We start from the raw sequence: 71,113 nt of genomic DNA, 5'->3' as shown, positions 1-71,113 counted from the left end.
AAAATTTGCTGGGAGTGCACTCTGTTCCTTCTTCCAGGTTACTGATGGAGAAGTTGAATAGGATTGGACCCAATATTACTCCCTGGGGGACACAGCTGGCTCCAGGCCCCCAATAGACTCTGTACAAATGTCTGGGCACAAGTAGGAAAACCTGAGAGAACCTGGGGTCTTTTCCTAGCAACTACTAAAGAAAGGCAGAGTTTCCTCATAGCTCCTGCCCATGCAGATGTGCTAAAAATCCCAGGCATGTATCATGGCCTTGCAGGCCTACTTCAGTGTCACTGAATCTAGTGTCCGAAATGAATTACAGTCACAGTTTACATTGTCAACATCTCCACGTGTCTCAGCTTCCTAGTGAGTGTGGCTCTAACACTAGTGAGCATCTAGTGCTATTTCAGATGGCCAAGGAAGATGCCCACCGGGCCCTGACCAGGCATTCTAGAAAGATGTGAGTATCACATTTGCTCTATCAGAGCAATAGGCACTAGCCCATGCCTGGGACAACCCTGTCTCTTCAGATGTCACCTGGTGTCACCAGGCAATTGCCTCCCACCCGAACTGCCACGGGAAGGCGGCCTCTAGACTTTCTGTCAATTCATGCATGTTTAGTTTTGTATGTTGGAGCTTTGCATGGAACCATGGAAACCTGTGGTGACCCTTGGTTGCCATTTCTGTCATATTAGAGAGATTTGAGATCACACTCTAACCATAGGCACGAGAGCTGAGATCTCCTAAACAACACTGGACCCCGAGTCTCAGCCCACCTGCCCTTGTCCCGCCATGACTCTGTACCCCAGAGGTCCCTTGGTGTCAGTGCTGGAAAAGACACTGCAGAGGGAAACTCTCCTCCCTGCACTGGGCACATCCAAGGGAGCTCAAAGAAGCGGCTCAGAGAGTCCCCCCTCTCTGCTAGTGAAGGGGGAAGCCTGGCTTCCTGCTTTATCATGGTCTATGTTTAAGTGCTAAATGAGAGATTCCTGTGCAGTCGTGACAAAAACTAGGTATCTTTATTTTAGTATTTATTAGTTTAAGATGGATGTAAAAGAGAGACTTACAAAAGGAAATGCATAAAATACAGCCTTGATGCCAGATATCCTGGTGAGTGAAGGAAACAGTTGTTACCACTGACCTTGGACCCACTGAATGAGTTTCCTCACTGCCTCCTTGAGCTCCTTGTTCCTCATGCTGTAGATGAGGGGATTCAGGGCTGGAGGCACCACAGAGTACAGAATGGACACAACCATATTTAGAAGCGGGGAGGAGATGGAGGGGGGCTTCAGGTAGGCAAACAATGCAGTAATGGCAAACAGGGAGACCACGGCCAGGTGTGGGAGGCACATGGAAAAGGCTTTGTGCCGGCCCTGCTCTGAGGGGATCCTCAGCACAGCTCTGAAGATCTGCACGTAGGACACCACAATGAAAGTGAAACAACCAAAGACTAAACAGGCACTAAGCACAATAATCCCAGTTTCCCTGAGGTAGGATTCTGAGCAGGAGAGCTTGAGGATGTGGGGGATCTCACAGAAGAACTGCTTCACCACGTTGCCTTGGCAGAGGGGTAGGGAAAATGTGTTCTCAGTGTGCAAGAGAGCATGGAGGAAACCACTGGCCCAGGCAGCTGCTGCCATTTTGACACAAGCTCTGCTGCCCATGAGGGTCCAGTAGTGCAGGGGTCTGCAGATGGCAACGTAGCGGTCATAGGCCATGACAGTGAGGAGATAATACTCTGCTGATACGAAAAAAAGGAAGAAAAAGACCTGCCCAGCACATCCCAAGTATGAAATGACCCTCATGTTCCACAGAGAATTGTGCATGGATTTGGGGACAGTGGTGGAGATGCAGCCAAAGTCAAGGAGGGAGAGGTTGAGGAGGAAGAAGTACATGGGGGTGTGGAGGTGGTGGTCGCAGGCTACGGCTATGATGATGAGGCCGTTGGCCAGGAGGGCAGCCAGGTAGATGGTCAGGAAGAGCGAGAAGTGCAAGAGCTGCAGCTCCCATGTGTCTGAGAATGGCAGGAGGAGGAACTCATTGAGGGAGCTGCTGTTGGACATCTGTTCTATTGGGCTCAGGAAAACTGTGTAGGGAAAAAAGGCAATAATAGCTTAGGAGAATTTTCTCTGAAATGACCTTTCCATTTTTCATAGAAATGCTTCTCGACCCCGTCCCAACTCCCAGTAATTTCTTCTTCTCACTGTCACCTTCAGTCAGCTCCTCAGTCTCTGCTCCACCTGGGTGTTCTGGGAGGAGCTGGAGCGTGAGTTACTCTACGGCAATGTGTATAAAGAACTGGTTCTTGATATCTCTCCTTTTCGGAGTGGATGTCACAGGACATCCACCTTTAATATAAAGGGTCTTTTAATGTTCCCAAACACACTTCCAAGGTGTTCGGGGTGCAGCAGGAGGTTTTAGCATTTTGTTTTAGAATTACTTATTTTGGAAATGTTTATATTCTGTCACCATATCTGGTCAGGTTATTTGCATGTTTTTATTGAAATGTAAATACAGATGTCTCTCTTTCTGAAAATGTGAACATTAAGCAGACTGGAGATGGAAATGGGCTCTCTGCTCCTTAGGGAACAGTGTGGAGTGCTGTTGAGTCCATCTGCCTTGTTCCCAGCGGACAACCCTGGACTCTGTTGAGATCATAGAACACTGGTTTCAAAGCACTCATTTAACTTTGCTCTCCCTCTAAGTTCAAGGTGGATACGTGATGGAGAGAACAGCACACTGCTCCTGACATGGCAAAGGCTCTGTGTACTGAGTCCACTTATGCAGGGCAGCTCACAACCCCAGCAGGACAACAGAGACAGTCACGTGTCCTGACAGTCACAGGGTCTCCTAAAGGGAGAGTCAACCCCCTTGCAACCCCTCCAATGACGCTGCCCAGCACCCTGGGCACATTGCCCCTCTTCAGACACCTCCATGGCAGGACCTCAGGGTGAGTATCTGAATTTGTAGCTGAAGCCTCAGCTGACTGCCAGGACAAGAGCAGAAAGGAGAGGCAGGGAAATGAGGAGAAACACTGTGACTGCTGCCAAGGGAGGACAGAGAGACAGAGCAGCACCGTCCCCAGGCTGCACCTCCCAGACAGTGTGGACTCCCAGGGCAGTGGTTCTCACACCCTGTGCCTTGCAATGGGAAATGGGCACATGGCAGGAGAGAGGCAGCTCTGCTGTTCAGGAAATCTGACTGCAGTGGAGGTCAGAAATGCCCTGGAGCCCTTCCCATTGAGAGCAGAGTGAGACTAAGCACAATGAGAATGAGGAGAGCTGCAAAGGGGATATTGCTGCTGCCCACAGGTGAAAAGGCAGTTGAAGGAATATTCTGGGGTCCTCGCAGACCTATTGATCCCTCAGAGCAGCACTGCAGAACTCTCCTTCAGGCATCTAAAGCTAAAATGTCCCATTCATTTGCTGCCTTGTCAAGGATACAAAACAAAATCCTAGCCTCTGGGAATTCCCTTCCCTTTCATAGAAGCTTCCCAAGAGTGTCCTCTTGAAAAGCCCCTTCCAGATATGTTGTGTGGGTGAGGCTGAGCTGTGAGCAGCCCTGACCCCACACAGCAGCCTCTCAGCAGGAGAATGAACCTGCCCAGGGCGGATCTCTCCTCCCACCCAGAGCTTCTCCCTGCAGCACCCTGGCAGGCTGAGTGCTGATCCTCACAGGATCACTGCCCTGGGCACACAGCACCCTGGGGCGCATGGACACTGCTCTGAAGAACAGTGCTCTGAAGAACCTGTGTGCCCACATTGCCTTCACTGTCTTGCACCAGCTCCAGAAGAAGCAGCCATGATGCCCTGACCTTGAAATGCTGGAACAAGGAATTTCTGTTCTGAAGCATCTCCTCATATGCAAGGTAGAAGCAGGGAGAACAATCCTCAAAAAAAAAAAAAATAGTCATCAGCTGGAGGGGTGCTGTAGATCCCTTCAGAAACCTCAGTAGCATTACCCTGCAGCCGGCGACTTACCATGTCACAGATTGCTCCCACCATGAGCTCTCCTCTGTCCTCCCACTCCACGCTGCCTTTCACCTCTCTGTCCTCTCTCCTCTGCTGTCCGCAGCAGCAGGCAGTGCCCGCAGCCCTGCTGCTCTTGGCACAGGAGCTGCTCCTGCACTCGGCTGTCTCTGGGCAGTGCTGACAGGCTGCCACGAGCTGTGGCCCAGCTGAATTTATGAATTACTCTGTCCCTTGGGATTCCTCCCTCTGGGATATGTTCCATCAAGTAGAGTAACCTGTTTTCCTTCTCTAAAGAGTACAGGGATACAGATTCCCATGTTGCAATTTATTTCATCAGATAATGATTATCTACCAAAGTTAGAAATGTCCAACGAGAAGTCCTGATTCACATCTCTTAACTAGGCAGGACACCCAGACAGGGATAAGAAGGGAGCTTGTTGATACATGGTGCATATATGATTCAGATGACTTATTCAGATGGCTTATTGGGGCTCCACATGTCTGTTCAGAAGTGCCAGGTTTGGAGAAGGATTCAGCTAACTCATGAACTCCACAAATACATGGCAGGTGGGATTCCCCCTTACCAGGCTAAGCATGCACATGGTCTGCTTGCAAGCTCCTGGCCTAAAGGTCCTAATGGAATCACTGGAGATAGAGCTTCAGTGGGAGGCCAGGTCAGGAATTTCCTTGGTCATCTCTTAGGACCCTGGATGCCTTCTATCCTACTAGAGCAGCACTCACAAGAAAGCTGAGGGACGGGCAGATCCCTACAACTCAAAAAGCTGATATATTCCAGTGGAGACCATTTATAGAATCACAGAATGGTTGAGGTTGGAAGGAGCTTTGCAGATGATCTAGTTCAAACCCCTTGATCAAGCGTCACCTACAGCACGATCCACAGGATCCTGTCCAGGCAGGTCTGGAATATCTGCAGAGAAGGTGACTCCATAACCTTTCTAGGCAACCCATGCCAGTGCTCTATCACCTTCACAACCAAGATGCTTTTTCTAAATTCAGGCAGAACTTCCTGTGCTTCAATTTGTGCCTGTTGCCTCTTGTGACATCACTAGTTCCCCTCTACTCAGCCCTGGTGAGGCCGCATCTGGAGTACTGTGTCCAGTTCTGGGCTCCACAGTACAAGAGGGATGTGGAGCTGCTGGAGAGAGTCCAGCACAGGGCTACGAGGATGATCAGGGGCCTGGAACATCTGCCCTATGAGGAGAGGCTGAGGGAGCTGGGCCTGTTCAGGCTGGAGAAGAGAAGGCTGAGAGGGGATCTAATCAGTGTATATAAATACCTCAAGGGAGGGAGTGCAGAGGACGGGGATGGTCTCTTTTCAGTGGTGGCCACTGATAGGACTAGAGGAAATGGCCGGAAACTGAAACATCAAAAATTCCATAGGAACTTAAGGAAAAATTTCTTAACAGTGAGGGTGACAGAGCACTGGAACAGGCTGCCCAGAGAGGTTGTGGAGTCTCCTTCTCTGGAGATCTTCAAAACCCGCTTGGATGCAGTCCTGCGCCACGTGCTTTAGGTGACCCTGCGTATGCAGGGGGGTTGGACTAGATGATCTCTAGAGGTCCCTTCCAACCCTAAGCATTCTATGATTCTATGATTCTATGATAGTCACCACTAAAAAGAGTCTGGACCATCCTCTTGTGCTCTTGGCATCCTCCCTTCAGGCATTTGCATACCCTGAGAAGATCCCCTCTCAGCCTTCTCTTCCCCAGGCTAAAATAGGTCCCGTTCTCCTCACAGGAGGGATGTTCCAGCTCCCTGATCAACTTAGTAGACCTATGCTGGACTCTCTCCAGTAGCTTCATGTCCCTCTTGTACTGGGGAGCCCATCACTGGACACAGGACTCAAGGGGTGGCCTCCCAAGGACTTAGTAGAGAGGCAGGATGACCTGCCTTGTCCTCCTGGTAACAGTCTTCCTACTACACCCCAGAAGACCACTGGCCTTCTTGGCAGCAAGGGGACATTGCTGGCTCATAAGCAAGCTTCAAGGGGGCTTGAGGGAGAGAAAGCACCTTTCTCTGGTTGCAAGGGATGTTTGGAGATCATCTAGTCAGATGCTGGTCAAGTCAATGTTTGCAAGCACCTGGGAGGCCAGCAGCAGGCACATGGCACTGCTCCTGCTTGGGAGGGGGGTCACATTGTCTGTGCTCCTGACTGGGCAGCACCAGGCATTAGCAGGTCCATCCATGTCTGTGAGGGTGACCGTGAGCTCTGCTCTTTGCTGAGTCCCGGGCAGGCCAGCAAGAGGCGCCTGGCTGGGCAGTTCCTTGGGAGGTCCCTGCTGGCAGAGCAGCTGCGAGGCCAGCGCTGGCCCATGGCTGGGGACGGGCTCTGAGGCCGCTCCTGTCCCAGCAGCAGCGCGGCCGGCAGCGGGGTCTGGTGCAGACACGCGGGGAGGTCCCTTGTGTGCGTGGAGCTGCCGGGGCAGCAGCAGGCGCTGCCTGTGAGGCCAGGGGTGTCTCAGCAGCGGGCAGGGACACGGAGGCCATTGCGGGGACGCTGCCGGGAGGCCCCTGCTCTCTGCAGGGCTGGCTCTGTGCTGACGCGTGGGCGTCGGCTGGTGACGTCACTGCTGCCGCAGCCCCTGATAGGCCAGGCCGCGCAGCTGGTTGTGACGTCAGCAGCCCCTTCCTGGCCGGGGCGGCTCTGCCGAGGAACCTGGTGTCCCTGCAGCCCGCGGCGGCAGCAGCCCACGCTGGGCTGTGCGCGAGCGAGGTCTCCTAAACAACACTGGACCCCTGGTCTCAGCCCACCTGCCCTTGTACCGCCGTGACTCTGTACCCCAGAGGTCCCTTGGTGTCAGTGCTGGAAAAGACGCTGCAGAGGGAAACTCTCCTCCCTGCACTGGGCACATCCAAGGGAGCTCAAAGAAGCGGCTCAGAGAATCCCCCCTCTCTGCTAGTGAAGGGGGAAGCCTGGCTTCCTGCTTTATCATGGTGTAGGTTTAAGTGCTAAATGAGAGATTCCTGTGCAGACGTGACAAACACTAGGCATCTTTATTTTAGTATTTATTAGTTTAAGATGGATGTAAAAGAGAGAATTAAAAAAGGAAATGGATAAAATACAGCCTTGATGCCAGATATCCTGGTGAGTGAATGAAACAGTTGTTATCATTGACCTTGTACCCACTGGATGAGTTTCCTCAATGCCTCCTTGAGCTCCTTGTTCCTCATGCTGTAGATGAGGAGGTTCAGGGCTGGAGGCACCACAGAGTACAGAATGGACACAACCATATCTAGAAGTGGGGAGGAGATGGAGGGAGGCTTCAGGTAGGCAAACAATATAGTACTGACAAACAAGGAGACCACAGCCAGGTGTGGGAGGCACATGGAAAAGGCTTTGTGCCGGCCCTGCTCTGAGGGGATCCTCAGCACAGCTCTGAAGATCTGCACGTAGGACACCACAATGAAAGTGAAACACCCGAAGAATAAACAGACACTAAGCACAATAATTCCAGCTTCCCTGAGGTAGGAATCTGAGCAGGAGAGCTTGAGGATCTGGGGGATCTCACAGAAGAACTGCTCCACCACATTGCCTTGGCAGAGGGGTAGGGAAAATGTGTTCCCAGTGTGCAGGAGAGCATAGAGAAAGCCACTGGCCCAGGCAGCTGCTGCCATTTTGACACAAGCTCTGCTGCCCATGATGGTCCCGTAGTGCAGGGGTCTGCAGATGGCAACGTAGCGGTCATAGGCCATGATGGTGAGGAGATAATACGCTGCTGATATGAAAAAAAGGAAGAAAAAGGCCTGCTCAGCACATTCCAAGTATGAAATGACCCTGATGTTCCACAGAGAATTGTGCATGGATTTGGGGACAGTCGTGGAGATGGATCCAAGGTCGAGGAGGGAGAGATTGAGGAGGAAGAAGTACATGGGGGTGTGGAGGTGGTGGTCGCAGGCTACGGCTGTGATGATGAGGCCGTTGACCAGGAGGGCAGCCAGGTAGATGGCCAGGAAGAGCGAGAAGTGCAAGAGCTGCAGCTCCCGCCTGTCTGCAAATGGCAAGAGGAGGAACTCACTGAGTGAGCTGCTGTTGGACATTTGTTCCTTTGCAGCATAGGGGCAATATCTGAGGAAGAAAAGACATGGACAAGTTAGAGAAAACTTCTCTGAGCAAAACTTTCTCATATCCTTGCCCAAACACACACTCATTGCCTCCCCTCCATTTTAGCAGGACCATCCTTGAGCTCTATGGCTTCAGCTCTTGGCCTTGATGCTGGGGAAGCAGAGCTGGCCTCTCCATCTGCCTTGGTCCCAATTGCCCTGTGCTCTCACCTTGGAGGTGTAGGACACTTGCACTCATGTTACCCCTCAATTAAATGACCCCATGGAGAGCAGAGGATTCCTTTACATCATGTCCACCAGCACTCTTTGGAGGGGATGTCAGGCAGGTTTCCGCCCTCCCCTTGGAGTTAGCAACAACCTTGAGCTCCTGCCAGCTGTCCACATCCACCTCCCTGCAGCGATTCTGTGACCTCAGATTCCAGGAGGTTTCTCCCTGGGGCACCCAGACAGCACCTGCAGTAACGGGGGAACTGAGCTCTTCTGGAGGGCAGCTTGCATCCCAGACAGGCATCCAGGGAGATGGCAGGACGTCCTGAGGATGGGGTGTCCTGATGAGAGAGGTGGCTCATTCCAAGCTCCTCCAACCGCACTGCCCTGAGCCCCACAGCTTAGAGGGCACTTGGGCACCTCACAGTCCAGGACCCCTCTGCATGGCAGGACCCACAGGGCCAGTGTCTGACCTGCATCAGAAACCCCCTGCCCACAGAGTCCAAGGGAAGGAGAAGGGCAGCGTGGGCAGGTGGGATCGTGGAGTAACACCATGATAGCTGTGCCGAGGGAGGCAGGGCCTGGCAGGGACAGAGGGGCACTCAGATGTGTCTCCTCTCCTGGACATCTGGCTGCTCTGGGACAACTGCTGCCCTGGCCCCCATGGCCTGGAGCGCAGAGGGCTGTGCTGGTGGGAAGGGGTGCTGCAGGAGGCAGTTTCCTCTCACCGTGATTCCATAGCCTGGAGCCGTCCCTGCAGGAGCTGCTTCTCTGTCTCCACATCTCTGCCCTGTCCATGTTCACAGACCCCATCGCACCTGCTGGGTGCTCAGCTGTGCCCTGTAGACACCTGCCAGGGGCAGGACCCTGCCCAGGGCACCTCCGTGTTTGCAGGTGCAAAAGAGCAGGTGAGACAAACCTTGCTGAGGCCGGGGAGGGGATGTTGGCTGTGTCTGCAGGCAGAGGGGTGGGCGAAGGCAGCTGTGATCCCTCTGAATGTGTGGCTGGGAGTCCCTGCTCTAAAGCACGACCAGCTCCAAACAGGAGAAGCTGGGAAAGCCACCCTGACAAATCCAATCAGCTGCTGAAGGCGCCAGGTTCAGAAGATCCCTCCAGGAACTGCAGCAGGGTAGCCCTGCAGCCAGAGACTTACCGTGTCAAGGGCTGGGGAGGTTTCTGCCTGCAGTGAGCTCAGCCGTCCTCCCATTCCCAACTGTCTTTCACTTAGGAGCGACTCATCCCAGCCTGGTGCCTGCGGGCAGTGCCCTGAGTCTTGGTGCTCCTTTATGAGGAGCTGCTCCTGGGCAGAGCTGTCTCTCTGCAGCGCCTGCCAGGTTGCCATGGGCTCCCGCAGTCCCAGGAGCCAGGCCCAGCTCAGGAGCAGGGACCCAGCTGCAGATGGGACATTTTCTGTCCCCTGTGCAGCCTCCAGGCATTTCTGGGGCTCCAGGGCTGACAGTTCCTGCAAGGCAGCAAAGTCATCCCTGGCAAAGGTCCACTGATGTAAAGAGAGAGAGTCCATGGAATGAATCCAGCATGCAGCTGGCCTCATCAGAGGATGGTTGTCTAGGAGAGTGGACATGTCCTGCTGTTGAAGCCTCTGCTTCCATCCCATAGGAACTCAGAACACTTGCACAGGGGCAAGAAGGGAGTTAACACCCTCATGCTTCAGGAGGTGGTTTAGAGCAGTTCAGCAGTACAGCTAATGCCCATTGAGAAGCTCCAGGAGCGCAGGAGGATTCAGTTTGCTCTTGTGCACTCCACAAACTCAGAGGAGGATTCCCTTTGTCCAGCTGCTGGGGTGCACAAAACGGCTGCCTGTATGGGAGCTGGTTTTCTGAGCTCCCACTGCAGTCACTGGGAGAAGTGAATCAGCTGTGCACACACACTCGCCCCTTTGGACTTTTTCCAAGGGGGAGGCAGTCCACGTTGGACAGAGCTGCTCCAAGACAGGTGCAAATGTCCACTTGTTCTGACAGAGCAATGAGGAGATCCATGTCCATTGCAAAGAGCTTGCATGATTCTGTGCAGACACTTGATTTCATGCAAGGAAAACAGGTCTACTCGGCCGTGTCCGATGCCTGAGGTGCCCAGCAAAACCACCACATTTGTAGCATATTTAAGAGGGAACCAACAGGAAAATCGGGCCCTTCAAATTAGTTGGCAACCACCTAGGACACCTGGGTTTCATACATGCTCCCCCAAAGTGGAGTGCCACCACTGCCTTCAGGAAAAGTCCCCCTTGGAGACAGATAACAGCTCCCCTCCTCTGGTTAGCCATGCTACTACTAATGCAGCCCCACAGGCATCTGCCATTATTCACATGACCCTGCACCACTGCCTCATATGGCATCCCTCGAAGCACCAAGGCCCTTCTCAGCCCTGTCCTCAGTTCCTCAAGTTTCTATCTGTCCTGACAGACAAGGTTATATTCTTCCCCACACTGTGGTTCTGCCAGGAGCTTTACTTGGTAGTGGCAGGCACTATGAATAGCCAAAACAACTCCCAAAATCCCCAGTTTAGAGAATTTCAGACTGGACATAAGGATGAAGAAATGACACCTGAAGGCTGGTGCTGTGGTGCAACAGGACACCCAGGAGGAGTCAAGGATCATCCCATGGATTTGGGAAGGAACAGCCAGCGGGGATGCAGAGACAACAGTGAAGGGAAGGAGATGCCGTGTGAGAGCAAAGTGGGGAAGCAGGGTGGGTGTCTACAGGCTGCATGGACATGGCTGCAGGCATGAGACAGCACAGGACAGGCTCTGCTGGAGACAGACAAAGGCACTGTCAAGGCTCACAGACACCAGAGCAGGTCAGCATCTTCTGGGCTATGGCTGTTGTCTCTGCCACCAAGGCCTATCAGAAGACACTGGGCCTCAGTGTCCCTCGTGCTGACACCCCGAAAGGTGTCATATCATTGTCCTGCACTGAGCACTGCACACCCCCACCCACACGCTGTCCCCAAGAGGACCTGGAAAACATGTGGGACAAAGGATCTCCTTTCCCAGAAGCTCAGTGGCCAAGCTTGGACATTTTGCCTGATAAAACACCTCAAGGGTTAATGTGGCATCAGAGCCCCCTCACATTTCCTCTGCCTACCTGTTATCAGTGATGACAATTTTCTGCTCTAATCAGCCCCTGGAGACACTTCACTGCTAACAAGTATCAATGGGACCCATTAAAACTCAACAAAATGTTGGGGGTTGATCTTGCCTTTGAATTCCCTTCTCAGTAACTGAGGTTCATGGATTCAGCATGAAATATACCATGGGGCTCATTAAAATACAAAAAGCTCTCACAAACCATGTCTCCCCCTGCAATTTTTGTCTAGGCTTGCATGACTAATTGGAGAGGTTTAGGGACTGTAGCTGAAAGGTGAAGACATCAATAATATACAAGTATTTCTGATTTTACAGGTTTTTATTGTTACTATTAACATCCAGCTTTCAGAGTAATCAACAGCAATATTCTGGAATTGGAATCAATCCAGAATGATTCCCAATGAAGTCTGGACATCTAGGAGAACCAGTGTCCCAGACCTCAAGCACTGTATGGACACTCTTCCTCACCTCTCCCCAACCCTACTGTTTCTTTCATCAGTCACCTGGGACTTCTATCACTCTTGTTAGAAGCTTCTCTGTTCTGCTGAAATTAGCAACTGAAAGTTAGAGCTCATCTGCTGCAACACCCACCAGCTTTCCTTAGAGAACTAGCTGCAAACAAACACAGGGTTTTTCTTAATTCTGAAGAAACAGAAAGAAAGCATGGAATAATTTCATAAATAATAATTGTGCTCTTTGAGTGTAGGCTAAGTCCAACATGTCGACAATGAGGTTCCCTTTCTACAAGGAACAGCCTTCCTGAAAGACAGAGCAAGCTTTAAACCCCTGAAGTGCAAACCAGCAGCTGGGTCCCAGAGTGAACAAAGAGTAACATGGGGAGCCACAATACTGCGGTCCTACATTGGCCAACTCGTGGCCTGTAAAGATGGTGTTAGAAATTGTCAGTTTAAACAGGACATGTGGGAATGGGAGAGCCATACAGCTCCTGGGGGCCCTGGGTCATGATGTGGGCCATGCTGCTTTTGGAGATCCCAGACCTGCCTGCGTTTCTCTACAAAAGTAGGGAAAAGCCCCTGATGCAAGACCCTAGTGAAGAGACCCCTGGGTCCAGAATGGGCCTTCCTGTGCCAAAGACAGGATGCTACAGGTTGAATAGGCAACCAAAAGAAAGGAAGAAAGGCGTGATTTGCTTTTCAGTGTCTGGAATGCCACATATCTGAAAGCTTCCAAGAGGGATGCAGTCTCCCTTCTTTAATATTTGCTCCAGGACTGTGCAAACACTATGGAAAGAGGATGTTGGTTGTTGGAAGCTTCAGCAGTAGGGGAGCGGGGAGATGGTCATCTCACCGACTTGTGAACACGTCAAAATTCAGCTCCTGAGGCACAGCAGTGCCTTACAGGCTCCATACAGGAGCCTGGACAGCAGCGCTGCAGTGTGTGGGCCTGTCCTGAGACACCCACGGTCAAAAGTAAGGGAAGGGCAGGGTGCCAGGGCTCAGAGCCATCCATCACCCTGAGAGGCCTGATTCTTGTGAGGAGACATCTCCCTGTCTGCAAGCGTCTGCATATCCACAAAGTACAGAAATGGTTCTGCCTGCTTTGTTTAACTACCAGTTTGTATGAGGGATCACAATGGATTAGGGTCTGTGATGGGAAGATGTAATGAGGGTCCAGCTTCAACAGAAAGCCTTAAAAGGAGTGAGAAGATAACTGACTCCATCAGAGTGACTCAAATCCCAAAGACTCAGGTAATCATCAAGATGATCAGAAACTGCAAGCCTGAACATCAGCTGACAGAAACCATGAAACTGTGAGAACCCCTGGGTGGCACCAGGATGCTCCAAGGAGAGAACAGGGAAACCAACAGTCCTCCCTCTGCTCTCCCAGCAGGACCCTGGGGTGGCAGGCTGGGCTCTGGAGCAGAGCACTGCAGCACGCCACTACCTGCACACCTAAACAGAGGGTCCTCAGCCTACACCTGCCTCTGCATCAAGGACACACTGGGCTAAGCACCACACTTCTGGCACCATCCTTGTTTTTCCCAGCACACAAGGCCCAGGTCTGGCCTCAGGCAAGCAGTGGCCATGCTCTGGAGTTGCCTGGTGGGGAACACCAGCATCTCGCTTGGCTTTTTGAAGGGCAGGCAAATCAAGAGACATGGACTCTTCCAGTCTCTTCCTGCACTCCACAGACATCACAGCACCCCCAGCAGCCCCCGAGGGTTCCCTGGCAGCAGCTTCCCTGCAAGTTATTGCCACTGTCTCTAGTCCCTCCATCACCAGTCCACCAGTCTCCTGGCCACATCTTCCGTACCGATGGCATTGGTCCTGCACCTGGCAGAAGCTCTGCAAGGCTTTTCTGGAGCAGGCAGCTTCTTTTTCCCTGTAGATCCTGGCATTTTGTGTGCAGGAGCCTCCAGGCCTCCACGTGCCTGGCTGGCTGCCCTGGCAGCGCGCGGTGGTTTGGGAGGCAGATGTGGCACCTCCGCTCTTAGCCCAGCCCTGCTGGGCAGGGTCCCCCTGAGCATCACAGGAGTCGTCTTGAGAAGGGCAGCGGTCAGGCAGGGCCTTTGCCGGCCTCACTGCTCAGCTCTGTACCTTTGCGATGGCCTGATCAGCATCTTCAAAACCCTGGGGGTCAGACAGCAAAGGCCGCCTGTCCTTCTGTGGGGACAAAGTCAGGGTCTGCCTGCGTCGCCTCGCTGTGTGTGGCTCCTCCTTGCCCACATGCGGGAAGGAGGCACATGATGGAGAGGGTTGTGTTGCTACAAGCAGCCCCTGAGGCACGGGAAGTCCCAGCCCCATGTCAAAGGGAAGCTCATGGTCGAGCACAGCCCAGCTACACGTGGTCCAAAGAGGATCTCTGACTCTCCACACAGGGCTCCCAGGATCTATATGGGCCTTGGAGCAACCCAGTCATGCTTTGTGTTCGAGAAAATCCCCACAGCCAGCAAGAAGCAGCCCCTGGACGGAGAAGGTCACACCTGGCTGGCTTGGCCCCCCATGCTTGTGCTCTCCATGCAGCTCCCATCCCTGCTGTCAGCCTCCCCCTCCAGCCCTGGCACTCACCTTCCTTGTGCACTTGCTCCTGGCAGGACGCCCATTGCTGGGCTGGGAGCAGGCGTTCGCCTGCCTCTCCTTCTCCATCTCCAGGGCACTCGCTGCACCTGGGGACTTGCTGCTCTGGGGACCAATGCGAGCTGCTCCTTCTGCTGGAGCTGCTCTCCTCAGAGTGCGACCCCGAGGGTGGTGCTCTGGCCCAACACAGCCTTGGTTGCCATGGGCATCGCCCCATCACAATGGCCTTGGGGACATGATGCCACCCCCATCACAAAGCCCTGGCCGTTGCCATAGGGACTCCCAGGGGTATGTCCTGGTGGTGGCCAAGGGCACCCACACCTCATCTCAGTGCCTTAGTGCTCAGCAAGGGGAGGCCTTTTGGGTCCCTGTGCCATAGTTTGGCCATCCTCACGGATTTTTATTTGGGAGAGCACAGCCAGTGGGGCCACATGCGTGTTCTACCGCTCTTTTTGGCACAGTGGACACCATGACTCTATACCAGATCCCACTTAGGCTCTCCAGTTCTGCAAGGAAACAAACAAAGAGGAGGGAGTTCAGCACAGGGACAAGTTGGTCAGGGGCTGGAGCATGGGGCAGGTAAGGAGAAGCTGGAAGAGGGATGTTTCTTCAGCCTAGACAAGAGAAGGCCAGGAGGGATCTTCATGCTGTGCACAAATACCTTGTGGAGGGCACAGAGCAGCAGGATTTTCTTGGAAGGCCACAGCAATTGCATGGGAGGCAGCAGCGAAAAGATGGACAATGGAAAATTCGCAGCGTATGAAGGATTCACAGACTTTGGTGCTGTGAAACCGAAAATTTTTATACACAACTTATAGAGCTCCTGACCCCAGAGACAGCCCCTGCCCTGCCCAGCACGCCACGAAGCTCCCCACAGGATTGAGGGGGGAAGTTCTGTGTGGGAAGATCATCCTCTACCAGGACAGGCTCCTCCTCCTGCTGGGAAGGTCTCAGGTCTGCTCACGGGTCTAACTGTGAGCGCATTTCAGAGGGCACTTTTCAAAAGGAAAGGCAGGGCAGGCATTTCCTGAAAGAGTAGTTTGACACATTCATTTACACCTGCAGCACAGCAGAAAAAACTGCTTCGGAGCCGTGGGCAGGGGTCCCTGCTGCACATGACACATTCAACCAGGGCAGAGCAGAGTTGCAGAAAAGAGAGGTGAAATAAGGGAGAGAGAGGAAATATGGGTGTTTCCTTGAGAAACGGAAAGGATTTCTCTCCCCAAATCCATGGCCAATTGTGTGTGGAACAGCAGAGCTATTTCCTACTCAAGATGTGCCGCCCAGGTTTTCCTGGTAGCATTTTTGTTTTCAGCAGAGTTTTCTCTCCTCACAGTGGCCTATGACCACTACAATGCCATCTGCAGACCCCTGCACTACAGGACTCTCATGGGCAACAGAGCTTGTGTCAAAATGGCAGCAGCTGCCTGGGGCAGTGGCTTTCTCAATTCCCTCCTGCTCACATTTTCCCTACCCCTCTGCCAAGGCAATGTGGTGGAGCAGTTCTTCTGTGAGATCCCTCAGATGCTCAAACCCTGCTGCTCAGTCTCCTACCTCAGGGAAACTGGGCTCATTGGGGTTACTTTCTCTTTGGGCTTTGGGTGTTTCATTTTCATTGTTGTGCCCTACGTGCAGATCTTCACTGCTGTGCTGAGGATCCCCTCTGAGCAGGGCTGGCAGAAAACCTTTTCCACGTGTCTCCCGCACCTGGTTTCCCTCTTGATCAGCACCACAGTTTTTGCCTACCTGAAGCCCCCCTGCATCTCCTCCCCAGCTCTGGATCTGGTGCTCTCTGTTCTGTACTCAGTGGTGCCTCCAATGATCAACCCCCTCATTTATAGCATGAGGTACAAGAGTCTCAAGAATGCATTGAAGCAATTAGTACAGTTGGTGCTAGAAATAAGCTCCTTCCTAACAAGGGGTTTCTAATGCATTTCAGAGAGTTCTGTGCTTTGGGAATTCTCTCTGTGTTTATAGTGGTTTTTTTTTTCTTTTTTTTTTTAACATAAGGTTTTTAATTCATGCTACTTTGCCAGAGGGGTGAACCCCCTCAGTCTAATTGCCATATATGCTGTAAATATGTCTGTCCTTGTGTCTCTGTGTCAGTCGTGGCTTCACTCAAATAAAAATGGATTTCCTCAGGACGGTGCTTAAAGGTTGGCCTCTCCTTCCAAAGCTGGAGTCCATAATGTGCTCAAGGACTTTAAGCTTCACAGGGTCTGTTGCTCTTCTGGGACTCTCCAGGGCCCCCTGGCAATGGTGTGTTAGGTAATGTGGGTTGGATTCAGTTTCCAGCTGTGGGTGCTCAGAGCTCCTGCAGGTGGTGAATGGTCAAGCCATATCTGTCATATGACAGGGCTGGAGATGGATATGGTGCTTCCAGGAGAGCACAGGGCATCTTCAAGGGCACTGTGTTCCTGGGAGTGAATGGAGCTTCAGGAACTCAAGGGGAGCCACCCAAATGGAAAGGGCAAAAGCAATGAATTTGCACGCTAGGGAGAGCTCTGCACTCCCACAAGAGGCAGTGGGGACCCAGGAGGTCCAGGGAAGGGAGCCTGGAGAGTCACTGAGGTCACCTTCAGTGTCAGTGTTTGGCTGCCTGGGCAGCTCCTTCCTGCCGGCCTCGGTGCCTGTAGCCAGAGGACCAGCCGGCCCTGCCCAGCCTCCCTCCCAGCTCAGAGGCCAAGGACGACTCTGCACCAACCCCCACGTGGTACAAGGCTGGGCCCAGCAGGGTTTGTGGGGGGACAGGGCAGTGCGGGCTGTCATGGGGACCATGTCAGAGGGACATTTCCCCAGGGCTGAGCACCCTGCCCTGGGTGCTGTCTGCACAGTGGAGCCAGGGAGCCGTGTGCGGGTGCAGGGATGGGCACACATGGAAGCCCCCATGTTCCACTTGGGAGAAGGGAACCTGCCAGGAGCTCTCCCACCCCTGCCCCACCAGCACCAGTGATGACCAGCCCTGCTGCTGCACCCACACTTTCTTGGTGCTGAACTCAACCACGTCCCCAGGCAGCTCCCTACAGCTGGTGCAGGGACAGCCATGGGGTCTGGCCATTCCTGCTCCTCACAAGACGCTTGTTCAAGGCAATGCTGGAAGAACAGGCCTGGCACCATCCTCTTGGCCCTGCACTGCCTGTGACTGTGACAGGTGAACAGTCCCCTCCAGAGAACGATTCTTGGGACAGGCACTTGGGAACAAGCAGCGGGCAGTGTTGATGGGAGTCCATTCGGGACACGTCCTCTGGGTGGACAAGGAGGCCTCAGGCTCCCTCAGACTGTTGGGGAGGAGTTGTCCGCTGGGAGGAGTGCGGGGAGGAAGGACATGAGTCCTCCTGTGGTTTGCGAGGTGAAGATGCTGACATGTGGCAGAGACCAGGGCACTGCTCCCTCCTCGGCCCTCTCCCAGCACCTGGGAGCTCATTGCAGGAGCCAGCCAGTCCCCAAGAACAGCTATTCCCACAGCTTTGCAGCCAGTGCTGGCAGGCTGTGTGCACATGGGGTGCCCTTTGAGCAGCACTCTTGTTCATATTGCTTAAAGGAGACTGTACCCACCTCCTCACCCTGCCTGGCTGCTTGGTCACTCCCACTGTGATCTCACCCTTGTCACCTACAAGCTTGAACTCAGGCCCTAGCCCTCATGTTCAAAGAGCTCCACACAGCTGAGCTGCCCCTTCACACTAAGGGCAGCCCTCTTGCTCATCTTCCTCTGCTCACTCCTGAAGATCTCCTACCCTGCTACTGTATGAGATGTAGAATCCTGTGTGAGATTCCAGCACACCTCAGCAATATTTCTCAGTCGGATGGGCACCTCCATCTGCTCCTTTCTCTGCCCCAAGCTTTATGCACTTGTGCATGTTTTCATTGCAGAGCCTCAGCTGTGGCGCCGAGAACAGGTTGGTGACGGTAAGACTTGTTCTACACCAAGGGCCAGGACACAGCATTTCTGGTGCCTGTCCTTCAGAGCATGGGCATGCTGTCATGGAGAGCAGGTGGCAGTGTGATGGTGAGAGAGGGGTCCCACTAAGAGAGCAAAGCCTGCAGAGCCCAGGGCCGGGGGGAACAGAGCTGGGTTGCCCAGCCTTGGCAGGAGAGGGTTTTGCTGCCTGAGCTCCCTCTGCAGCACCTTGGGGCCTGGGACAGAGCTGAATTGACCTCCCTGAAGGACAATGTGCCAGGGAAGAAGGTCCTGGCTTGGACTGCCATCCAGAGACCCTGTGAACATCACTAACACTGCCCTTGCTCCTGTCATCCAATGGTGGAAAGAGATCTCTTCTCTAGTAGCCTCACCCTTAAAATCTTGTAGCTCTCCTTCTCTGGAAACTCTTCACACCTTTACATGAAGGAAATGGGCTAACGATGACCTCCGTGTGGTAAATCACAGCCTGCCCAGGTCCAGGGGCTTCTTCAGTGGCACCTTGTCCTTCCTGGAGAGAGGTTCACCCAAGTTGCCATTAGTTACCCCTAGGAGCCAAATCCCTCTCCTGCTTCCCCCTGGCCATGGGCATTCCAGATTTTGCTCTCTTTCTGGGAACCTCCTTTCAACATAGCCCTGACAAGTGCTCTCTACACAAGCGAGTCACTGCTGTCAAGTGGGGCCATTGCACACATGGTGTCCTTGGCTCGTGGTAACAGGTTTCTCCATTGCAGACCTCTTCTTTGTGCCGCAGCTGATGCTCTCCAACCCCAGTATCGTACACAAGTCCATGCAGGCTGGGCCACAGAGGAGGGCAGATGGAGAAGCACAAGCTGTCACTGCACTGAACCATGGTTGGAATAACTGAGATGCTTTGAGACCAGTCACATGACTAGAGGGCTGTGATGGCAGAGGACAAGCTCCGCAGGCAGGAAGGGTAGCGGAGAACAGTAGGATGGGGTGGATGTCCTTGATGTGAAGGGACAGCTCAGATAGAAGAAGCTCTTGCATGGGATGGATCAAGGTCTAGGGGAGAGCTTGCATAGACTCCCTCCCTGTGGGAGAAACTGACAATCTGAAGAGTGGTGGAGCTTAGGAAAGCCAGCAGGTCTTTAAGGAGCACAGCCACCCAGCACAAGGATGGTCTATCCCGATGCTCATTAAAACTAGAACACACCTTGGGAGATCAGCTTTGTGACAGAGGATAGTATGGTCTATTTTGTAGTGATGGTGTTCCAATAAGGAGAAAAACCAGGTCCTGCCCTTGGCACAGGCCAACTCTTCCAGGGATGCGGGCTGGGGAATGTCCGGCTGGGCAGCAGTTCTTTGAAGAAGGACCTTTGTGGGCAGAGAGTTCCATGTGAGCCAGCAACGAGCTCTGGAGGCCACCATGTCCTGGACTGCATGAACAGGAGTCCCTCTACTCTGTACTCATTAGAGTACCTCTATATACTGCATGCATTTAGGACCCTCTGTAGAAGAACTCTGCTCATCACATGAAGTGAATTCAGTGTCAGGCCTCCAAGGTGGTTGGGGGCTGGAGCACCACTTACCCTCCTGTGAGGAGAGGGTTTGGGTTTGTTCAGTGCAAAGAACTTAAGACTTCTACTGATGTTTTTTTTCTTTTTTCCTTTATTTTTTTTTCTGCATATGGGTCAGTACCTGAACTGGCTGCCCCAGAGTCAGGCCCTTCTACTGGGGTGAGGTTACTTTTTCAGGCCTGGTCAGCACATGAGCTGCATGGAGAAGCTGAGGGCCATCACCTTCTTTAGCCTGCTGAACTGTTACAGCTAATGGGAAGAGAGCAGGAGCCTGTGACTGCCTGCAGGGTGGTTTCAGGGATGATGGAGGTTGTTCTGGTAGTAGGAAAGAAACTGAGAAGGGGAAAGAGCCACAAACTGCTTATTGAGGTACAGACTTGACTTGAAGAAAAGAGAAATGTCACTTAAGAGCAGTGCTGTGGTGCATCATGTCAACTGGAGGGGACCTGAGAGCAAGCCATGCCTTTGTGTTTCAAAGAAGAGTCACCAAGGACGGAGAAATATGGGAAAAGCTGGAGAGATGCTGGGGTGAGAACAAGGTGGGGAAGCAGCCTGGCTGTCTACAAGCTGCAGGGAAACAGGGACAAGCATGGGAAAGTGTAGGACAGCCGAAGGGGGAGACAGCCGAGGGCAGTGCCAAAAACCTCCTCAAGAACTAGGTCTATGTCCTCTTGGCCATGGCTGGTGTCTCTGCCATTGAGGCCTAGAAGAAGAAACTTTTTCTTTCTGGCAATAGGGCCTCCTTGCCTGCTTTCCCCCAGGGACACAAGAGGTCCTGGATCAGTGTCCTGCCCTAGGCCTTGAACACTCCCACCCACACACTGCTCCAACCAAAAGCCTTGAGCGAACCCTGATGGAAACATGTCCCTACTCAGGGACTGGGCACTTCTATTTGGTCATTCTGCTTGTTAACACACATGAAGGATTGACCTGGCATCAGAGGAACTTGCATGTTGCCTTTTCCTATCTGCAATCACAACTTCCAACTCTCTGCTCTAATCAGCCCCTGGGGAGGCTTTTCTTGGTAATGAACCACAGTGGGACCCATTAACCCTCCAAGAAACTTGGGGATGTGCTTCTGACTTGAACTTCTTCAGAAGTTTCTTTAGACTCCTCTCAGCATCAGAGGTTCATGGGCTCAGCACCAACTCCTCCCAAGGGATCAGTAAAATGCAAACCCCCTCAGGAGCCATGATTCTTGCCATAATTTTCTTCAATCTTCAAGTCTGCTGTAGCTAATTGGAATGGAGTGTATTAAAATCAGACAGATCTCACTGAGCACCTGAAAAAGAAAGATAGCTGTTTATTTTCAGCTTTCTTATTTTTTTTCCATTTTCTGAATCAGGCATGCACTTTCTCCACTCCCTAGAGTGCCTCCCAATGAAGTCTGGATATGTGTGAAAAGCAGTGTTTTTGGGAAAAGACCAATATGCAGAACCTCCCTGCCCAGCTCCCCAGCCCTGCCACTTCCCTCATCAGCCACTGGGGACTCGGATCACTCTGCTTAAAATCAAACTGTTTTTCCACTCCAACAGCTGAATGTTACAGCTCATGTGCACCAATTCCCACCTGAACTAGCTGCAAACATGTAAAAGTATTAAGTATGATAAAACAAAATAACCTGGATCCTATGTCAATAGCAAACAAAATCCAAACCTCAACTGTAGGTTGAATCCCAAGTTGCCTCCAAGGAGGTTCACACCCTACAAGGAATAACCTTCCTTGAACCGCTTTTCACAAACTGATAGTAAAGGCTGGATAGACACACGGTGAAGGAGCTGGTTAAGAGGCAACAAGAGTCTCCTGAAAGACTCCCTGAAGCTCAAAGCAGCAAGGGAAGAGTTGAGAGGTGCCTGAATGATAAAGAGCAAGGGGAGGAGGAAGACTAAAACCATGGAAAGTGCAGATGTGCAGATCATCTGAATCAAAGCTGACTTTCAAAATGTCCAAGCTAATCAGACATGTGGAGATATGTGAGGAATTGGTCAAAGTGTGCCTGTGAGCGGGCGGATTCCACCCTATGACAGACCCCATCCGTGCAGATGTCTCTGTCAAATGCAGTTGTCTGCATTTCCCTTTCCGGTCAATACAGGGGAAATAAGAGGTCTTAGCTTTTTTTTAATTATTATTTCAGATATTTTTCCTAATGACAAGCTAAGAGCCTGCAGGAGCCACCTCCAAAAATTTCAGCACCACAAGGGAACTAGCCCAGGGCATCTCCAGCAGCACCAGCCTCTCTACGTGATCAAATTGAATCCATCCCCTAAACCAGATTATAGTCATAAGTAGGAACTTTCTGAAAGAAAAACAAAGATGGCCCTTTCCAAAACTTCAGGCAGTCCTTAACATTATGAAATACATTTTCATTCTTCTAATTTGGCAGCACCATGTTCGTGCACTACTTTCACCATGGCCATGAAGTAAGGCAGGAAGCATAGGCCTAGATAAAGTTCTCAGGGGATCTGTGTTAAGGGCACCTTTGCTCTTTTCTGGCCTATCATCTCTCTCTTAATCAGCACAGTGCATGAAACCCTGCTGAGGAAGTGAAGAACAGTGAGCCTGCTTTGGTGCCTCCAGGAGGAAGACTGTCTTCTGCCACAGACTGTCCTCCATCCCACTTCTACCCAAAGAGCAGCCCACAGCAGCTATCATGGAGCTGAGGCTCACCCTCATCTCAGCCTGTGCTCAAACTTTGTGCTCTTTCATCCCACAGGACTTCGATCCTGTCTTGCCAAACACCAAAACCCCAAACCAAGCCCCAACCCCAGGCAATCCCACAGGTCTGCCCAGGGCACACACTTGCCAGGGCAGGGAGAGAGAAGTGACCTCTCCGGTTGCCCCTTTCAGACATTTCTCAGGCTTCACTTTGATGGTGAAGGTTGACTGAAGCCAAGCAGGGCTGCACTTGCTAGAATCCCAGTCCCATTCGGCCATTAACCCACATTTTCCTTCTTCATTCTTTTACTCCCACTGAAGCAGGAGCAGGGGGATTTGGCTTTCCCCAAATCATCCTTACTTTACTGGACAATATTTCTGACTTCCTCCTTTGCAGCCTCTCCCTTCTTCCCCTTTCCACATGCTGCCTTACTGACTTGAAGGCCACATGCCAGTTCCCTGTTTAGTCAAGCTGGGCTCCAGCGATGTTTTCTAATTTTACCAACTGTTTGTATGGAGCATTCTTCTTCTTGACAGATGCTTACTTAATGGCTGCCTTTCCTGAGGTCCTCCACCCTTCAGAGCTGCTTGGAGCTGCTCTCCTCAGAATGGGGAACCTGGGGCCTTGGCCCCCAACAAGAACATGGTCACCATGGGGACCACCCGCTCACAGTGGCTTATGGGCAGGCTATCACTGCCATCACAAAGCCCTGGTGGTTTCCATGGGGACCCTATCATCATGCCCTGCTGGACACCATGGCAGACCCCATCATGATGCCTTTGTGGGGTCTATGGAGGTCCCATCATGATTCCTTGGTGGAGACCATGGAGAAAGACACCATCACAATGTCTTGGTGAAAACTGTGGGGATCCCATCATGATGTCTTTCTAGAGATCCATAGTAGAGATCTACACAAGGCCAGCTCTGTTGCTCTGCCCACTAATCCTCATCCCTACAATCCCGACAGGCTCTCTGTCCGTCCCTAAGCAGAGCTCCCTGCATCCCACTGCTCTCTCCAGGGGTTCCTTTTTCCACATCACTTGCACCTTTCCCTGCCATCCCAGCCGATCACTTCCTCACTCTTGCTGGAGTCTTCTCCCCTGAGTCACTCCCAGTTTAAGGCTCTCCTCACCGGCTTGGCCACCTGGTTGATGACCATCAGGCCAGCAGATGGGAAGAGCCTCCGTCCAAAGGATATGTGACAACCTGCAGCCTTGCTGCCCTGCTGTGATCTCAGTTCCAGGTCCTCCTCCAAATCCTACTGAAAAAATAAACTGAAAAAGAAGAGAAAAAAAAGGGGGAGAGAGCGGGAAAGACCCATGCTATTTATCCTCTCCAGTTTCATCTTGCAATAAACCGGTATGAGGCTACATGTAAGCAATATGAATTAGGGTATCTGAAATGCAGAATTAAACCATGAATCCTTAGGACATGTTTCTCCTTCTTGCATCAGTGCATGCCCAGATGTGCAGGGATGCTGCTGCTGTGCATCACTGTGTCAGAGCAAAGGCCACCCCAAGGGAACTGACTGAAGACTCCAAAGCCCATGGAGAGACCAGCAGGTTGTGAGGAAGCTCCAGAAGGGCCTTTGCCCACTCTGGCCCATGGACAGCACCAGCAGCCCCTTTGCTGGCCCCCTGAGTCCACGAAGCAGGGTTAAGGAGATAATGAAGGGATCTTAGGCACCCAAGGGCCATGCTGGTGCCGTAGGGACCATGGGTGTGCGTGTGCAGGGGTTGTAGGTGGGCACAGGAGCCACTTGTGACTATCACAGCTGCCTAGCCTGCGGGACAGGGCAGATTTCTTGAAGCAACCTCTGGGAAAGCAAAGGTGCTACTGCAGAAGTCCCTAGGCCTGGGTAGCCAGCGGTCCATCCACCCTGAGGCCCTCATTAGCCCAGTCCCTGTTCATATCATCTGGCGGAGTGAGCAGAAATTCAAAGGAGGAGAGCTAGAAGGGTGTGAGAGTTCAGAGAGCAGAGCACAGAGCTCAGTGTGATGTGTCTCCTATTTTTGCAGCACGCTGTGTGCAGGTGGGATGGATTTTCCCTGCAGTCAGTGTTGGAATTCATTTATTAGCGTAGAGGTAGGAAACCCAGCATAACCTGGGGCACTTGCCCAGCAAGCACTGCAGTGGGACATGGTTTCCTACAGGTGCCCTACTGTATCTGTTCCTGTCCCCACTGCTAACGCTTTCCTGTTTTCTTTCTGTAGAGAGAACTCTGTGGACAGTTCTTGTGTGAAATCCTTCAGACCCCCAAGCTCTCCTGCTCACACTCCTACCTCAGCCATGTTAGGCATCTTATTATTACTGCCAGTTTAATGTTTGATCGTTTCATTTTCACAGTGTTATCCTATGAGCAGATCTTTGCTGTTGTGCTGAGAGCAGGGCCAGCACAAAGCCTTTTCCATGTGCCTCCCGCCCCTGCCCATTGTCTGTTTTCCTCTTAGCACTGGCATCTTTGCCTACCTGAGGTCCCCTATGTCTCCTCTCCTGCTCTGGATCTGGCAGTGGCCGTTCTGTACTCGGTGGTGCCTGCAGCACTGAACCCCCCTCATCTATGGCACGAGGAACAAGGCACTCGAGGAGGCTAAGGAAAACAATTTCACAGATATTTTTCAGCCTAGGGAAACTGTCATTGCTCTCTAAAAATGACTCCCTCAGCATCCCATACCAATGCTGAACATTGTTTCTTCACTATTTTTTCTAATATTTATATTTTTAATATTTTTTCACTTCATTTTTTATTAACAGTAGTAGTATTTTATATCCTGTTGCTACCCAAACTGTTGCATATCTTCCACCCTAACTGAGACTTCTCTGTTGCATCTGGTGTCCACACTCCTTAAACCTCACAGCCTGTTTACATCCTGGTCTTTGCCTTTCCAGGGAATGTTAGGGGGATTCAAGAGCCTTCCAACCTGTTCTGCCAGTAAGAACCAGGGCCTATGATCCACAGACTTTGTCATGTTGCTTAAAGACGTCATCCATGCCAACAGCCTGACTGCATGGTCTGTAGCTCCCAGCATGATGTCACCCTTCATCTGATGCTCACCCACAAGCACATACCCAAACCTAGTCCATGCCATGGAAGTACTTTGTACATCCGAGCTGCCGCTCCACACAAAGGACCTGCCCCCTCCTCCTCTTCCCTCACCTCCTCCCCTGAAGAGCTTTTACCCCAGCAGCGCAGGCCTCCAGTTGTGTGAGTGGTGATAATGCATCTCAGTTATTGCAATGGTGTTGAGGGCCTGTGACAGCTTGTGCTTCTGTCTCCATGCCAGGCTACAGGAATTTGCATATATTTAGGCTGCAAAACATCAGGATGTGGCACAGAAGACAGACTGGTCCTGGTGAAACCTGTTACCAGGAGCCAAAGACACTGTGTGCAATGGTCCCACTTGAGAGCAGAGCCATGCTGGCATGGAGAGCAGGGGTCAATGCAATGGTGAGAGGAGGTTCCCACTAAGAGAGTCAAGGCTGCAGTGCCTAAGACCAGGGAGAAACAGAGCTGGGCTGTGAGGGAACGATAGGAGAGGCTTTTGTTGCTGGAGCTGATCTGTAGCACGTTGGGGCCTGGGACAGAGGTGAGCCCATGTCCAGGCAGGAGAAGGTGCCCCTGAAGATGTCCTTGGGCTTGACCCAACTGCGATCCACCAATCCTGGGGTCATCATTAGCCCCATCATGTTTTCCAGGGTGCAAAGAGGTTGTGTGGGAACAAAGCGAGAAGCTTTTAGGAGAGCAGAGACCAGTGCAGACCCCTTGGTGTGAGGTGCCTCTCCCACTTATGAAGCACGCTCAGCTGCAGGAGGGATTGGACATGGTTTGCCATAGATCGCAGGCTGTGCCTCCTAGAGGAGACATCTGGTTATGCTGGACAAGCCAGACATCTATCTTGGCCCTGCAGCCTATTTCTATGTCACTGAATTAAATGTCTGCACTGAATTATATGAACTTTTTGAACTGTAATGATCCACCAGAGTCTCTACATTATACTGCACTGTATTATGGTGCTCACATAGTTCCCCTTTCTTGCCTCTTTCTGGATGTCCTGCCTATTAGGGGCTTCATAACAAGGGCCTTCCAGAGTGGGACACTTCTAACTTTCATAGATAGTCATCCTATGATGAAACAGATGGCAACTTTGGAATCCTTTTTTATCCATTCATTAGGAAAGGACAACAAGTGTGATTCTTTTAGGTTTCTTCGTGCACATTTCCCAGGAGGAGGGAGCACAAGGGACAGAGAAATTGGTGAGTTCAGCTGTTCCTCTGCTCCTGAGTGGGGCCAGGCTCCTGGGACGGAGGCAGCTCGTGGCAGCCTGGCAGCACTGCCCAGAGACAGCCGAGTGCAGGAGCAGCTCCTGTGCCAAGAGCAGCAGGGCTGCGGGCACTGCCTGCTGCTGCGGACAGCAGAGGAGAGAAGGCAGCGAGAGGGGAACGGCAGCGTGGAGCGGGAGGACAGAGCTCATTGTGGGGGAAATCTTCACAGCCCTTGAAACAGTGAGTCTCTGTCTGTAGGGCAATGCTGCTGAGGTTCCTGGTGGCCTCTTCTGAACTCAGGGCATATAATCATGGATTGGGATTTTAAAGGTCTCTCTCCTGGAGTATCCAGGGTTTAGCAGGAGGAGGAGATGCTTCAGAGCAGGGATTCCCTGCCACACGCTCACAGGGACAGGGCATCCTGCTCCTTTCTCCCAGGGAAGACACAGGGGTGTGAAGCCGCGCTCTGAATCCAGCTCTGCATGGGCTGTGATTGAGAGCAGCATCCCCCAGGCCCAGGGTGCTGTGTGCCCGGGACAGTGACTCTGCAGCCTGCGAGGGGCAGCACTGCCCAGGGTGCTCCCCACAGCGCTGCGGGGAAGCGCTGCGTGGGGAGACAGACACCCGTGAGGGCAGGTTCATTCTGCTGCCAAGAGGCTGCTGCAGAGTGAAGTCTGCCCACAGCTCCAGCTCATACACAGGGCACGTGTGAGGGGTCCTTTACAGGAGCAAGATCAGAAGGGCCACTTGAAAGGGAAGGAGCTTTCCTTCCTCTCTCTGCTCTTTCAGCCTCCTTAATATTGCAGGGGGAAGGAAGGAACAAGTTTTCTGTTTTGGCAGAGAACTGGGAGTCCCAGATCTTCATGCCTAGAGATCAATAGGTCTGTGAGAAGCCTCAGCAAGTTGCTTCATGCCCACCTTAGCCTACAGGTAGCATCCATATCGTCTTTGTGGACTCATAGGACCTCATGTGACCAATTCCTTAGGATCTGCAACTGCAGAGCTGCCCCTGGACATGGCCCAGGGGTTTCTGTAGGGCAGAACTGAGCACACAGAGGATGATACGATATGGGATCTGTGAGCAATGGCAGGGACAGGACACTGGGATAGAGGAAGAGCTGGTGGCAGGGACAGCTTCAGGCAGCGGAGATGGGCAGGGAAGGGGCAGGAGGTGCAGGGCAGGAGCCTCCTCCTCTGCAGCCAGACCTGCAGCAGAGGAGAGGGGCAGCTCTCCTGCCACAGGTCATTGCCTGCCGCCCCACCAAAGGGCTAAGAGGGACTGCCCTGCGACGTCCCCCTCGGAGAGGTGAAATACCCAGCCGGTAAAGTGAAGGTTTTCCAGGAGGCCTCTCTGTCCCTCTCCTTGCCTCCCTTGGCAGCACATTGATGGTGTTGCTCCTTGTTTCCCCTCCCGTCCATGCTTTTCCTGTTCTTGCTCTCAGCTTTCTGCAGCTGGATGTTTTCAGCTGCAGTTCAGACACTGATGCTACAACTTGTGGAAGAGAGGGGTCTGCGTGGGAGTGAGATTTCTCAAGCCACCTTTTGTCCTGTGGAGCTCCTGGAAATGCAGCCTGTGAGCCTAGGCATTGCACTGACTCTCCCTTAAGGAGGTCCCGTATTCAGTGCTAATGCTCCTTTTGCTGTTTTCCTGTGGTGTCCTGCCAGGCTGCCACCTGCCCTCCAGAAAGGCTCTGCTGTCTCATGGCCTATCTGTGATACCTGAGCCATGTGTGAGGAAGCTGCCGAGATGCTGAGGGTATGGAGGTGGTGGTGGGAGGCTGTCCATGAGCAGCTGAAATGAGCCCTGTGTGTCTCTGGCTAGAAGGAGATTGTGGAGACCTCCCTTAGGTGTGTGGAGAAAGGGTGAGAAATTTGGAGATGGACACTTTGAAACTGCACAGCTCTGCTCTCAGCAGAGCCTGGCCTCCTTTGAGGGCAGCATAATGGACACGATGATCCTCTAGCTCAAGGAGACATGAGTACAGGACAGATGGGAACAAGACTAAAAGATAAACAAGATAAACGGCACTAAGACACTCTTATTAAAGAGAGGAAATGGAGAATGGTGTCAGACAACTGAATGACTTCAGGGCTTTCATCTTCAAAAGTTTATCTTAACTTCTCCATATCTTCTATTCTTCAGACAGTCCCACATGACTGGAGGAAGCTAATGTCCAACAGCAGCTCCCTCAATGACTTCCTCCTCCTGCCATTCTCAGACAGGCGGGAGCTGCAGCTCTTGCACTTCTCGCTCTTCCTGGTCATCTACCTGGCTGCCCTCCTGGCCAACGGCCTCATCATCACAGCCGTAGCCTGCGACCACCGCCTCCACACCCCCATGTACTTCTTCCTCCTCAACCTCTCCCTCCTCGACCTGGGCTCCATCTCCACCACTGTTCCCAAAGCCATGGCCAATTCCCTGTGGAACACCAGGACCATTTCCTATTTGGAATGTGCTGCCCAGATATTTTTCTTCCTCTTTTTGTTGGGAGGAGAGTTTTTTCTCCTCACAGTCATGGCCTACGACCGCTATGTTGCCATCTGCAGACCCCTGCACTATGGGACCCTGCTGGGCAGCAGAGCTTGTGTCAAAATGACAGCAGCTGCCTGGATCAGTGGCTTTCCCTATGCTCTCCTGCACACTGGGAACACATTTTCCCTTCCATTCTGCCAAGGCAATGTGGTGGAGCAGTTCTTCTGTGAGATCCCCCAGATCCTCAAGCTCTCCTGCTCACACTCCTACCTCAGGGAAGTTGGGCTTCCTGGGGTTAGTGCCTGTTTAGTCTTTGGTTGTTTCATTTTCATTGTGATGTCCTATGTGCAGATCTTCGCTGATGTGCTGAGGATCCCTTCTGAGCAGGGCCGGCACAAAGCCTTTTCCATGTGCCTCCCGCACCTGGCCGTGGTGTCCTTGTTTGTCATTACTGCATTGTTTGCCTACCTGAAGCCCCCCTCCATCTCCTCCCCACTTCTAGACATGGTTGTGTCCATTCTGTACTTGGTGGTGCCTCCAGCCCTGAATCCCCTCATCTACAGCATGAGGAACAAGGAGCTCAAGGAGGCACTGAGGAAACTCATGCAGTGGGTACAAGGTCAATGATAACAACTGTTTCATTCACTAACCAGGATATCTAGCACCGAGGCTGTATTTTATCAATTTCTTTCTTTTTTACTTCTCTTTTACATCCATCTTAAAATACTAAATAATAAAATAAAGATACCTAGTTTTTGTCACATCTGCACAGGAATCTCTCCTTTAGCACTTAAACACAGACCATGATAAAGCAGGAAGCCAGGCTTCCCCCTTCACTAGCAGAGAGGAGGGATTCTCTGAGCCGCTTCTTTGAGCTCCCTTGGATGTGCCCAGTGCAGGGAGGAGAATTTCCCTCTGCAGCGTCTTTTCCAGCACTGACACCAAGGGACCAAGGATAATAAGATGCCTAACATGGTTGAGGTAGGAGTGTGAGCAGGAGAGCTTGAGGGTCTGAAGGATTTCACGCAAGGACTGTCCACAGAGTTCTCTCTACAGAAAGAAAACAGGAAAGCGTTAGCAGTGGGGACAGGAACAGATACAGTAGGGCACCTGTAGGAAAACGATGTCCCACTGCAGCGCTTGCTGGGCAAGTGCCCCAGGTTGTGCTGGGTTTCCTACCTCTACACTAATAAATGAATTCCAACACTGACTGTAGAGAAAATCCATCCCGCCTGCATGCACCGTGCTGCAAAAATAGGAGACACATCACACTGAGCTCTGTGCTCTGGTCTCTGAACTCTCACACCCTTCTAGCTCTCCTCCTCTGAATTTCTGCTCACTCTGCCAGATGATTTGAACAGGGACTGGGCTAATGAGGGCCTCAGTGTGGATGGACCGCTGGCTACCCAGGCCTAGGGACTTCTGCAGTGGCACCTTTGCTTTCCCAGAGATTGCTTCAAGAAATCTGCCATCCTGCCCTGTCCCACAGGCTAGGCAGCTGTGATAGTCACAAGTGGCCCCTGTGCCCACCTACAACCCCTGCACATGCACACCCGTGGTCCCTACGACACTGGCATGGCCCTTGGGTGCCTAGGATCCCTTCCTTATCTCCTTAACCCTGCTTCGTGGACTCAGGGGGCCAGCAAAGGGGCTGCTGGTGCTGTCCGTGGGCCAGAGTGGGCAAAGGCACTTCTGGAGCTTCCTCACAACCTGCTGGTCTCTCCATGGGCTTTGGAGACTTCAGTCAGTTCCCTCAGGGTGGCCTTTGCTCTGGCACAGTGATGCACAGAACCTGCCTCCAGCAGCAGCATCCCTGCACATCTGGGCATGCACTGATGCAAGAAGGAGAAACATGTCCTAAGGATTCATGGTTTAATTCTGCATTTCAGATACCCTAATTCATATTGCTTTCATGTACCCTCATACTGGTTTATTACAAGATGAAACTGGAGAGGATAAATAGCATGGTTCTTTCCCGCTCTTTCCCCCCTTTTTTTTTCTCTTCTTTTTCAGTTTATTTTTTCAGTAGGAGTTGGAGGAGGACCTGGAGCTGAGCCCACAGCAGGGCACCAAGACTGCAGGTTGTCACATATCCTTTGGATGGAGGCTCTTCCCATCTGCTGGCCTGATGGTCATCAACCAGGTGGCCAAGCCGGTGATGAGAGCCTTAAACTGGGAGTGACTCAGGGGAGAAGACTCCAGCAAGAGTGAGGAATTGATGGCCTGGGATGGCAGGGAAAGGTGCAAGTGATGTGGACAAAGGAACCCCTGGAGAGAGCAGTAGGATGCAGGGAGCTCTGCTTAGGGACGGACAGAGTGCGTGTCAGGATTGTAGGGATGAGGATTAGCGAGCAGAGCAACAGAGCTGGCCTTGTGTAGATCTCTACTATGGATTTCTAGAAAGACATCATGATGGGATCCCCATGGTTTTCACCAAGACATTGTGATGGCGTCTTTCTCCATGGTCTCCACCAAGGAATCATGATGGGACCTCCATAGTACCCACAAAGGCATCACGATGGGGTCTGCCATGGTGTCCAGCAGGGCATGATGATAGGGTCCCCATGGAAACCACCAGGGCTTTGTGATGGCAGTGGTAGCCTGCCCATAAGGCCATTGTGAGTGGGTGGTCCCCATGGTGACCATGTTCTTGTTGGGGGCCAAGGCCCCAGGTTCCCCACTCTGAGGAGAGCAGCTCCAAGCAGCTCTGAAGGGTGGAGGACCTCAGGAAAGGCAGCCATTAAGTAAGCATCTGTCAAGAAGAAGAATGCTCCATACAAACAGTTGTTAAAATTAGGAAACATCGCTGGAGCCCAGCTTGACTAAACAAGGAACTGGCATGTGGCCTTCAAGTCAGTAAGGCAGCATGTGGAAAGGGGAAAAAGGGAGAGGCTGCAAAGGAGGAAGTCAGAAATATTGTCCGGTAAAGTAAGGATGGTTTGGAGAAAGCCAAATCTCCCTGCTCCTGCTTCAGTGAGAGTAAAAGAACGAAGAAGGAAAATGTGGGCTCATGGCTGAATGGGACTGGGATTCTAGCAAGTGCAGCCCTGCTTGGCTTCAGTCAACCTTCACCAACAAGGTGAAGCCTGAGAAATGTCTGAAAGGGGCAACTGGAGAGGTCACTTCTCTCTCCCTGCCCTGGCAAGTGTGTGCCCTGGGCAGACCTGTGGGATTGCCTGGGCTTGGGGCTTGGTTTGGGGGTTTGCCATTTGGCAAGACAGGATCAAAGGCCTGTGGGATGAAAGAGCACAAAGTCTGAGCACAGGCTGAGATGAGGGTGAGCCTCAGCTCCACGATAACTGCTGTGGGCTGCTCTTTGGGTAGAAGTGGGATGGAGGACAGTCTGTGACAGAAGACAGTCTTCCTCCTGGAGGCACCAAAGCAGGCTTGCTGTTCTTCAGTTCCTCAGCAGGGTTTCATGCACTGTGCTGCTTAAGATAGAAGTGATAGTCCAGAAAAGAGCATAGGTGCCCTTAACACAAATCCTCCTGAGAACTTTATCTAGGAATCTGCTTCCAGCCTTACTTCATTGCCATGGTCAATGTTGTGCACCAACATAGTGCTGCCAAATAAGAAGAATTAAAATGTATTTCATTAAAAATGGCCAGAAGTTTTAGAAGGGATAATTATTGTTATTCTATGAGAATGATCTGGCTTATGACTAAAATCTGCTGTAGGGGTTGGATTCAATTTGATCACATAGAGAGGCTGGTGCTGCTGGAGATTCCCTGGGGCAGTTGTGTTCCCCTGTGGTACTGAAATCAAATGTCTGTTAAGACCACTTATTCCCCTGCATTGACTAGAAAGGGAATTCCAGACAACTGCATTTGACAGAGGCAACTGCATGGATGGGGTCTGACACTTATCACTTTGAAAGTCAGCTTTGATTCAGATGATCTGCACATCTGCACTTTCCATGGTTTGAGTATTCCTTCTCCCCTTGCTCTTTATCGTTCAGACACCTCTCAACTCTTCCCTTGCTGCTTTGAGCTTCAAGGAGTCTTTCAGGAGACTCTTGTTGTCTCTTAACCAGCTCCTTCACTGTGAGTCTATCCAGCCTTTACTATCTGTGAAAAGCAGTTCAAGGAAGGTTATTCCTTGTAGGCTGTAACATTCAGCTACTGGAGTGAGAAAAACAGTTTGATTTTAGACAGTGATCCATGTCCCCAGTGGCTGATGAGAGAACTGGCAGAGCTGGGCAGCTGAGCAAGAAGGTTCTTCATACAGGTCTCCCCTCAAAAACATTACTTTTCACACATGTCCGTACTTCATTGGAGACTCTCTAGGAAGTGGAGAAAGTGCATATGACTGATTCAGAACATGGAACAATACAGAAAGCTCAAAAAATATATCTATCTTTCTTTTCCAGGTGCTCATTGTAATCAGTCTAATGTTAATACACTCCTTTCCAATTAGCTAGAGAAGATTTGAAAATTGAAGAAAATTATGGCAAGAATCATGGCTCCTGAGGGGTTTTGCATTCGACTGACCCCTTGGGAGTACTTGGTGCTGAGCCCATGAACCACCAGTGCTGAGAGGAGACTGAAGAAACTTCTCAAGAAGTTCAAGTCAGAAGCACATCCCCAAGTTTCTTGGAGGGTTAATGGGTCCCTCTGTGGTTCATTACCAAGCAAAGCCTCCCCAGGGGCTGATTAGAGCAGAGAGTTGGAAGCCATGATTAAACGTAGGAAAATGCAAAGTACAGGTGCCTCTGATGCCAAGTCAACCCTTCATGTGTGTTTTCAAGCAGATTGACCAAACAGAGGCCCAGTCCCTAAGTACGGACATCTTTTCCATCATGCTTTGCCCAAAACTTTTGGTTGGAGCAGTGTATAGGTGGGGGTGTTCAAGGCCTAGAGCAGGACACTGATCCAGGACCTCTTGTGTCCCTGGGGGAAAGCAGGCAAGGAGGCCCTGTTGCTAGACGGAAGAAGTGTCTTCTCCTAGGCCTCAATGGCAGACACACCAGCCATGACCAAGAGAACATAGACCTAGTTCCTGAGGAGGTTTTTGGCACTGCCCTCTGCTGTCTACTCCTTGGGCTCTCCTACATTTTCCCATGCCTGTGCCTGTTCCCCTGCAGCCTGTAGACACCCAGGCTGCTTCCCCACCTTGTTCTCACCCCAGCATCTCTCTATCTTTTCCCATGTCTCGCTGTTCTTAGTGACTGTTCTTTGAAGGCATGGCTTGATCTCAGGTCCAATCCAGGTGACCTGTTGCACCACAGTACTGCTCTTAAGTGACATTTCTCTTTTATTCAAGCCAAATCGGTACCTCAAGCTGCAGTTGGTGGTTCTTTCCCCTTCTCAAACTCTTTCCCACTACCAGAACAACTTCCATCATCCCTGAAACCACCCTGCAGCCAGTCACAGGCTCCTACTCTCTTCCCATTAGCTGTGGCACTTGAGCAGGCTAAAGAAGCTCATGGCCCTCAGCTTCTCTATGCAGGCCATGTGCTTACCAGGCCTGAAAAGCAACCTCACAACAATAGGAGGGCCTGACTCTGGGGAGGCCATGTCAGGTGCTGACCCACAGACAAAAAGGAAAAAAAAAAAAGATTTTTTTCAGCAGAACCCTTAACTTCTTTGCACTGAATAAACTCGAATCCTCTCCTCACAGGTTGGGCAAGTGATGCTCCAGCCCCCAACCTTCTTGGAGGCCTGAGACTGAACTCACTTCATGTAATGAGCAGAGAGCCCCAGTTGGATGCAGTATCTAGAGGTACTCTAATCAGTACAGAGTAGGGGGACTCCTGTTCATGCAGTCCAGGACACTGTGGCCTCCAAAGCATGTTGCTGGCTCACTGCCCACAAAGGTCCTCTAAAGAGCTGCTGCCCAGCTAGACATTCCCCAGCCCATATCACTGGGAGGGTTCATTTGTCCTAAGACAGGACCTGGTTTTTGTCGTTATTGTAACACCATCCCTTCAAAGTAGACAATACTATCCTGTGTAGCCAAGCTGATTTCCCACAGTGTCTTCTAATTTTAATGAGCATCGGGATGGACCATCCTTGTGCTGGGTGGCTGTGGTCCTTAAATACCTTCTAGTTTTCCTAAGCTCCATTGCCCTTCAGATTGTCAGATTCCCTCACCCGGAGGGAGCCTACACAAGCTCTCACCCAGACCTTGATCCACGCCATGCAAGAGCTCCTTCCATCTGAGCTGTCCCATCCCATCAAGGACATCCACCCCATCCTGCTCTTCCCCCCTAACCTTCCTGCCTGCAGAGCTTGCCCTCTGCCATCACAGTTCTCTAGTCATGTGAGTGGTCTCAAAGCATCTCCATTATTCCAACTGCCTTTCAATGCAGTGACAGCTCATGCCTCTCCATCTGCTCCCCTCTGTGACCCAGGCTGCATGCACTTGTGTGGGATATTGGGGTTGGAAAGCCTCAGCTGTGGCACAGAGAAGAGATCTGCAATGGTGCAACCTGTTACCAAGAGTCAAGGACACTCTGTGTGCAATTGCCCAACTTGGCAGCAGGGACATGCTTGTGTAGAGAGCACTTGTCAAGGTTATGCTGAAAGGAGGTTCCCACAAAGAGAGCAAAATCTGTAATGCCCAAGGTCAGGGAGAAACAGGAGAGGGATTTGCCTCCTAGGGGTAATTAATGGCACCTTGGGCTTGTGACAGTGGTGAACCCCTCTCCAGAAGGACAAGGTGCCACTGAAGAAGTACCCAGTTCTGGGCAGCCTGATATTTGCCACACTGAGGTCATCATTAGCCCATTTCCCTCATCTAAGTGTGGGAAGAGTTTCCACCGAGGGAGAGCTATAAGGGTGCGGCAACTAGAGTAGAGACCTTGATGTGATGTGGCTCTCCCGTTTATGAAGCATGCTTGGCTGGAGATAAGGAGGACTTGGCCTTAGGCAATGGTGGCATGCTGTTGATTGGATACCCCTAAGAAACATGAGTCACTGTAGGCTTCTTGCCAGCCACCACTCCAAAGGTACGTGGCTTTCCTAAAGGTCCCATGCTGTATCTGCTAGAACCAGGTGGTTGTGCAGGACATCCCAGACATCCCACATGTCCCTGCAGGTCTCTTTCTGTGTCACTGAATCAAGTGCCTGCTCTGAGTAACATTAACTGTTTGCAGGGTGTGCGTGAGTGTCAGCTGCCTGGTGAGAGGAACTCTGGCGGCAGTCAGCATCTGTCTCATTTCAGGTAATCCCTGGAAACGAAGGGTGGGAATGAGGTGGCCACACAGGAACACACGGTGACATTGGATGAGACGGAGGTGGTGCAAGGCATGTGCTAGTGTCTGCTGGCTCTGATGGAGCAGCTGGGAGAACCATATCTTTCTAGATCATGAGTTGGGGGCCAAGTGGGGAATTTCCATGGCCATCAGAAATTACCCCAGATGACCAATACTGCTAGAGCAGCACCCACTATGAAGCTGGGATACAAGTAGGTCCTTATGATGCAAGACCATAATGCCATCTGTCAGACTCTTCATCCAATGACATAAAAATAGACTTGAAGGGCCATGTCAGATGCCTGGGACATCCTGCACAACTGCATGTTTCTGGCAGACAGAGCCTGGTACTCCCAGGAAAGTCATGTCCTTTTGCAGTGGTGCTGGGCAAGGGTGTCCTCATTGTCCCACCTGTGCCCAAACAAATGAGTCCCACCTCTGCCTTTAGGCACAGTCTGCACTGTCCACATGCAAGCATGATGCTCTAATGGGATGCATATCACACAAAGGTCTTCTGTCATGTCCCTGGGCTCTTGAAACCTTCTAATTCTCTTCTCTGTCACCCTCTTTTTGGAACAAGGACAGTGTTAATGATGTCCACATGGTCACTGCAATATGCTCCAAGCCAGGACCTGCTTCACTGGTGCATTGTCCTTCCTGGAGATCAGATCAGCTCTGTCCCAGGCCCCCAGGTGCTGCAGAGGGAGCTCAGGGAGCAAAACCCTCTCTTGCCAAGGCTGGGCGGTCCAACTCTGTTTCCCCCTACCCTGGACTCTGCAGGCTTTGCTATCTTAGTGGGAATCTCCTCTCACCATCACATTGCCACCTGTTCTACATGACAGCATGCCCATGCTCTGAAGTGCAGCCACCAGAAACACTGTGTCCTGGCCCTTGGTGTAGAACAAGTCTCACCATCACCAACCTGTTCTTGGCGCCACAGCTGAGGCTCTGCAGTGGAAACCTGCACAAGTGCATAAAGTCTGGGGCAGAGAGAGGAGCAAATGGAGGCACCCATCTGCCTGAGAAATGTTGCTGAGGTGTGATGGAATCTCACACATGATTCTACATCTCATACAGTAGCAGGGTAGGAGATCTTCAGGAGTGAGCAGAGGAAGATGAGTAAAGGGGCTGCCCTTAGTGTGAAGGGGCAGCTCAGCTGTGTGGAGCTCTTTGAACATGAGGGCTAGGGCCTGAGTTCAAGCTTGTAGGTGACAAGGGTGAGACCATAGTGGGAGTGACCAAGCACCCAGGCAGGGTGAGGAGGTGGGTACAGTCCCCTTTAAGCAATGTGAGCAAGTGTGCGGCTCAAAGGGCACCCCACGTGCACACAGCCTGCCAGCACTGGCTGCAAAGCTGTGGGAATAGTTGTTCTTGGGGTCTGGCTGGCTCCTGCAATGACCTCCCGGGAGCTGGGAGAGGGCCGAGGAGGCAGCAGTGCCCTGGTGTCCACCACATGTCAGCACCTTCACCTCGCAAACCACAGGAGGACTCACGTCCTTCCTCCCCACACTCCTCCCAGCAACCAACTCCTCCCCAACAGGCTGAGGGAGCCTGAGGCCTCCTTGTCCACCCAGAGGACATGTCCCTAATGGACTCCCATCAACACTGGCGGCTGCTTGTTCCCAAGTGCCTGTCCCAGGAATCGTTCTCTGAAGGGGACTGTTCACTTGTCACAGACACAGGCAGTGCAGGGCCAAGAGGATGGTGACAGCCTGTTCTTCCAGCATTGCCTTGAACAAGCGTCTTGTGATGAGCAGGAATGGCCAGACCCCATGGGTGTCCCTGCAGCCAACTGTAGGGAGCAGCCTGGGGATGTGGTTGAGTTCAGCACCAAGAAAGTGTGGGTGCAGCAGCAGGGCTGGTCATCACCGGTGCTGGTGGGGCAGAGGTGGAGAGCTCCTGGCAGGTTCCCTTCTCCCAAGGGGAACATGGGGGCTTCCATGTGTGCCCATCCCTGCACCCACACACGGCTCCCTGGCTCCACTGTGCAGACAGCACCCAGGGCAGGGTGCTCGGCCCTGGGGAAATGTCCCTCTGACATGGTCCCCATGACAGCCCGCACTGCCCTGTCCCCCCACAAACCCTGCTGGGCCCAGCCTTGTACCACGTTGGGGTTGGTGCAGAGCCGTCCTTGGCCTCTGAGCTGGGAGGGAGGCTGGGCAGGGCCGGCTGCTCCTCTGGCTACAGGCACCGAGGCCGGCAGGAAGGAGCTGCCCAGGCAGCCAAACACTGACATTGAAGGTGACCTCAGTGACTCTCCGGGCTCCCTGCCCTGGGCCTCCTGGGTCCCCACTGCCTCTTGCAGCACTGCAGAGCTCTCCCTAGCGTAGACATTCATTGTTTTTGCCCTTTCCATTTCGGTGGCTCCCCTTGAGTTTCTGACGCTCCATTCACTGCTAGGAACATGGTGCCCTTGGAGATGCCCTGTGCTCTCCTGGAGGCTCCATATCCATCTTCAGCCCTGTCACATGGAAGATATGGCTTGACCATTCACCACCTGCAGGAGCTCTGAAAACCCACAGGTGAGAACTGAATCCAACCCTCCTTCCCTAACACATCATCTATGAGATCATTGCTGGAGGTCCTGAAGAGCCCTGAGAAAGAAACAGACACTTTGATGGTGAAAGTCCCTGAGCACATTTTAGAATCTGACTTTGGAAGGAGAGGCCAACCTTCAAGTACTGCAGTGAGGAAATCCACTTTTATTTGAGCGAAGCCAGGACTGACACAGAAATGTAAGGACAGACATATTTACAGCAGGTATGGCAATTAGAAAGAGTGGGTTCATTCTCCTGGCAAAGGAGGATGCATTCAAAAACTTATGTAAAAAAATCATTATAAACACAGAGAGAATGCTCAAAGCACAGAACTATCCAAGATGCATTAGGAACCACTTGTTAGGAAGGACAGGGAGCTTATTTCCAGCACCGAGCCAGTTTCATTAGGGCATTCTTGAGATCCTTGTTCCTCATGCTGTAGATGAGGGGGTTCAGGGCTGCAGGCACCACTGCATACAGAACAGCCACCACCAGATCCAGAGCTGGCGAGGAGATGGAAGGGGGCTTCAGGTAGGCAAACGTGCCACTGCTGAGAAACAGGGAGACCACAGCCAGGTGCGGGAGGCACATGGAAAAGGCTTTGTGCCGGCCCTGCTCAGAGGGGATCCTCAGCACAGCTCTGAAGATCTGCACGTAGGACACCACAATGAAAATGAAACATGCAAAGAATAAACAAATGCTAAACACAAGAAGCCCAACTTCCCTGAGGTAGGAGTGTGAGCAGGAGAGCTTGAGGATCTGGGGGATCTCACAGAAGAACTGCTCCACCACATTGCCTTGGCAGAGGGGTAAGGAAAATGTGTTCCCAGCGTGCAGGAGAGCATGGAGGAAACCAGTTGTCCAGGCAGCTGCTGCCATTTTGACACAAGCTCTGCTGCCCAGGAGGGTCCCATAGTGCAGGGGTCTGCAAATGGCAACGTAGCGATCATAGGCCATGACTGTGAGGAGACAATACTCTGCTGATACTGAAAAAAAGAAGAAAAAGACCTGCCCAGCACATTCCAAGTATGAAATGACCCTGATGTTCCACAGAGAATTGTGCATGGATTTGGGGACAGTGGTGGAGATGGAGCCCAGGTCAAGGAGGGAGAGGTTGAGGAGGAAGAAGTACATAGGGGTGTGGAGGCGGTGGTCGCAGGCTACGGCTGTGATGATGAGGCCATTGGCCAGGAGGGCAGCCAGGTAGATGGCCAGGAAGAGCGAGAAGTGCAAGAGTTGCAGCTCCCGCCTGTCTGAGAATGGCAGGAGGAGGAACTCGTTGAGGGAGCTGCTGTTGGACATTAGCTCCCTCCAGTCATGTGGGACTGTCTAAAGAGTAGAAGATATGGAGAAGTTAAGATAAGCTTTGGAAGATAAATCCCTGAAGTCTTTCAGTTGTCTGACACCGTCCTCCATTACCTCCCTTTAGTAAGAGTATCTTAGTGCAGTTTATCTTGTTTATCTATTAGTCTTTTTCCCCTCTGTCTTGTACTCATGTCTCCTTGAGCTACAGGATCATCGTGTTCATTATGCTGCCCTCAAAGGAGGCCAGGCTCTGCTGAGAGCAGAGCTGTGCAGTTTCAACGTGCCCATCTCCAAATTTCTCACCCTTTCTCCACACACCTAAGGGAGGTCTCCACACTCCCCTTCTAGCCAGAGACACACAGGGCTCATTTCAGCTGCTAATGCACAGCCTCCCACCACCACCTCCATATCCTCAGCATCTCGGCAGCTTCCTCACACGTCGCTCAGATATCACAGATAGGCCATGAGACAGCAGAGCCTTTCTGGAGGGCAGGTGGGACCTGCAACCTGGCAGGGCACCACAGGGAAACAGCAAAAGGAGCGTTAGCACTGAAGATGAACTCTCCTTAAGGGAGAGTCAGTGCAATGCCTAGGCTCACAGGCTTCATTTCCAGGAGCTCCACAGGACAAAAGGTGGCTTGGGAAATCTCACTCCCATACAGACCCCTCTGTTCCACAGCTTGCAGCATCAGTGTCTGAACTGCAGCTGAAAACATCCAGCTGCAGAAAGCTGAGGGCAAGAACAGGAAAAGCATGGACGGGAGGGGAAACAAGGAGCAACAGCATAAATGTGCTGCCAAGGGAGGCAAGGAGAGGGACAGAGAGGCCTTCTGGAAAACTTTCACTTTACCGTCTGGGTATGTCACCTCTCCGAGGGGGACGTTGCAGGGCAGTCCCTGTCAGCCCTTTGGTGGGGCGGCAGGCAATGACCTGTGGCAGGAGAGCTGCCCCTCTCCTCTGCTGCAGGTCTGGCTGCAGAGGAGGCGGCTCCTGCCCTGCACCCCCTGCCCCTTCCCTGCCCATCTCTGCTGCCTGCAGCTGTCCCTGCCACCAGCTCTTCCTCTATCCCAGTGCCCTGTCCCTGCCATTGCTCACAGATCCCATATCGTATCACCCTCTGTGTGCTCAGTTCTGCCCTACAGAAACATCTGGGCCATGTCCACGGGCAGCTCTGCAGTTGCAGATCCTAAGGAGCCGGTCACATGAGGTCCTGTGAGTCCACAAAGATGATATGGATGTTACCTGTAGGCTAAGGTGGGCATTAAGCAGCTTGCTGAGGCTTCTCACAGACCTATTAATCTCTAGGCATGAAGATCTAGGATTCCCAGTTCCCTGCCAAAGCAGAAAACCTGTTCCTTCATTCGCCCTGCAATATTCAGGAGGCTGAAAGAGCAGAGAGAGGAAGGAAGGCTCCTTCCCTTCCAAGTGGTCCTTCTGATCTTGCTCCTGTAAAGGACCCCTCGCACATGCCCTGTGTATGAGCTGGAGCTGTGAGCAGACTTCACTCTGCAGCAGCCTCTTAGCAGCAGAATGAACCTGCCCTCACGGGTGTCTGTCTCCCCACGCAGCGCTTCCCCGCAGCGCTGTGGGGAGCACCCTGGGCAGTGCTGCCCCTCGCAGGCTGCAGAGTCACTGTCCCGGGCACACAGCACCCTGGGCCTGGGGGATGCTGCTCTCAATCACAGCCCGTGCAGAGCTGGGTGCAGAGCGCAGCTTCACTCCCCTGCATCTTACCCGAGAGAAGGGAGCAGGATGCCCTGTCCCTGTGAGCGTGTGGCAGGGAATCCCTGCTCTGAAGCATCTCCTCCTCCTGCCATGTCCTGGATACTCCAGGAGAGAGACCTTTAAAATCTTGATCCATAATTACATGCATTGAGTTCAGAAGAGACCTCCAGGAACATCAGCAGATTTGCCCCGCTCACCGTGTCAAGGGCTGGAAAGGTTTCTCCCACAACAAGCTCTCCTCTCTCCTTCACACTGCCGTTCCCCTCTCGCTGCCTTCTCTCCTCTGCTGTCCGCAGCAGCAGGCAGTGCCCGCAGCCCTGCTGCTCTTGGCACAGGAGCTGCTCCTGCACTCGGCTGTCTCTGGGCAGTGCTGCCAGGCTGCCACGAGCTGCCTCCGTCCCAGGAGCCTGGCCCCGCTCAGGAGCAGAGGAACAGCTGAACTCACCAATTTCTCTGTCCCTTGTGCCCCCTCCTCCTGGGGAATGTTCCCTCAAGAAAACGAAAATAATCATCTATTTTCCTTTTCTCGTGAGTGGAGAGGGATTCCAACATTGCAATTTATTTCATCAAGTAATGAGGAGCTATGAAAGTTGTGAATGTCCCAGTCTGGAAGAATGATTTTCATCTCACAGTCAGACAGGGATGCCTAGATGGGACAAAAGTGAGCTCACTGAGACATGGTTCAGGTTTTGATTAGGATTAATCAATCTGGGCATTACAGAATTCAGACCCCCCCAGGCTTGGGTCTGAAGTGATATTTTGATTTTTCCTGTAAATTCCACAGACACCATCGGTGGGATTCCCCTTGCCAAAAACAAAGTGAGCACAACACAGAGGTGTGCATGTGTGCTCTGTCTAAGATCCCACTATAATCATAGGGATAATCATTGCAGATGGAAGAGTCAGTCTCTTACACACAGATATCTGGTGACAATTAAAGAGACAGATGTGGTCCAAAGCAGATGTGCCACACACAGATGTGGTGTCAGTGTCTACTTGCTCTGATGCAGGAATTGGGGGACCTGCATCATCCTAGAGGATGAGGTGAGGATCAGGTGGAGAAATGTCTTGGTTATCTGAAATGACCTCTTGGTGCCAAACACAAACAGAGCCCCACTCAGTCCAGCTGAGGCATAGGAAGATTCCAGTATTAACCAGCAGCTCTTGTAATTCAATGCAGACACTTGATTTGATGGCGTTGAAAAGTGCTGGAAGAGCCTTGTCAGATGCCTGGGTTGTCCAGCTCAACCATATGTCTCTAGCAGATTGGACCTGCAGGGAAACTATTCCCTTTGGAGCACTTGCTGGGCAAGTGCTGCAGGGAATCCTAGGGTTCCATCCCAAACCCCAAATAAATGAAATCCAGCACTGTCTGTAGGGAAAGTCCATCCTGTCTACATCCATATGTGCTGCATAAATGAGAGGCACATCACACCAATATCTTGAGATTCTTTGCTCTCTCAAGCCCTTCTTGCTCTCCTCCCCTCAACTTCTGCTCACTCCATCATATTATATGAACAAGGACTGGGCTAACGTGGACCTCAGCGTGGCTGGATCACAGGCTGTCAAGGTCCATGGACATCGTCAGGGGAAACTTGTCCTTCCTGGAGATTTGTGCAAGAAGTCTGTCATAGGTCCAGTATAGCCACAGAGTCACCTCAGGCAGAAACCCCTTTCCTGCTGTTTCTCAATGGCCCAGCTCTGTGTCCTCCTGGCCTCGGACACTGCTGGATTCACTTTCTTAGTAGGAAGCTGCTTCCACCATTGCATTGTTCCTGCTATATATGACGTCATGGGCCATTGCACATGCAGTGTCTTTGCCTCTTGGTAACAGGTTTCTCTGTGACCATTCTGTTCTCTGTGCCACAGCTGAAGCTCTATAGCCCAAATATATGCAAGTGTAGGCAGCCTGAAGTAGAGGCAGGAGCACGTGAAGATGTGCAAGCTGTCACAGGCCTGAAATATCATTGGAATGTTGATCAATGGAAGATGAGGGAGGATGCCTTTTGTGTGAAGGAGCAGATTGGATGTGCGGAGCTCTTCCTTGGAAGAGGCAAGTTTTGAAGTGAGAGCTTGTGGGTGAGCATCTCAGGAGGGAGCTCTCCTATTTCTCAGCAGTATAAAAAAAGGCTGTGGATCACTGGCCCTGGTTCTTGTTGAGCAGACTTTAATCCCCCTATCACGACCTGGAAAGGCAAACTGCAGGGTGCAAGCAGTCTGGGAGGCTTCTGGAGGGCATCAAGGAGAACTTTTTTGCACAGCTGCCAGATGGGCTGAGGAGGACAATGCTTTCTGGTATCTGGACATTTCAAACAGGGACAAACTGATCAGGGATGGGATAGTCAGTGTCTGCCTTGCCTCCTGTGACCATGAGAATCTGGAGTGCCTAATGTTGAGGGGAGTGCAGAAGGACAGGAGCAGAATAGAGACTGGGCTTCAGAAGAGCCAATTTCCTGGCCTGTTCAGGGGACTGGTGGGGGATCCCAGGGGAGGCAGCTCTCAAGGACATCAGAGCTCAGGAATGCCAGCAGATCTTTAAGGACAGACCTGCCAAGAATAAGGATGGGTCATTCCGATACTCACTAAAACTATCAGATACCTCAGGGCACTCAAACCAGCACATACCCCTTGGGTACACTGGGATCTCCTTACTTAGCTCCAGACTAATAGGGCAATGTAGGGGTGAAAAAAAAACAAAAGTAAAGGCAGAGGCATTTAGAAATAATGCCCAGCATCACATTAGAAGGACGAGTGGAGGGTCCTGCACCTGGGGAGGAATAACCCCAGGCACTGATATAGATTAGAGGTTGACCTGCTGGAAAGCAGCTCCACAGAGAGGGATTTGGGAATCCTGGTTGACAAGTAGCTAACCATGAGTCAGCAATGTGCCCTCGTGGCCAAGAAGGCTAATGGGATACTGGCATTTATCCTATGAGGAAAGACTAAGCAAGCTGGGCCTGTTTAGTGTGGAGAAGACTGAGAGATCTGATCAACACATAGAAGTAAGTACCTTAGGGGTGATTGTAGGGAGGATGCGGCCAAATTCTTCTTGGTGGTGGCCAGTGATAGGACAAGGGGTAATGGGTACAAGTTGAAACACAGGAAGTTCCATCTCCATGTGAGGAAGAACTTCACTGTGAGGGTGCCAGAGCCCTGGAACAGGCTGCCCAGGAGGGGTTGTGGAGTCTCCTTCTCTGGAGATCTTCAAAACTCACCTGGGTGCCACCCTGTGCCACATGCTCTAGGTGTCCCTGCTTGAGCAGGGGCGTTGGACTAGATGAGCTGTAGAGGTCCCTTCCAATGTTAACCACTCTGTGATTCTGTGAACTTGCTGCTGGGGACAGTGCCCATCGTTTCCCTTACCACATCTTCAGAGTGCAATTCAGCTGAGTTTACATTAATTCACCCATCAGACAGGGAGGGGAATTACTGCAGCACAAACAGCCTGGGAGTCATAAATTACTAATGCCACTGCTCTTGTTACACCATGCTTACCTGGGCACTGGGTTCATTTAGCAGCCTGAAAGATCTTGCTGGATTCCCTGGTCCAATGCTAGCTCGCTGCACATCTCTGCTCCTTGTCGACGTTTGCCAGAGAAGATCATGCTCACAGCAGCACAAATTCATGGTGCTGAGTGCTCCATCTCCCTCCACTTGATTAAGGAGCTGCCTTTCTCCAGGGCTGCAGAGCTCCGCAGGTGTCAGCCCCTCCACGGGGCACCCTCAGCAAACCCTCTCGTCCCCGCCGCTGCTGCTGGCCCCTCACTGCTCTGGCAGCAGCGACCTCAGCGCCAGCACCCGCCGTGAGCCTCCTGCTGGCCCAGCAGCTCCTCGGGCAGGGGGACCTCGCTCGCGCACAGCCCAGCGTGGGCTGCTGCCGCCGCGGGCTGCAGGGACACCAGGTTCCTCGGCAGAGCCGCCCCGGCCAGGAAGGGGCTGCTGACGTCACAACCAGCTGCGCGGCCTGGCCTATCAGGGGCTGCGGCAGCAGTGACGTCACCAGCCGACGCCCACGTGTCAGCACAGAGCCAGCCCTGCAGAGAGCAGGGGCCTCCCGGCAGCGTCCCCGCAATGGCCTCCGTGTCCCTCCCCGCTGCTGAGACACCCCTGGCCTCACAGGCAGCGCCTGCTGCTGCCCCGGCAGCTCCGCGCACACAAGGGACCTCCCCGCGTGTCTGCACCAGACCCCGCTGCCGGCCGCGCTGCTGCTGGGACAGGAGCGGCCTCAGAGCCCGTCCCCAGCCATGGGCCAGCGCTGGCCTCGCAGCTGCTCTGCCAGCAGGGACCTCCCAAGGAACTGCCCAGCCAGGCGCCTCTTGCTGGCCTGCCCGGGACTCAGCAAAGAGCAGAGCTCACGGTCACCCTCACAGACATGTATGGACCTGCTAATGCCTGGTGCTGTCCAGTCAGGAGCACAGACAATGTGACCCCCCTCCCAAGCAGGAGCAGTGCCATGTGCCTGCTGCTGGCCTCCCAGGTGCTTGCAAACATTGACTTGACCGTCATCTGACTAGATGATCTCCAAACATCCCTTGCAACCAGAGAAAGGCGCCTTCTCTCCCTCAAGTCCCTTTGAGCTGTAGGGATCTGCCTGTCCCTCAGCTTTATTGTGAGTGCTGCTCTAGCAGGATAGAAGGCATCCAGGCTCATTAGAGATGACCAAGGAAATTCCTGACCTGGCCTCCCACTGAAGCTCTATCTCCAGTGATTCCATGAGGACCTTTAGGCCAGGAGCTTGCAAGCAGACCATGTGCATGCTTAGCCTGGTAAGGGGGAATCCCACCTGCCATGTATTTGTGGAGTTCATGAGTTAGCTGAATCCTTCTCCAAACCTGGCGTTTCTGAACAGACATGTGGAACCCCAATAAGCCATCTGAATAAGTCATCTGAATCATATATGCACCATGTGTCAACAAGCTCCCTTCTTATCTCAGTCTGGGTGTCCTGCCTAGTTAAGAGATGTGAATCAGGACTTCCCGTGGGACATTTCTAACTTTGGTAGATAATCATTATCTGATGAAATAAACTGCAATGTTGGAATCTGTATCCCTGTACTCTTTAGAGAAGGAAAACAGGTTACTCTACTTGATGGAACATATCCCAGAGGGAGGAATCCCAAGGGACAGAGTAATTCATGAATTCAGCTGGGCTGCAGCTCGTGGCAGCCTGTCAGCACTGCCAGAGACAGCCGAGTGCAGGAGCAGCTCCTGTGCCAAGAGCAGCAGGGCTGCGGGCACTGCCTGCTGCTGCGGACAGCAGAGGAGAGAGGACAGAGAGGTGAAAGGCAGCGTGGAGTGGGAGGACAGAGGAGAGCCCATGGTGGGAGCAATCTGTGACATGGTAAGTCACCGGCTGCAGGGTAATGCTGCTGAGGTTTCTGGAGGGGTCTGCAGCATCCCTCCAGCTGATGACTTTCTTTTTTGAGGATTGTTCTCCCTGCTTCTAATTTGCATACGAGGAGATGCTTCAGAACAGAAATTCCCTGTCCCAGCATCACAAGGTCAGGGCATCATGGCTGCTTCTTCGCTAGCTGGTGCAAGACAGTGAAGGCAATGTGGGCACACAGGTTCTTCAGAGCACTGTTTTTCAGAGCAGTGTCCATGCGCCCCAGGGTGCTGTGTGCCCGGGGCAGTGATTCTGTGAGGATCAGCACTCAGCCTGCCAGGGCGCTGCAGGGAGAAGCTCTGGGTGGGAGGAGAGATCCCCCCTGGGCAGGTTCATTCTCCTGCTGAGAGGCTGCTGTGTGGGGTCAGGGCTGCTCACAGCTCAGCCTCACCCACACCACATATCTGGAAGGGGCTTTTCAAGAGGACACTCTTGGGAAGCTTCTGTGAAAGGGAAGGGAATATCCAGAGGCTAGGATTTTGTTTTGTATCTTTGACAAGGCAGCAAATGAATGGCACATTCTAGGTTTAGATGCCTGAAGGAGAGTTCTGCACTGCTGCTCTGAGGGATCAATAGGTCTGCGAGGACCCCAGAATATTCCTCCAACTGCCTTTTCACCTGTGGGCAGCAGCAATATCCCCTTTGCAGCTCTCCTCATTCTCATTGTGCTTAGTCTCACTCTGCTCTCAAGGGGAAGGGCTCCAGGGCTTTTCTGACCTCCTCTGCACTCAGATTTCCAGAACAGCAGAGCTGCCTCTCTCCTGCCATGTGCCCATTTCCCATTGCAAGGCACAGGGGCTGAGAACCACTGCCCTGGGAGTCCACACTGTCTGGTAGGTGCAACCTGGGGACGGTGCTGCTCTGTCTCTCTGTCCTCCCTTGGCAGCAGTCACAGTGTTTCTCCTCATTTCCCTGCCTCTCCTTTCTGCTCTTGTCCTGGCAGTCAGCTGGGGCTTCAGCTACAAATTCAGATATTCACCCTGAGGTCCTGCCATGGAGGTGTCTGAAGAGGGGCAATGTGCCCAGGGTGCTGGGCAGCGTCATTGGAGGGGCTGCAAATGGGTTGACTCTCCCTTTAGGAGACCTGGTGACTGTCAGGACACGTGACTGTCTCTGTTGTCCTGCTGGGGTTGTGAGGTGCCCTCCAGGGCAGGATTCAGTGCACAGAGTCCTTACCATGTCAGTAGCAGTGTCCTGTTCTCTCTATCACATATCCATCTTGAACTTAGAGGGAGAACAGAGTTAAATGAGTGCGAAGAAGAAATTACTGAGAGTCGGGACAGAGTAGAGAAGGATTTCTATGAAAAATGGAAAGTTTATTTCAGAGAAAATTCTTCTAAGCTATTATTGTCTTTTCTTGCCTACACAGTTTTCCTGGGCCCAATAGAAGAAATGTCCAACAGCAGCTCATTCAACGAGTTCCTGCTCCTGCCATTCTCAGACACGCGGGAGCTGCAGCTCTTGCACTTCTCGCTCTTCCTGGCCATCTACCTGGCTGCCCTCCTGGCCAATGGCCTCATCATCACAGCCGTAGCCTGCGACCACTGCCTCCACACCCCCATGTACTTCTTCCTCCTCAACCTCTCCCTCCTTGACCTTGGATCCATCTCCACCATTCTCCCCAAATCCATGGCCAGTTCCCTATGGGGCACCAGGACCATTTCCCAATTGGGATGTGCTGCACAGACCTTATTTTTTTCGTTTTTCATATCAGCAGAGTGTTCCCTTCTCACAGTCATGGCCTATGACCGCTACTTTGCCATCTGCAGACCCCTGCACTATGGGACCATCATGGGCAGCAGAGCTTGTGTCAGAATGGCAGCAGCTGCCTGGGCCAGTGGCTTTCTCCATGCCCTCCTGCACACTGGGAACACATTCTCAATCCCACTGTGCCAAGGCAATGTGGTGGAGCAGTTCTTCTGTGAGATCCCCCAGATCCTCAAGCTCTCCTGCTCAGACTCCTACCTCAGGGAAGTTGGTATTGTTGTGGTTAGTGTCTGTTTAGCCTTTGGGTGTTTCACTTTCATTGTGGTGTCCTATGTGCAGATCTTCACTGCTGTGTTGAGGATCCCATCAGAGCAGGGCCGGCACAAAGCCTTTTCCATGTGCCTCCCGCACGTGGTCGTGGTCTCCCTTTTTCTCGGCACATGTGCATTTGCCTACCTGAAGCCTCCCTCCATCTCCTCACCACCTCTGGATCTGGTGCTGGCTGTTCTGTACTCGGTGGTGCCTCCAGCAGTGAACCCCCTCATCTACAGCATGAGGAACAAGGAGCTCAAGGATGCCATTAGGAAAGTGATTTCATGGACCTTTTCAAGCAGTGGTAATTTTTCCACATCTCTCCATAAATGACTCTTTCTGTATCCCGTAACTAGATTGAGCATTTTTTCTTCATGTTATTTTTATTATGACTTTTAGTAGTGATAATAATTGTTATTGTGTTACTATACAACTACTTGTATTCATTCCCCTTTTTACGGTGCCTCCTCTGTCTCACCTGATACCCTAATTTGTGTTGAATGCTGGACAAGGACTGGCTCCCTAACAGTATCTCTGTAATAAAGTAATTTCTATCAGTACAGTGTGTGAAAGCTGGGCTTTTCCTCCAAAGCTGGTGTCAAGAATAGGCCCAAGGACTTGCATCCCTCAAGGGCCTGCTGCACAGGATTCTCCAAGCGTTCAGCAACACAGAGCTCAGAATCATGTAATGATCTTTCAGAGACCAAGGGCCGGTCTGAGAATTCACCTATCAGAGTCCAAGGATAGTGGAGATGCTGAATGGTCATGGATTTACACATGCACAGCTCTCCTACGTATTAAGGCACAGTGTCAGACGGCTGTTCTCATGGAGGGGAAGCTGGCGGTGTCAGGAGAGCACAGAGATCCTCCTGGGACAGCATATGCCTGGGATGGACTGTGAGTAGAGCCTCATAAAGGGAGAGGTCCTCAAAGACGGAGTTTCTTAGAGGTAAAGCACTGGGTATTCGCAGGCAAAAGAGGACTCTGCAGTCTCAGGAGAGGCAGTGAGGACTCAACTGTCAGGAAGAAGGGAGAACGGAGAGCCCTCTGGGTCACCATCTATCAAATACCAGGGGCAGGATGTATAGAATCATAGAATCATAGAATGCTTAGGGTTGGAAGGGACCTCTAGAGATCATCTAGTCCAACCCCCTGCACACGCAGGGACACCTAAAGCACGTGGCACAGGACTGCATCCAAGCGCGTTTTGAAGATCTCCAGAGAAGGAGACTCCACAACCTCTCTGGGCAGCCTGTTCCAGTGCTCTGTCACCTTCACTGTTAAGAAATTTTTCCTTAAGTTCCTGTGGAATTTTTGGTGTTTCAGTTTCCAGCCATTTCCTCTAGTCCTATCAGTGGCCACCACTGAAAAGAGACCAGCACCGTCCTCTGCATTCCCTCCCTTGAGGTATTTATATACACTGATTAGATCCCCTCTCAGCCTTCTCTTCTCCAGGCTGAACAGGCCCAGCTCCCTCAGCCTCTCCTCATAGGGCAGATGTTCCAGGCCCCTCATCATCCTTGTGGCCCTGTGCTGGACTCTCTCCAGCAGCTCCACATCCCTCTTGTACTGTGGAGCCCAGAACTGGACACAATACTCCAGATGCGGCCTCACCAGGGCTGAGTAGAGGGGCAGGATCCCCTCCCTCGACCTGCTGGAGATGCTCTTCTTAATGCACCCCAGGATCCCATTGGCCTTCTTGGCCACGAGGGCACACTGCTGCCTCATGGTCAACTTGTCATCCACCATGACGCCCAGGTCCCTCTCTGCAGAGCTGCATCTGGTCCTGCATGTTTCTGACATTTGTCCGTGGTCACCCAGAACTGTGCCAGGGCACTGTGGATTTCCTTGGCCATCTCAGGTGACCCTGGATGCCTTTTCATCCTACACAGGTATCAGTCACTATAAGGATGAGGCACAGGCAGATCCTTACAGTGCAGAATGCTGATATATTTCAGTGCAGGCATTTCAAATATTAGAGAAGGGTTGAAGTTGAAGTTGGAAGGGACTTATGGAGATCATCTTGTCCAGAGCCCTGCACAAGCAGGTTCACATACTGCACATTGCACAGGATCATGTCCAGGCAGGTTTGGAATATCTCCAGAGAAGGAGGCTCTTCCTTGATGTATTTGTGCACAGTGATGGGATCCCCCCTCAGCCCTCTCCTATCCTGGCTGAACAAGTGCAGCTCTCTCAGCCTCTCCTCAGAGGAGAGGTGTCCCAATCCCCTAATCATCTCTGTAGTCCTCCACGGGACTCTCTCCAGTAGTTCCATGTCCCTCTTGTACTGAGGAACACAGAAGTGGACACAGGACTCCAGACTGGACCTCACCAAGGTCAAGTATAGAGAGGGAGGATCTCCTCCCTTGACCTGCTGGCAACACTCTTCGTAATGCGCCCCAGGAGGCCACCGTCCTTCTTGGTCACAAGGAGCCATTGCTGGTTCGTGGTCACCTGGCAGTCCACCAGGATGCCCAGGTCCTTCTCTGCAGAGCTGCCCTCCAGCAGGTCAACCCCAGTCTGTACCAGTGCATTCAGTAATTCTTACCTAGGTGTAGGACCCTGAACTTCATGAGGCCCAACTCTCCAGCCTGTTCATTTCCCTCGGAATGGCTGCACAGAGGTGTGGGGTATCAGACACTGCTCCCAGTTTGGGACTATAAGGACGCTTGCTAAGTGTGCACTCATCCCCTTCATTCAGGTGATTAAACAAGTAGCTGGACAAGACTGAATCCAATATTGACATCTGGGGAAGACCAATAGCTACAGGCCTCCTCCATTTCCTTGAGCCTATTCTTAAAAGCAGCTTCCTCTAAAGAGCAGCCTTCAGGCACTGCACTGGGTGGAACTTTCTGCTCTTAATGACAGAGTGAGGGGGTCAGCTATGACCCAGACTTAGACACCAATTTATTTGGAAACCATATGAGACAAAGTAATCTAATTCAAGGACGAACAAATCCAACCATTTGTGTAGCAGCATGTTAACAAATGCTAGTAATAGTAAATCTAATAAACATAAAGAAATATTGCTCAGTCCTGGTACACGATACAGTGGGATTCACATGTGGAGAGCAACATCAATATTACTATTTCTGAATAATGTCCATGAAATTACTTTCCTCAGGGCATCCTTGAGCTCCTTGTTCCTCAGGCTGTAGATGAGGGGGTTCAGAGTTGGAGGCACCACCGAGTACAGAACAGCCAGCACCAGATTCAGAGATGGGCAGGAGATGGAGGGAGGCTTCAGGTAGGCAAACATGCCTGTGCTGATGAACAGGGAGACCACAATCAGGTGCGGGAGGCACATGGAAAAGGCTTTGTGCCAGCCCTGCTCAGAGGGGATCCTCAGCACAGCTCTAAAGATCTGCATGTAGGACACCACAATGAAAATGAAACACCCAAAGCCTAAACAGACACTAACCTCAAGAAGTCCAACTTCCCTGAGGTAGGAGTGTGAGCAGGAGAGCTTGAGGATCTGGGGCATCTCACAGAAGAACTGCTCCACCACATTGCCTTGGCAAAGTGATAGGGAAAATGTGTTCCCAGTGTGCAGGAGAGCATAGAGAAAATTAGATGCCCAGGCAGCTGCGGCCATTTTGATGCAAGTTCTGCTGTCCATGAGGACACCATAGTGCAGGGGTCTGCAGATGGCAACGTAGCGGTCATAGGCCATGACTGTGAGGAGAGAATACTCAGCTGAAATGAAAAATGCAAACATGAAGAACTGTGTAGCACATCCCCAGTAGGAAATGGCCCTGGTGTCCCACAAAGAATTTGCCATGGATTTGGGCACAGTGGTAGAGATGGAGCCAAGGTCGAGGAGGGAGAGGTTGAAGAGGAAGAAGTACATGGGGGTGTGGAGGCGGTAGTTGCAGGATACGGCTGTGATGATGAGGCCGTTGGCCAGGAGGGCAGCCAGGTAGATGGCCAGGAAGAGTGAGAAGTGCAAGAGCTGCAGCTCCCACGTGTCTGCGAATGGCAGGAGGAGGAAGTCGGTAAAAGAGCTGCTATTCAACATTTGCCTCCCTCGTGTCATTAGGAACTGTCCAAAGAAGAGAAGTTAGTGAGAAGTCAGAACTAACTCTTCAAGACAAAAAAAAAAAATCAGGAAAAAGAAAGAACTCCCAAGTTATTCAGTTTTCATACACTCTCCCCCCACATAGTCAAACACTGCCTCTCTCTTTATTGAAAGGATCGCTTTTTTTCAGTACATGAGTTCTGCTTTGCACTGGATGAGTTTTTAAGGAGAACGAAAAGAACAAGACAACTGCAAAAAACCCCTCTGAATTCATTCAGTTTTCAAACATCCCCAAATTACCAATGTCATTTCCAAGAGGCTCTTGCACAGTTCCTTTGCTTGAACTTTGTGCTGGCTGAGTGTGCTGTGAGGGGCAGGGACCTCAGCCGCTGGACTCCAGGGGGTCTGTCCTGCTGTACAGCACTGGGAATCAGGGAACATCAGGTGAAGTCCACTTAAGACATCAACGAGCCTTTCAGCATCTTCCCTCCCAAATATAAAGAGGGTGGTTTGAGGAACAGAGTTTCATTGAATTGTTCAATATTTTTTATTTGATTGGAGCTGTGCTTGTCACCCCTGGGGAGTGTTCCTCAAAATAGACCTCTTTGGCATTTCTACTGAGTCCAGAGAGGAAATCATCCACTCTTGCTGTGTGCAGATTGGGGACATCTCATTTGTCTCTTAGACTATTTCCCAGCTGTTCTATGGTGGAGGATGATCACAGTCCTCTACTATCCTAACAGGAGATCAGACCTTGCAGAGGGCAGAGAAGTCCCATTTCACAATGCAGATTTTCAATTTCTCACTCTTTCCCCATACGCCTGAGAGAGTCTCCTCACTCCCCTTCTTGCCAAGAGCACACAGGGCTCTTTTCAGCTGCCCATAGACAGATTCTCCCCACCACCTCCATACCCTCAGCATCTCTGCAGCTTCCTCATGGGTATCTCTTAGCAGTGAGGATGGGCTCTCCTTAAGGGAGATACAGCTCATTTCCCAGCCCTGTGCACTGCATTTCATGGAGCTGCACAGGACAGAAGGGGGATGGAAAAGCTCCTTCCCTGCAGACCCCTCTGTTCCACAGCTTGCAACATCAGCACCTGAACTTCAGCTGAAAACACCCAACGCCAGAAAGCTGAGAGCAGGAACAGGAGCATCCTGGACAGGAAGGGAATCAAGGAGCAAGACCATGACACTGCTACCAAGGCAGGCAAGGAGAGGCACAGAGAGACATCCTGGAAAGCCTTCACCGTACGTAGCTGGGCATGCAACCTCGCAGAGGGTGACAGTACAGAGCAGTGACGCTGAGCCCCTTGGTGGGGCAGCAGGAAATGGGCCCGTGGCAGGAGAGATGCCCCTGGATATGGATGGAGGTCTGGCTGCAGAGGAGGCAGCTCCTGCCCTGCACTTCCTGCCCCTTCCCTGCCTGTCTCTATTGCCTGGAGCTGTCCCTGCCGGCAGCTCTTCCTCTGTCCCTGGGTCTTGTCCCTGCCACGGCTCACAGATCCCGTATCAACCTCCATGTGTTCAGCTCTGCCCTACGGAAACCTCCTGGCTCTGTGGCCGCAGGTCGTAGTGATTAGGTCACATAAAGTCCTCCGAAGCCACAATAATGATGGTGATGCTATCTGCAATCTAAGGTGGGGATGAAGCGGCTTGCTGAGGTTTCTCACAGACCTCTTAATCCCTCACTGCCCTAATCCCTGCCAGGTGTCTCTCCTCTCATGCAGAGATTCTCCCTGCAGGCCCATGGGGAGCTCCCCAGGCAGGCTGAGCGCTGCCCCTCGCAGGCTGCAGAGTCACTGCCCCGGGCACACAGCAGGCGCAGGGACACTGCTCTGAAGAACAGACCTGGCTGCACTCCCTGCCTTCACCCCCTGCAACGTCCCTGCGAGAAGGAAGCAGGATGCTCTGTCCCTGTGACAGTGGCAGGGAACGCCTGCCCTGCAGCATCTCCTCAGCCTGCTATGCCCTGAATAATCCAGGAGAGAGACTATTAAAAACCCAGTGCATAATGGCATGGACTCTGAGCAGAAGTCCCCTCCAGAAAGCTCAACAGCATTGCCCTGCAGCCAGACACTCACCATGTAAACGGCTGTGAAGATTTTGCCATGCACTGAGTTCTGCTCTGTTCCCCTTGCTCCAAACCACCATTCATCCCTCGCTGCCTTCTCTCCTCTGCTGTCCGCAGCAGCAGGCAGTGCCCGCAGCCCTGCTGCTCTTGGCACAGGAGCTGCTCCTGCACTCGCCTGTCTCTGGGCAGTGCTGCCAGGCTGCCACGAGCTGCCTCCGTCCCAGGAGCCTGGCCCCGCTCAGGAGCAGAGGCCCAGCTGAACTCACCAATTTCTCTGCCCCTTGTGCCCCCTCCTCCTGGGAAAAGCGCACTTCAATAAACTAAAATAATCACCTGTTGTCCTTTGCTAATGATTGGAGAGAGATTATTCCAACATGGCAATTTATTGCATCAAAGGATGACTATCTATGAAAGTTGGAAATACCCCACTCTGGAAGCCTTATCTCACATCCCTTAACTAGACAGGAGGCTGAGAAGTGGACAAGTGGGAGTCCACTGACACAAGGTTCAGGTGCTGATTCAGAAATATCCATCTGGCAGTACCTGCCTAGATCTGAGTGTGAAGTCATATTCAGATCCCTCCTGTAAACTCCACAAACACACGAGTGGTGGCATTCCCCTTGCCAAACGGAAGTTAGCAGAGCACAGAGATCTGTACACAAGCTCCTTGTCAAAGCTCCACTACAATCCCTGGAGATGAAGGCTGAGAGTCAGTTGCTCCCACGGAAGCACCTGGTGACAGTGGAAGAGACTGAGGAGATGCAAGGCAGGTGCCAGTGCCTGCTTGCTCCGATGGAGCTACTGGGAGACCTGCATGATCCTACAGCACGAGTTGGGGTCCAGGTGGGGAATTGCGTTAGCTGTCTGAAATGACCCCAGATGACAACTACAATGACAGCCCCACTCGCTAGGAAGTGGAAGCATGGGAAGATTGCAGGATTAACCAGCAGCTCTTGTAATTCAGTGCAGAGCCTTGATTTGATGGCACAGAAAAGTGCTGGCAGGGCCTTGTCAGATGCCACGGGTGTCCAGCACAACCACATGTCTCTAGCAGATACAGCCAGGGACCTACAGGAAAACCATGTCCCCTTGGAGTCATTGCTGGGCAAGTGTCCCAGAACATCCTGCGTTTCTGTCCTGTACCCAAACACAGACATTCCAGCACTGGCTGTAGGGAAAGCCCATCCCGTCTACATCCAGGGTGCTGGATGGCACCCCAACCCCGCCATGTATCTGCTCCAGGCCCTGCCCTCTCAAATCCTTCTAGCTCTCCTCCCCTGAACTTCTCTTCATCTCACCACATGATATGAACAGGTAATGGGCTAATGAGGACCTCTGGGTGGCTGCATCAAAGGCTGTCAAGGCCCATGGACATCTTCGGTGGCACCTTGTTCTTCCTGAACCAGTGTCAGGCACAGGAGAGAGTACCCGTTGGGCTGCTTTGTGTGAGAGGAAATGCCCATGGCCAGGAACACATGTCCCCTCACTGGAGAAGCTCCAGCCTGGCTGTCTTGGCCCAGGTCTCCTTTCCTACCATCCTCGTGCTCTCCATGCAGGTCCCATCCCTGCTGCCCGCCTCTCCCTCCAGCCTCACCGCTCACCTCCCTCGTGCGGGAGGTGATCCCCTCCAAGGATCCCATCTATGGATGAGGAGCAGCCATTCGCCTGCTGCTCCTTCTCCATCTCCAGGACTCGCTCTGGGGACAGCCCTGCATGGCCAGTGCATTTCCGGCCTGTCCTCTACACAGACAGACGCGTCCTCACAGTCCATGTCACAGCCCTGTCCTCTGATCAGCTGCTCACACTGATGGGACCTCACAGGCCCTTGGCTGGGGCTGGTTCTGCTGCTGGCCAATCCCGCACACCGGCAGAAGTGACCTCACAATGTGCCCTGGAACCTTCAGCTGGCTCTGGCCTATCAGCAGCAGGGACAGAGGTGACGTCACAAGAAACCTCAGCAACCCAGAGCCTCCTGATGGCATCAAGTCTATAGAGAAGGATGTGACCTCACTGTCACCCTCAGAGCCATCTCCTTCCTTTTGAGCTATCAAGGATTGGCCCAGCAGTGACCTCACTACCAATATCCAGGCCATATCCCTGCTTTTGGCCTAACAGGAACAGGCACAGCAGTGACCTCACTAACAACATCCAGGCCATTTACCTGCTGCTGGCATATCAGGTCCTGAGGCAAAAAGGCCAACACAACCAACATCCAAACCATGGGCCTTTTCTGGCTTGTCACCACCGGACACTGAGGTAACATCACAACAGCTTGTGGCAGCTAAGAGCCCCCTCTGGCCTATCCAGAGCAATAAGTGTCCTCAGAGTCAGAATTTGGGGCTATCAAGCACTCAGGCAGAAATGACCTCACAGTACGAATGGCAGCCATGGCCCTGCTGACAGCATGTCATGTTCTCACACAGAAGGGACCCTGCTGTTGGTTCCAGGAACATGGGAAAAGCTTTTCTCCAGGGTATGCCTACTCCTGCACAGCTTTCCTAGGAGAAGGTCTAGGAGAAAGCAGTGCCCTGGCCCCAGACACACATCACCACCTTCACCCCGTGAGCCCTGAGCTCTGTCCCTCTTCCCCCGCAGGCCTCTGAGCAGACAGCTGCTCTGCACTGGTGCGACAAGAGCCTGAGATCTCTTTGCCTACCCAGAGAGCAATACAGCTGCCCTCCACCCCACCAGAGGCATCTCCTCCCAGCTGCTGCCGATCATTGCAGAAAGGGGCTTGCCCGAGAGGGTCTGAGATCCACCTGTGTTTGGGGATGTGTACTGGTAGGACTCCTGGACTGCATTCCCATTTTTTGATTCATTCCTACTTTTGTCCTCCAACTCTGCCACAGAAATTCATTTGACCCAGTGGTGTGTGTCATGAGCCCTTATCACAAGCAATCAGAGGAGAACGTGTGCAGCCTGGGCACTGGGACCCTTTCACCTCAGGAGGGTCACAGCTACTCAGCTTGCCCCGACCTCTGTTGTGGGTTTAGGTCACATACACTTACTCCTTTAGTGGGCTCCCCAGGCTTTCCAGATTATCAGCAGGTTGTTTTTGTGAACTCATTTCCTTCTCCAAAGGAAGAGGGGAGAGTACCATTTAGGAATGCCCTTGATGTGCTTTTCCATAACATCTTTGTAGATAGACTGGGGAGACATGGGGTGGAGGCATCAGGAATGGAGCATGTGGGAAAGGAGTTGGACGTCATTTAGCTCAGAGGGGAGAAGAGAGGGGCAAGTCCATCTGACTCATGTTAACAGTGATGTTCTTCAGGGGTTGATACTCTCTTTCTCTCCTTAGGGATGGGGGGACCATGAAAGGATGGTGCTGTTCTCCGTCTATTACTTCCTCTTTCTTCCCCTACAAGCAGGCAAACACAGGAATACTTGGTCATTCCTTTCAACAGCTTTAAAAGAAGTCTAAAACATAAGAAGAGTTTGAGGTTTTTCTTTAGTCCCCCAATAATCTCTTCTGAACTTAGAAGCCCAAGTATGATATGAAGGGAGGTGTCTGCCTGTGCAGGTTTTACAGGAATTATTCAGGTTCTCTGTCCTCTCCCTGTAAAAGAGGATTTATGAGTTGTCAGCATTCAGCAAATGTCTTCAGGAGGCATCCACCGGCCAAGCCAGGCAATCCCAGCATGATTTGGTTTAGATATGGATGTTGGAAATCAAGTCTTCAGATCCAAAGAGCCATGAGCCCACTCATCCCTGAGGTACTTGTGTAGAGAATAGATACAATTCTTGGTCCCTCTGCAGTTTACCTTGAAAAGAGGGAGCCTCTTTGCTTAGGCACTGCTATCTCAATCTCTTCTTTCACATCTGATTAAGAGGTAGGACAGATGCTCTGTTCTGACTGTGCAAGAATGAGGATATTTTGGATTCAGGGAGGTCATGCCTGAAAAACATTCCCTTCTCATCTAGTATAATGCCACGTACTAACTTGAGAAGGGAAATCATTTATGTTATCCCAGGACTTGTGGGCTTCTGGAACTTAACATTGGAATGCTCAAATTAAATGTGCCTGGATTTCCTGGTTTCCTACCTTTCTCCTTTAGCTTTAAGTACAGTTCTCTTTTCTTCTGAGTCTTACTGGACAAGTAGCAAAGCTAAACTAATTCAGCATACACCAAGTAACTTTCTCAGCTTTTATCTGTGGTTTCTCAGGGAGGATCTCTTCCTAACTGTGGAAACAACTGGTGCTCCAGGCTGTGTCTCCTCTACTCTTTTGGACACATAGGGATGCCTCTGAAACTACACAGAATATAGAAGCATGGTGATGGTTGTAGGACATGTTATTGCTAAATATCACCAACAGCTGGATGAGTTTACAGATTCTTTAACTTTGTGTGAAGAAATAAACTATCTGGTTCTTAAACTTTTATTTGTGCTTATTGATAATTTGTCTTTTTTATTATCAGGAAATGAAGAAAATAATTAGAAACTTCTTCTGTGCTTCATAATGTGATCTTCAGAACACTTCATTTCTACTTTATCTAAAATAAAATTAATTGCATTCTGTTCTGTTAGCTGTATATAGTTTAGTAAAGAGTACTTCTAAATACAGATATATTTTATATACATACAGGAATATTTATATACACATATATTTTAGACACATCCATATATAAAACGAATACATTTTAAGATATATCTGTTTTATATATATGGATGGATATAAAACATATATATAATATTGTTTGAATTGTATTGTTTGACTATATTTTAATAAAAAGTAAAACATCATTTAAACTAGTCTGTTTTGATTGTAGAATAATTTGAGCATTAAAAATCTTTCTTCTTACTGGTATATTAAGTACGTCATGTGAAAGTTTACCCCATTCTTGGCTTATCAGTTATATGACAAACGCAAAAAAAGAAAAATGTATAGTGCCTTGACTTGATCTCCAACTTATCTGGCTGATGCCACAGATGGACAAGATTGGTCTGTATGGATCTTAGAGAATAAGATGCCTCTTTATTTTTTTTAATAAAAAAAAAAAGCCTGTGCAATAGGGGTAAAGCTGAGAAATTATGAGAATGATGCCTGAAAGTAGCTTCTGAGAAGCCCAAAAGAATACACACTGAAAAAGTCCCTTTTTGCTTCCCTGCTCATTTGCTTTTGCTCTGCCCTCGTGTTTCTCCCCTAGCTGGGCTCTGCAGATTACATTTTTGGGATGTCAACTCACACACCACAGCAAGTGCGGGCTCTGCTTCCTACAATGATCTGAGGTCAAGATTGCCCATTTCTAAAGGTGAAGAGTTCTGCATTATAGCAAATCTAGGCCTAAGGCCACTGAACCCTGCTTTTTATGCTCAAGTCATCGTTGTACTGCACGAAGCTTCCTCTAAGCAGAGCTGCTGCATTAAGAAAAAGGTATTTCTTACATTCTAGGACTCTATGAACATTTCTATTACCGGTACTTATTTTTCTTTCATATAGGGGTATTTTTTAAATGAAATGCTTGATTTTATTAGCCCCCCCTGGAGAACCTTCAGAAGCTCGTATGAAAAGGAGGCCAAGTTTTTTTTTCCCATCCACTTCATACACGACATCCGCTTCACACACGCTTCCATCCTCTGCATTTGGCATGGAGATGCCAAATGAAAATGAAAATGTCACTTTACCAGGTAATATATTCCTATGTTTCCCATGTCTGGTCACTTAATACCTTTCAAAAGGAAGCAGCGCCCAGGTCCTCGCCACACAGGCGTGAGGGCGCAGGCCACCATGACCAGGAGGAGCGATGACATCGCAATGTCCCAGGGGCTTCTCTGCAGAACGGCTCCCTCCACGGAACTGCCCTGCAAAACAACCACAACGAGGGCTCGGGTTTTGGCGCCAGCTCCCAGCGCTCTGGAGCGGCAGGAGCCTTCTGGCGTGCGGATGCTGAGCGTCGGGGCCACGTCCTCGCCCACCGCCACTCCTCTCGCTGCTCCCCGGCCTCCTCGCGCCTCCTCCGTAGGTGCGAGCGCTCAGCCCAGCCCACCCCGGGCCCCGCGCGCAGCCCTCCCGGGACACCCCGCACACGGGCAGGCCGGCCCCGCGCCCCGGCCCCCCGGCCCCGCCGCCGCCTCCGCGCGGTGCTGCCCCCGCCGGCAGGACGCGGCCGCGGCCGCCCCACGGGCCACGAGCGCCGCCCCCCCGCGCCCTTCCCGCGCGCTCCCGCCGCCGCCGCGCACCTGCCGGCCCCGCGCATGCGCCGCGCGCCACAAGGGGCCGCCGACCGCACTGCGCACGCGCACGCGCCCCGCTCCTGCAGCGCCTCCGCCCCGACACGCGGGGGCAGCAGCGAGCGCGGCAGAGCGCACTGCGCATGCGCGCACCCCCCCCCGGCCACATGGCGGCGCCGCTCCTGGGGCGGGGGGGGGGCGGCCTCTGCCCAGCGGTGGCACCGACAGAGCGAGAGGAAACGGCCGCAAACTGAAACAGCGAAAGTTCCGCAGGAACTTAAGGAAAAACGTATTAGCAGTGAGGGTGACGGAGCACGGGAACAGGCTGCCCGGAGAGGCTGTGGAGTCTCCGTCTCTGGAGATCTCCAAGGGCCGCCTGGACGCAGCCCTGTGCCACGTGCTCTGGGTGACCCTGCGTGTGCAGGGGTTGGACTAGGTGATCCCTGGAGGTCCCGTCCAACCTTAAGGATTCTGTGATTCTGTGAAGGAAAGAGTTAACAGCTGGAAGTGCCCCCTGGCACCAGCTGGCCTTAGAAGGTAGAGACTGAGGCAAAGAAGGCAGTCAGTCACTCTGATTTCTCTGTATTCTTTGTCATCAGGGCCCACACAGCGCATTCAGCATCCAGCAGACCCGCATCATCCCTAGTTTTCCTTTTGCTAGTCGTGCATTGGGAGAAGCCCTTCTTGTTGTCCTTCACATCCATTGCAAGATTCAATTCCCAATAGGCCTTGGCCTTCCTCGTTGCATCTCTCTGCCCTCTGACAACATTCCTCTAGTCCTCCCAAGACACCTCTTTCTTTTTTGGTATACTTCTTTCTTCTGTTCGAGTTTTGCCAGGAGTTGTTTTCTCAGCCCCTTTGCCTGACTTCTTACTCACAGGTATGCACCAATTTTGAGCTTGGAGGAAGTAATGCTTGAATCTTAACCAATCTCTCTTAGACCCCCTCCTTCCTTCTAGGGACCTAACCCATGGCGTTCTTCAAAGGAGCCCAAAATACACAGAGGTAAAAAGGAAGGCTCTGTGGATCATCTAAAAGGAAGCCGCCCCTTGGGAATGCTGAACGAGCCCAGGTCCCTCCATGTCCCCTTGTGTGCCACAGAGCTGCTGCGGCACCTGAGCACCTCTGTGGCCCTGTGCTGGGCTCCGCCAGTCTGTCAGGCATCTTGATGGCGGGGGAAGCCCAAAGCCAACACTGCAATCCAGAGGAATACTGCCAAGTGCCAAAGAGGGAGGCAAACATAAATCTCGGCCGTTTGAGCAAGCTAGCCCTAAGGAAGCCGTCAGCCAGGAAGGCACTCCCTGCCGGAGGCCAGCACATCTTCCTGCTGGAATGGAAGCCCTTTGCTTCTCCAGGGGAGCACAGCTCCTTCGATCGATATGGTGCTCTTATCTGTGCACCTCCACAGTGGGCCTTGCACCATGTTCAGCCTGGCGTTAGGTAGCTGAAGAGCGAAGGAGCTGGAGATAGCTACTGCCATCCACCTTCTTGACCACCGGCCGAAAACGCCCCCTCCGGGCCCTCAGAGACCTCGGCACCCCCCGCCACACTGCCCCGTCACCACGGCGCAGCAGCCCCAAGGGAGCCAGGGCCTCTCATCGCCTCTCCCTCGGGGCTCAGGGCTGAAGACAGGCCACGTCTTCAGGCCCCAGGAGTGTGGGGCAGGAAAGAAGGGCTCACGCAACACTCGATACTCAGGAGTTCTTTTATTTAATGTTATTTATTGGTCCATGGTGGTTGGCTGGTCTTGGTGCACAGTCTGCAGATGGCTCCTTATACAGCCCCTTCATCGTGATGATCTGAGAAGGGGGTAGGAGAGGGGGAAAGCGGAGTGGAGGGAAGGGGGGAACCGGCTGCTGGATGCTGCGCCCATAGGTGTTCTTTGGCCACGCAGTCCCTCAGGTGGATCTTCTGCCGAGGGACTGGTGGCCGGGCGCAGCTGGGTGGCCGTAGGGGGCCCAGGCTCTCCTGGGATGCCTCTGCCATGGTGTTTTTCGGCAGGGCATCCCAGGCGCCAGGGCCGTCATGCAGGATCCACCTCCATAGGCTCCTCATCAGGCAGAGGTGGATCCACCTCCATCTCCTCAGGGCATTCTTCGGGAGCGTCGACTTCCATGCGTTCGTCTACCATCCTCCTTGGCCACCTGCTGTTACCATGTACCACTCTCAAGATCTTATCCAATAATTCTTTTCTTCTGAGTCGCCTCCTTTGAACACCCCTGAGGGCAGCCACCGGTTTCATTTTCCGGAAAAAGGGCACCAACCACCACGCGCTAAACCACCACCACCACAAAGCCAGAGCCTCAGCGAGCTCGGGGCCAGCGCCAGCGCTCCCGCTTTTATAGGGGCAATGGCAGTGTTCTGGGGGTGCGTCACAATGATACGTGACGTGACATCACAGGAACCCACCTCCAGACCACCACTGTTGATGTCACGTCACGTATCATTGTGACGCACCCCCATCCACATCCTGGCTCAGCACTACACTGAGGAGAACAGCAAGAACCAAGAGCAACCTGGACTAGAGGGGGAAGGAAAGAGAAAAGCTGAAAGAGGGAGAAAATGAAGGAAAAAGCTAAAGCAAGGAAAAATGAAGGAAAAAACATAAAAGAGGAAAAAAACATGAAAAAAGGTAAAAGGAGGAGCCAAAGGGAAAACTAAAAGAGAGAGAGAAAGGAAAGAAAAAAAGCTGGAAGGAGGCAAAGAATGAAGGAAAAAATAAGCTAAAGGACGGAAAAATAATGAAAACAGTTAAAAGGGGTAAAAACAAAGGAAAAAATCTAAAAGGGGAAAAATAAGAAAAAAAGGATAAAATGCATAAAAACAAACGAAAAAGATTAAAGGGGGATAATGAAAGAAGAAAGCTTAAAAAGGAGGAAACAAAAAGATAAAAATGCAAAAAAGAAAAAAGGGGGGGAAAAGAGAAAAACAAATGAGGGGATGGGATGGGATGGGATGGGATAGGATAGGCTGGGACAAGATGGGATGGAACAGGCTGGGCTGGGCTGGACCGGGACAGGACAGGACAGGACAGGACAGGACGGGGTCCCCCCGCAGCCGCCGCCCTCACGCAGCCCGTCCCGTCCCGTCCCGTCCCGCGGGCAGCGGCGCCCGGGCTCGCGCTGCCCTCGCTGCCCGCGGCACCCGCGCCACGACCACGGCCACGGCCCTGCCTCCCGCGCCCGCCGCGCGCACGGAAAAGGCCGAGGGCGGTGGGGGACGAGGGGTCGCAGGCAGCGTCCCCAGGAGGGCCGGGACCCGGCCCCAGGACAGGCTCAGGCCAGGTTCACGCTGCGGACGACTCCCAGGAGGGTGTCTGCTCCCGGCAGCGCCAGCGACACGGCTCTGGGATCCCTCCGCAGGGGCTATCGGCTCTCTGGCCAGCCGGGCACCGCTGCCAATTCCAGCGCAGCGAGACCGGCCCTCCCCGCAAGACCTCCCGCTTCCCCGTCTCGGCCTTGGGAGCAGCCCCCAGCGTTTCCGCACGGGCACAGCTGGTGCCAGGGGGCACTTCCAGCTGTTAACTCCTTCCTTCACAGAATCGTAGAATCCTTAAGGTTGGACGGGACCTCCAGGGATCACCTAGTCCAACCCCTGCACACGCAGGGTCACCCAGAGCACGTGGCACAGGGCTGCGTCCAGGCGGCCCTTGGAGATCTCCAGAGACGGAGACTCCACGGCCTCTCCGGGCAGCCTGTTCCCGTGCTCCGTCACCCTCACTGCTAATACGTTTTTCCTTAAGTTCCTGCGGAACTTTCGCTGTTTCAGGTTGCGGCCGTTTCCTCTCGCTCTGTCGGTGCCACCGCTGGGCAGAGGCCGCCCCCTCCCCCCGCCGCCCCAAGCGCGCGGGAAGGGCTGCCTTTGTAGAGGTGTTGATTGAGCAGACATTGGAAACGGAGCAATGTGTTAGCTGGTGAAGTGTCTTTCGTGGACGTGTTCATGTTCATTTGTGATTCCCAAATGCAGTGGACGGAAGCGTGTCCGAAGAGGATGTCCTGTGTGCAGCGGGTGGGAGCGTTTCTGCCGTTGCCGTTGCCCTGGGCTCAGTGCGGGCTCAGGGCCGACCTGCCGGCAGCCCCGGTGGAGCGGAGTGAGCTCGGCCGTGGGGCCACAGAAGTGGCCACCAAAGTAAGTTTGCTCCAGCAGAGAACGGGGCTGGCACAGATCCGAGCAGCAGCTCCGTGGTCAACAGGGCTGTTTTCTGAAAAAAGGCAGAAGGAAACATTTGGGGGGAAACATTCCTTTTCTTAGAAGGCATATTTTTTGAGGGAATTTTTGAACTAGGAATGGGAAAATGGATTTTTTTTTTTTTGGAGGGATGTTGGGAGATAATGATTTTGGGATGGGAGGGAAGTTATTTGGGGGAAGAATTTTGGTGGGGATTTTTTTTCTTTTTCCTGAGAATTGGGTCTAAGAAAAAGCTCCTGATGATTGGCCATATAAAGGCAATATAAATGATATAGGCTCTATAAATAATATTTTGAAGCAAAGAGATGAAATTTTAGAGATGGCATTTCTATGGCTTTGTTTAGTATTCCCAACGTCTAAAGCAGGCTCCACTTAAGTGAACCTAGCAAAATATTTTTGGAGAAATGTATAACTCTCCTTAAAAGTTATTGGTGTGTACTAGGCAAATATCCGAATTTGGGGATTTTTTTTTCCCCTTTGGTATGACTCTTATCAAAGAGAAGCCAGTAACTGCTGTTCTTCTTGTGGCCCAAATAAAAATAAAAGCTTTCTCATGGTTCTTTCTTGCAGTAGTAAGGTAGCGGTATGTTCTTGCTGAAGTGAGTGGAATTGTTGGAATGAGTGTCCAGGCAGTGACATTAAGGAGGAGCCCCAATGTGTGATCTGCTGAAATGAGGGCTGGGGGGCAGCATTGCTCTGGTGAGGAAGTAGACGGTATTTCCAACCTCTGGAGTTAGTGGAAGAAGTTCCCTGTCCTTGTCCTTGAATTACTAAATCCCATGTCTCAAAAATTCTAATGAAGAAAAAGGTAATGAAGACCTTTTGAGTTTGGACATCCTTCAGTGTTCTTTAAGTGTTTCCTTTAGTAGGTCTGGGTATTACTTTGAAAGAAAAAGTAGAAAAAATACCGATGCTTCCTCTTGCAAAGCTGGCACAAGCTGCAACTTTTAAATAGCCATGTTGAGGGTGTTAGTAATCTTAGAGCCTTGAGTCACTTTGTTTTTCCTTTACAGAGCTCCTCTAGCCACCAGTAAATTCTGCTGGGAGGATCCGTCAGGGAGATTTCCTACAGAAGGGATGAGGGCAGACGGCTTTGGGAACGGGAGGAATGTGCCGTTGTGGCCTGCTCAGTGCCAGGACGCAGCTGGGGCCTTCGCTAGCGGCGTTTTCATTTTCGCATGGCCCAGTCTGAGCTGCTGCTGCTGATGCCAAAGGAAGTCGTGCGGGTGGAGCCGCCAGCTCAGCAGGGCCGGTGAAGCAAAGAGCAGGAGAGAGCAGGTGAGAGCCGGGCACGGCTCGGTGGGGGTCAGGCCCCAGCCCACGGGGAGGAGGTTCTTCCAGGTCTGCAGTGGGCATGGGAGGCAGGGGCTCCCCTTAGAGTGGGCCGAAGAACTGGATGTGTTAATTTTGGAGAATCTCTTGGTGAAAGTCATCTCTCTCTTCCTGTTAAGGTAAGGTGTAAAATGGGTGCGTGCTTTGGGAAGAGCTCCTGTTAGTGTATTTGGTGAGGGGGCTTAATTTCCCTGCCTAGCCGAGGCGTCCGGCCTCGGGGAATTCTGTGTGCGTGGGCAAGCTCAGCTCAGCACTTAGTGCCCAGCGTGGCCTGCAGCGGTGCCGGCAGGCTGGAGTTAACGCTCCGCTTCCCGCTACTAAGCTAACTCTTACCTGAAAATAAAGTTTCTCTTTTCCTCTTTTGGCTTGCTTACTTTGGAGCTTGACTTGCTTGTGCGAATGACAACAAGTTCAGCATCATCTGCTTTCTAGCAATTGTCTTTCTCTGTTACAGGATGCAACCTGGACCAATAAGGAGACTCTAGGATTTATGGAGGGATGTCTCTCCAAGTTAAAAGCAGCAGATCCAAGTTTTAATGAGTGTACCCTTCTCTTCTTCAGTTTGATTTTACTGGATGATGCCTTAAAGCCTGGGACTGCTTTCACCTACATGCCATGGCTCATGGTTTGGAGCTGCTTGGCACTGCAAGTTGAGCGCAAGTGCAAAGTTACAGCACAGAGACACCCTAAAAGGGAGGAATAAAAAAAGGAGTATCCCCAGCTGCCTCTGGGTAACAAAGGGAGGACTTTACTTCAAAAAGTGCTTAATAGTGCTCTCCTCCCCCAATACCGAAACTGAGGAAAACCATATTCCAGTGATAAACAGCTTTTCAAGCCTCTCTTGGACTCAAGGTCACCAACCCATGTCTTTCCTGAGTCTGCTGCATGCAGAGGGTTTATATGGCTCATCACAGAAAAAGAAACCCATGAGCTCCCCTCACAATGGGGTTTTATCTCAAACACCCTGAGCATTAGCTCAGGAGCATAAGCACTCCATAGGAAACTAAATCACTGAAATGAATAAAACAATACAAAAACAAATTTAAACCCCCCCCTTTTTTTTTTTCCTCAGATATCACTTTCTCATTAAAATTAAGCTAAGTGCAATCCACCAGCCCTGAATATATTTAATCAAAGAGAGTGTAGCTGAAGATGTTTGTGGCACGCTGCATGACATCCCAGAGGTGTGAGTGCAATGCAGGGTACTGATAACCTCTGTCAACTACTGTTCATCCTCTGGCTGAATAGCTGACATCATTTATACGGGCTTGATGCTCATATATAGAACATAAGAGTCGTTTCCATTGTTGCAGCTGAATTATAGATAAACAGTGGAAGGGAATAATAACCTTATAATAATAGAAGATGTGACAAATGTATTGCGGAAAGTCAGTCAGTTACTCTAGCAAGGAGCACAGTTCAAAGCCTGTCCAGAATAGGCTTCTACCTTCCTAATAAATATTCAGAAACTTCTTAAATCTTCAGGAACATAATATTGAACATCTGACATAAAAAATCAGTTCAGATTCCTAAGTGTTTTTAATTACATTTAATCAGAAGAAGATTTCATAATATTTTGTAACAAGCAGGATCTTTGCCAGAAGACACAGAACTCCCTCAGCTAGAGAAGTGATAGGTTGACTGCAAGTCTGTGAAATAGACACAAGGCCAATTATGATTCAAGTGTAGTATAAGTTATATTCTATTCAGTGAGGAAGAAATGATTTTCCCAGCAGTGTTACTTGCACTATAATGATTATTGCATGTAAGCCAAGTTAAGGAAATGATGGAAAAACAAATTAGATGGGCTGCAGATCTGTGGCTTATCTTGATTGCTCACCTTGAAGACACAGTTTGGAAAACATAATATACAGGACCAGGAGCCAGGATATTTGAAGCCTCTACTCTCCTTCCTTCCTCCTGATATTTCGTATTAAAATTTCTCAACAGAAATAAACATTTCCAGCAGGGATAAACACAAGGCAGCACGTCTTGCCATTCTAAGGACGTTTGCTTAATTAAAAGCAATGATAACTTTGGTTTTAATGATCTTCTGGCAAAGATAATTAAGGAGGTATAAATGATATAAGAACTTACCTTTGTCTGATATTCTCATTTTTATATGCAGCTGTTTGTTTATGAGTCATACGAGAAAAAAAAAATTGCCAAGGCTCCTTAGTTTTTATTAGGGGACACTTCAGTACTAATGACCAAGTGCTAAGGCAATGCAATAAAACACAAGGCCCCACATTATGGCACAATCTGATGGAAATCAGTAGGAATTCTTCCAATGAAGAAGTAGGAATTCTTCCAATTCTTCCAGCATGCATTGTGTAAACTTTTTACTGCATGCATAAGCCTGAAAAATGGGAACAGAGGTGAACTATGTAATGATAGTCTCTTTATGCAGAGATGGAACTGTCCTGCTCAGAGCTTTTAACCAAAAAAGATGAGCTGGCCTCACATTCTTTGAGTACATCCACAATCAGCAAATGTTCTGTACATTAAGTGCTGCATGTCTTATCTAGCTGATAGAATTCACTACAAGAGACTTAGTTAACTATGTTTGGTTTTGCTTTGGGCCAGTAAAAATGACAGTCAGCGTTACCACCAAAACTGAAACGTCATTACAAAAGGTTTCACACAGACCCTTCCAGAAGCAGGATTTGAAACACTGATGTGTTTCCAAGATCAGTCTTACTTGGCAAAAGGTCACTTAGGTTTCAGAGATGTGTTGGCCTTGCAAGGAATAAGAGACTGCACAATTTTTGTAGTTCATTGCTATGTTGAAAAAGTATGCCATTAATTTACAGCCCTTGAGCTGTAGGGTTAGACGTGGTGCTTGGTATTTCAGCACTTTTGTTTATTACCTTTTAGCCCTCAACCATTTTTCTTTAAGGTAACATCAATATCTGTTCTTGCAAACAGATCATTCAAATATTAGGCATGATACTGGCTATTCTCTCTCCTTTCTCAGAATAAGGCATGCTTTGCAGCAATGAAAAAAATGAGCATTTGCTCAGAGTTTGACAGTTGTAAAGGATGTTTATCTCCTAGGGCTTTGTTTACTGGATTGCAGTTTTTAAAAGATTATTTTATGCTGCAAAAGTAACGGTCTACATAACCGCTCTTATTGTGCTCTAAGACAATATTCAAGGCACATATATTGAGTTGCAGAAGAGGAAATAATATGCAATGAAAGTACAGAAAGACCCAACTAACTTTGTGCTTGCGTTTTGACTTTTCACACCTCCTTTACCCCAGGGTAATCCTCCGCATCACACACACGCTTCCTCTGCTCTCCACTTAATTCAGTGAATCTGTGATCATGCGCACTCACAGTAACTACTGGGCCAGGGAGGTCTGGGAGGTGGATATTGAGTGCATCATTTTCCTGCCTGAAAGTCATTCCTTAGATGGAGTCTGCAAGAAGAGACAGCGCTGATGGGAACAAGGTCTTTTTGGGAAGCAAAGCATTTGGAGACACATCCGTGCTGCCTTTCCCTGCAAGACCAGGACACCAGAGTCCATCATTGCCAGGCAAAGGCCGCAATCTGCACATGGACTTGGCCATGATGGATCTTAGGTGCCTTGGGCTTCTCCTTGCAGTGCTGGGCAGTGTTGGTGTTTGGGTGATGACAATGTCAGCACAGCACAGGGGCATCACTGGGCCCAGGGATGTTGCCGGGACGTCTGCATCACACAACATTCCAAGCCCTCGGGTGTCACCAGAGTCAGGGATGTTGCCATGACGTCAGCAGCGCATCAGAACCCCTGTCGTGTGGCCCAGGGCTGTTGCTGTGACACCGCTATTGCATCACAATCCCAGGCCCGTTATAAAGGTGGTGCTGGGGTGGCCTTGGCTCACTTTGCCCATTCGCGAACAGGCAAAGACTTGACCTTGCGGTCAAGGAGTGAGGCTGCG

General features: G+C 51.6%; 1 protein-coding gene across 1 annotated transcript; it reads left to right on the top strand.

Annotated features, from left to right (window-relative positions):
- Positions 1-48,778: 48,778 nt before the first annotated feature.
- On the top strand, positions 48,779-49,738 carry LOC148591464 (olfactory receptor 14C36-like). The gene has a single exon (XM_088537524.1). It carries the CDS (start codon positions 48,779-48,781, stop codon positions 49,736-49,738), a length of 960 nt encoding a protein of 319 aa, XP_088393650.1.
- The last annotated feature ends 21,375 nt before the right edge of the window (positions 49,739-71,113 follow it).

Source organism: Tinamus guttatus, unplaced genomic scaffold (assembly GCF_059628265.1).
Source record: "Tinamus guttatus ecotype Peru unplaced genomic scaffold, ASM5962826v1 Tinamus_guttatus_pri_ptg000804l, whole genome shotgun sequence".
Taxonomy (NCBI): Eukaryota; Metazoa; Chordata; class Aves; order Tinamiformes; family Tinamidae; genus Tinamus; species Tinamus guttatus.
This window is presented reverse-complemented; position numbering and strand designations above follow the sequence as displayed.

Coding starts and splice junctions, on each gene's coding strand:
- LOC148591464 (XM_088537524.1), top strand. CDS start 48,779: ATGTCCAACAGCAGCTCATTCAACGAGTTCCTGCTCCTGCCATTCTCA.